Below are 72,089 nucleotides of genomic sequence, written 5' to 3'. Positions count from 1 at the left end.
CAAGACAGAATATAACAAGACAAGACAGAGTAGAACAAGACAAGACAGAGTAGAACAAGACAAGACAGAATAGAAGAAGACAAGACAGAATAGAACAAGACAAGACAGAATAGAACAAGACAAAATAAAACAAGACAAGACAGAATAGAACAAGACAAGACAGAATAGAACAAGACAAGACAGAATAGAACAAGACAAGACAGAATAGAACAAGACATAATAGAACAAGACAAGACAGAATAGAACAAGACAGAATAGAACAAGGCATGACAGAATAGAACAAGACAAGACAGAATAGAACAAGGCAAGACAGAATAGAACAAGGCAAGACAGAATAGAACAAGGCAAGACAGAATAGAACAAGACAAGACAGAATAGAACAAGACAGAAAAGAAAAAAGACAAGACATAATAGAACAAGACGGAATCGAACAAGACAAAACAGAATAGAACAAGACAAGACAGAATAAAAACAAGACAAGACAGAATAGAACAAGACATGACAGAATAGAACAAGACAAGACAGAATAGAAAAAGACAAGATAAGACAGAATAGAACAAGACAAGACAGAATTGAATAAGACAAGACAGAATAGAACAAGACAAGACAGAATAGAACAAGACAAGACAAAATAGAACAAGACAAAATAGAACAAGACATGACAGAATAGAACAAGACATGACAGAATAGAACAAGACATGACAGAATAGAACAAGACATGACAGAATAGAACAATACATAATAGAACAAGACAAGACAGAATAGAACAAGACAAGACAGAATAGAATGAGACAAGACAGAATAGAACGAGAAAAGACAGAATAGAGCAAGACAAGACAGAATAGAGCAAGACAAGACAGCATAGAACAAGACAAGACAGAATAGAACAAGTCCTTTACTGAGTTTCCAAGAAACACCAAGACGTGAGACAAATACATACATCTCCACCATAGGATGTCCAAATAGCTGATTGGCCTCTCTATATGGGGCATATTTCTCAGTCAATAGCCTTCCATCCCAGGCATTTTCCAGCTACAAAGTCACAATATAAATGTTCATCTGTCTAAGCTGTATAAAAAATCATTATGCTTTTGTTTAAGGGTAATGCTGCTGTTGTGGCAGTTAAACACTTGGAAAGGAGTAATCTGAGGAGTAAAAAAAAAGGAAAGATTAGTTACTAAAGGAGCTAAATTGCGGTCAAAATGTAATAGTGCACTGTGATCTACAGAAAACAAAGATGTCCTTGTTTAGTTTGTAGGAATTTAGTAAAATTCTAACAGCTGGACTGTTCAAAAAATAAGAGTAGTAGTGGACTAGTAGTGGACCTATTCAAAGGTAACTCAGTACTGAGTAATTATATACATGCACCCTTGTTTAATTATTTTGAGTGTGTATATATATATATATATATATATATATATACATATATACAGTATATATATAGTAAAAAGTAGATCCGCACTCACTGGACTTTGAAAAACAAAACGTGGTTTTATTGTGACGTTTCAGATATCAAACCGTCCCCTTCATCAGACCAAACAAAAGTGATAATAATGTGTGCCTATATAGGCCCATGGCCCCTCCCCCCGGAAGTGACATACAAAAACACATGTGATAATCACCATAGTAACATTAATTACAGAGTACTTTATGAAGTACATAAATGCATAATACAAAAAAGTGAATCATCAAATAAAATATGATGTGTGACTGTGATGGTTATGAGGAATCAACAAATACTATAAATGCATATGTTTGATACATAATGTAGGTACTGGGTAGCGATATTACTCCATAATCTATCATAATTTTCACAGTGTGCATATATACCTTTGTACATTTAACATGATCCTTATTATACATTAAAAATCATTGCTCACAATGACTCCTGTACTCTCAAAACTAACGTTTAGCCATATGTATAATGCAGTTCATGTCATGCTGATTAACGTTATATCTAATAGATTAGAGAGCTGAACATAGTTACGTTCTGTGTTTCCTCCATTACGGAACCAGTGCAAATGCACTTCCGTATTTGTTCATATTTCAAATAAGTAGCAGCCAACTCCTAGGGGGATCTGCCCCACAGCATTTATTCATAAGCATTGTTAAATATATTGATCTTATAGTTTACCTCAATCCTGTAGAGCAGTTTACAGTTTTCTGTAGCGTGTCCTCCATTACGTGGTGTGTCATCAAACACCTAACCAATGAGGAGTAACTAACCTCAGGGAGGATCCACCCCACACTAACTGCCAGCTGATCTCAGGCTCCATATATGCTAAAAAATAACAATGCAACTTTAGTTAGTATGGCAGTTATCTCAAAGGTGCAAGCATATAGTAGGTAATACATACTAATGAGGTGCAAATATAAACAATGTCAGGAATTGAGTGACAAAAACTATTCTGGACCTATCAATAGCATATTGTTATTATTACAATGTATATTAAACCTTATGATTTTATTCTGTGCCTAGCGCATCCTCAATATTGTTTATTTAGCCATGTGATAATTATTAATGCAAAAACATAAATAATTGGTGCTATATCTGCTTGAATACCAATATATGATATATATGTACAATTATATTTCCATATAGGGTCAATAGCTATCAGGTCATACATATGTGGAAACCATAATAGGATGATAGTGTGTATCTAAAACTAGCAATACTTACCACCACTACTCAGCAATGGTCATATTTATAAAAAAAACAATGCCAATCGAGAGTGGCATTCAGTCCATTGGGTTGAATAGTATTCAGGCGATGAATCCATCTGGCTTCACTTCTCAACAGTAGTTTCCCTCTGTCTCCCCCTCTCCTGAGGGGGGGTATATGGTTGATTAATCTGAACCGTAGGTCTGTTACTGAATGTTTATGTTCAAGAAAATGTCTGGCGACGGGCTGATCTGTCTTGCCCTTATCAATTGCTGCCCGAATGGCAGAACGATGGTTTGCAAATCTTGTGCGTGCGTCATCTTCGGTTTTCCCAACGTAATACATCCCACACGAACAATTTAGAAGGTATACAACAAACTTAGTAGTACAGGTTAGGTAGTATTTGATCCAAAATTGCTGATTAGTATGTGGGTGTTTAAATGAATTACATGGTATCATAGCATTGCAAGTAGTGCATGATATACACCTGAATGAACCTGTCTTTTTAGGCTGTAGCCAGGAGGTTGTAGTATAACAATGTGTTGGATCAGTAATTACTAGAGAGTCCGTTAAATTTCTCGCTCTTCTAAAGGCTACCCTAGGTTTTCTTGTGAAGGGTAACGTGGGGTCTGAGGAGAGGATGTCCCAATGTTTAGATACATTCCTAGGTAGAGTGTTCATCATAGGATTATATGTTGTAAATAAAGTCAGGTGATCAATGTCAGTTGATTTGGTATGTTCTACCAATAGATCCTCCTGTTGTACTTCCTGTAGTTGTGTTTTTATATCATTGATGAGCTTAGGTTTATAACCTCTTTGTATGAACCTCTGTTCCAGTTCTCTCAGTTGTTCATCCCTATGTATCGGCTCCGTATTGTTGTGTATGACACAAAGAATTTGTCCCTTGGGAACTGCTTCGACCATCCTCTTCGGATGACAGCTCTGTGAATTTCTGTCAGTCTCTTTTTTTAAAAGATTGGTGTTGAGTCGTCCATTGACTTTATAGATCCTCAGATCCAGGATATCCACTTGTTGGGAATGTGCTGTCAACTTCAGTCTAACCGGTAGGTCTAAGTTATTAAGATGTTGTAACCACAGATGGAGCTCATCCATTGTGTGTCCGCCTGGATGTCCGGACTTCAGAAACTGTAAGTGGATCGTCGGGGGTTAGTGTTAGGTTTTTTGAAACTTTTTTTCCTGTTTTTTTTTTTTTTTTAGATTAGGGTTTGGGCTTTATGTAAAAGAGCTGAATGCCCTTATATATGCACAAGATGAGATATTAATTATGCACATACAGCACAATTATAGAGAAAAAAAATGAATGTTTACTGCTTCTTTAAAGGGACATGAAACCCATTTTTTTTCTTTCATGATATAGAAAGAGCATGCCATTTTAAACAACTTTCTAATTTACTCCTATTATCTAATTTGTTTTATTCTCTTGATATTCTTTGCTAAAAAGCATATCTAGATAGGCTCAGTAGCTGCTGATTGGTTGCTGCACTTAGAAGCCTCATGTGATTGGCTCACCCATGTGCATTGCTTTTTCTTCAACTAAGGATATCTAAAATATGAAGCAAAATAAATAATAGAAGTAAATTGGATTGTCGTTTAAATTTGCATTCTCTTTCTGAATCATGAAAGAAAATTTTTGGGTTTAGTGTCCCTTTAAGTAAGCTGTAAGATTGACCAAGATACAAGTGGCAAAGTGATTACTTAGATCACTGCAGGAGTTCATTTTTATATGACCTTTATTTGTCCACAACTAAAATAGATCAGACAAACATACCCAAATGTGTGTTCAAGGTGTGCATCCCTGGAATACTCAGAAGAAACTGTACAAAAGGACAGATTTAAATTAGTTTTGAACATAGCCAGTTCTTTTGGGATTACATTATTTATTTGCTGATATATAATTTGTACACACACACATATAAATTCATTACTACAGAGCTAACTATTTACCCATCCATTGGAATGTATATAAACTCCTAGCAGATAACCAATTATTACATACCAAACAATCACATTTATCTCTGAACTCACTGAAAAAGTAGCATGTCAGTTCCTGAGACAGGTAGTAGGTGGCGCTAGAGACTACATATTCTCAGGTAAATCATGAAGACATGCTACAAATATAATATATATAAAGTTAAGTGAGTAAATGCAGGATGGAGGGAGGGGCTGTATTGGACAGATGTCCAATTTTGGGTGTGTCCCACAGTGTTCTGAGCACTTCATGCTACCTTAGGCCTAGATTTGGAGTTTGGCGTTAGCCGTGAAAACCAGCGTTAGAGGCTCCTAACGCTGGTTTTGGCCGCCCGCTGGTATTTGGAGTCAGTGATTAAAGGGTCTAACGCTCACTTTTCAGCCGCGACTTTTCCATACCGCAGATCCCCTTACGTCAATTGCGTATCCTATCTTTTCAATGGGATCTTCCTAACGCCGGTATTTAGAGTCGTTTCTGAAGTGAGCGTTAGAGCTCTAACGACAAAACTCCAGCCGCAGGAAAATAGCAGTAGTTAAGAGCTTTCTGGGCTAACGCCGGTTCATAAAGCTCTTAACTACTGTACCCTAAAGTACACTAACACCCATAAACTACCTATGTACCCCTAAACCGAGCTCCCCCCACATCGCCGCCACTCGATTAAAATTTTTTAACCCCTAATCTGCCGACCGCCACCTACGTTATACTTATGTACCCCTAATCTGCTGCCCCTAACCCCGCCGACCCCTGTATTACATTTATTAACCCCTAACCTGCCCCCCACAACGTCGCCGCCAGCTACTTAAAATAATTAACCCCTAATCTTCCGACCGCAAAGCGCCGCCACCTACGTTATCCCTATGTACCCCTAATCTGCTGCCCCTAACACCGCCGACCCCTATATTATATTTATTAACCCCTAATCTGCCCCCCTCAACGTCGCCGACACCTGCCTACACTTATTAACCCCTAATCTGCCGAGCGGACCTGAGCGCTACTATAATAAAGTTATTAACCCCTAACCCGCCTCACTAACCCTATAATAAATAGTATTAACCCCTAATCTGCCCTCCCTAACATCGCCGACACCTAACTTCAATTATTAACCCCTAATCTGCCGACCGGAGCTCATCGCTACTATAATAAATGGATTAACCCCTAAAGCTAAGTCTAACCCTAACACTAACACCCCCCTAAATTAAATATAATTTAAATCTAACGAAATTAATTAACTCTTATTAAATAAATTATTCCTATTTAAAGCTAAATACTTACCTGTAAAATACATCCTAATATAGCTACAATATAAATTATAATTATATTATAGCTATTTTAGGATTTATATTTATTTTACAGGCAACTTGGTAATTATTTTAACCAGGTACAATAGCTATTTAATAGTTACCTAGTTAAAATAATAACAAATTTACCTGTAAAATAAATCCTAACCTAAGATATAATTAAACCTAACACTACCCTATCAATAAATTAATTAAATAAACTACCTACAATTACCTACAATTAACCTAACACTACACTATCAATAAATTAATTAAACACAATTCCTACAAATAAATACAATTAAATAAACTAGCTAAAGTACAAAAAATAAAAAAGAACTAAGTTACAAAAAATAAAAAAATATTTACAAACATAAGAAAAATATTACAACAATTTTAAACTAATTACACCTACTCTAAGCCCCCTAATAAAATAACAAAGCCCCCCAAAATAAAAAATTCCCTACCCTATTCTAAATTAAAAAAGGTAAAAGCTCTTTTACCTTACCAGCCCTGAACAGGGCCCTTTGCGGGGCATGCCCCAAGAAAATCAGCTCTTTTGCCTGTAAAAAAAAACATACAATACCCCCCCCAACATTACAACCCACCACCCACATACCCCTAATCTAACCCAAACCCCCCTTAACCCCTTAAGGACCAGCGACGTACCCTGTATGTCGCTGGCCTTTTTTTGGGACTTGATTGTTTTATAGTGCGGTCTTGCCACCAGCGTTGAGACTGCTCTATTCCACAAAGCCTGCTGGAGGGAGGGCATTAATAGCGTGTTCTTGCTAGACTAGTGCTATTATGTCCTGAAAAAACCCTTAACGACCAGTGACATACAGGGTACATTGTGGTCATTAAGGGGTTAAATAAACCTAACACTAAGCCCCTGAAGATCTTCCTGATCAGAACAGCCAATAGAATGCGAGCTCAATCTGATTGGCTGATTGGATCAGCCAATCGGATTGAACTTGATTCTGATTGGCTGATTCCATCAGCCAATCAGAAAATTCCTACCTTAATTCCGATTGGCTGATAGAATCCTATCAGCCAATCGGAATTCGAGGGACGCCATCTTGGATGACGTCCCTTAAAGGAACAGTCATTCGTCGTTCAGTCGTCGGGCCGGATGGATGTTCCGCGCTGGAGGTCTTCAGGATCCTGCCGCTTCGCTCCGGATAGAAGACCATAGAAGATGCCGCCTGGATGAAGACTTCAATCGGATGGAAGATCCTCTTCTGCCCCGCTTGGATGAAGACTTTGACCGGATCATGGACATCTTCAGCCCCCCGCTTGGGCTCGGATCAGGACATCGGAGGAGCTCTTCAGGACGGATCGTTGAACCTGGATGGTGAAGACAAGGTAGGAAGATCTTCAGGGGCTTAGTGTTAGGTTTATTTAAGGGGGGTTTGGGTTAGATTAGGGGTATGTGGGTGGTGGGTTGTAATGTTGGGGGGGGGTATTGTATGTTTTTTTTTACAGGCAAAAGAGCTGAAATTCTTGGGGCATGCCCCGCAAAGGGCCCTGTTCAGGGCTGGTAAGGTAAAAGAGCTTTTACCTTTTTTAGAATAGGGTAGGGAATTTTTTATTTTGGGGGGCTTTGTTATTTTATTAGGGGGCTTAGAGTAGGTGTAATTAGTTTAAAATTGTTGTAATATTTTTCTTATGTTTGTAAATATATTTTTATTTTTTGTAACTTAGTTCTTTTTTATTTTTTGTACTTTAGCTAGTTTATTTAATTGTATTTATTTGTAGGAATTGTGTTTAATTAATTTATTGATAGTGTAGTGTTAGGTTAATTGTAGGTAATTGTAGGTAGTTTATTTAATTAATTTATTGATAGGGTAGTGTTAGGTTTAATTATATCTTAGGTTAGGATTTATTTTACAGGTAAATTTGTTATTATTTTAACTAGGTAACTATTAAATAGCTATTGTACCTGGTTAAAATAATTACCAAGTTGCCTGTAAAATAAATATTAATCCTAAAATAGCTATAATATAATTATAATTTATATTGTAGCTATATTAGGATGTATTTTACAGGTAAGTATTTAGCTTTAAATAGGAATAATTTATTTAATAAGAGTTAATTTATTTCGTTAGATTTAAATTATATTTAACTTAGGGGGGTGTTAGTGTTAGGGTTAGACTTAACTTTAGGGGTTAATCCATTTATTATAGTAGCGGTGAGCTCCGGTCGTCAGATTAGGGGTTAATAATTGAAGTTAGGTGTCGGCGATGTTAGGGAGGGCAGATTAGGGGTTAATACTATTTATTATAGGGTTAGTGAGGCGGATTAGGGGTTAATAACTTTATTATAGTAGCGCTCAGGTCCGCTCGGCAGATTAGGGGTTAATAAGTGTAGGCAGGTGTCGGCGACGTTGTGGGGGGCAGATTAGGGGTTAATAAATATAATATAGGGGTCGGCGATGTTAGGGCAGCAGATTAGGGGTACATAGGGATAACGTAGGTTGCGGCGGTTTACGGAGCGGCAGATTAGGGGTTAAAAAAAATATGCAGGGGTCAGCGATAGCGGGAGCGGCAGATTAGGGGTTAATAAGTGTAAGGTTAGGGGTGTTTAGACTCGGGGTACATGTTAGAGTGTTAGGTGCAGACGTAGGAAGTGTTTCCCCATAGGAAACAATGGGGCTGCGTTAGGAGCTGAACGCTGCTTTTTTGCAGGTGTTAGGTTTTTTTTCAGCTCAAACAGCCCCATTGTTTCCTATGGGGATATCGTGCACGAGCACGTTTTTGAGGCTGGCCGCGTCCGTAAGCAACTCTGGTATCGAGAGTTGCATTTGCGGTAAAAATGCTCTACGCTCCTTTTTTGGAGCCTAACGCAGCATTTGTTTGAACTCTCGATACCAGAGTTAAATTTATGGTGCGGCCAGAAAAAAGCCCGCGGAGCGTTAACAGCCCATCTACCACCAAACTCCAAATCTAGGCCTTAGTAAGCTGATACTTGTGGGACACTTAGGTCTTTAATGCTATCTTTTGAAAAAAAAAGTGTGAAATCACACTAGAGTTTTAGTGTCTTTTAAATTAATATATGTAATGTACAAATGGAAAGAGACAAAATTGTACTAGGTCCATAAAAATGATTATCCTATTAAATAAATGAAATTAATAAAAAAAAGAGATTTTATTAAAAGAAAAAAACTGGATAGGGTGGAGTTGAAATATTTTGTTACTTAATCTTTGTCTTTAAAGGGACAGTCAAGTAAAAAAAAAAACCTTTCTTGATTTAAATAGGGCATGTAATTTTAACAATTTACTTTTATTACCAATTTTGCTCATGGCATTCTTAGTTGAAAGCTAAACCTAGAAGGTTCATATGCATTTCTTAGACCTTGAAGGCCACCTCTAATCTGAAAGCATTTTGACAGGTTTTCACCATGTGTTAGTTCATGTGTTTTATATAGATAACATTGAGCTCAGGCACGTGAAGCTCCTAGGAGTCAGTCAGCACTGATTGGATAAAAATGCAAGTCTGTCAAAAGAACTGAAATAAGGGGGCACTTTGCAGAGGCAATCACCAGGATAAAAAGTATATTATTATAACTGTGTTGGTTATGCAAAACTGGGGAATGGGTAATAAAAGGATTATCTATCTTTTTAAACAACAAAAATTCTGGTGTTAACTGTCCCTTTAATAATAAATACTGTCTATCTTTCAGGGTGGTCGTCCTATCGATTTTAGCAAGACTGCAGTTAAGACACTGGAAGACTGCACATCACTTGTCTTTATTGCACGGCTTGTCATTCTGCTATATAAAGGTGGTTTAGCTTATATTGGGCATCTACATCTAACTCAATATGACATAAAAGTATAATTTACGTTCTTTCTAAATGTTTTCAATCCATGTTTACATTTACCAGAATTACATAGGCTTCTGTCTAAGATATTATGGATAAACGAACACTGAAATACTCCTGATTACAACAAACCATCCTTGACCTGTGATATCAGAGGCTTTTCAGAGCAAACATTATGCCTACTACTGTAGTGTAAATTATGTTACCACTTAAAGGGACAGTCAAGTCCAAAAAAAACTTTCATGTTTTAAATAGGGCATGCAATTTTAAACAACTTCCCAATTTACTTTTATCACCAATTTTGCTTTGTTCTCTTGGTATTCTTAGTTGAAAGCTAAAACTAGGAGGTTCATATGCTAATTTCTTAGACCTTGAAGACTGCCTCTAATCTGAATACATTTTGACCACTAGAGGGCATTAGTTCACATGTTTCATATAGATAACATTGAGCTCAGGCACGTAAAGTGACCTAGGACTGAGCACTGACTGGCTAAACTGCATGTCTGTCAAAAGAACTGAAATAAGGGGGCAGTCAGCAGAAGCTTAGATACAAGATAATTACAGAGGTAAAACGTGTATTATTATAACTGTGTTGGTTATGCAAAACTGGTGAATGGGTAATAAAGGAATTATCTTTCTTTTTAAACAACAAAAATTCTGGTGTTTACTGTCCCTTTAATATGTTTCCATATGGGAAATTGCTCTTTTAGGTATATTTGTGTATATGAAATAACTGTTTCTGCTAATTGGAAGCACAACCCAATGAAATGGGCTGAGCTTGTATTGAGAGCAGACCTAATTAGCTTATCTGTCTCATTATTTACACAAAGTCCCCCTTCACTTATTTTACTGTTTACTCAACCATAAATACACAGAGAGAACAATGAAAAATTTACATTTTAGTATTTCTTTGTCAAACCCCCTTCTGGGAGCATGATTTAATCTAAACCTTTTTGTTTTTATATAACTAGTACTTAAAACCACAGTTTATTCTAAAAAAATTCCCATCTTTAATTTGTTCCCAATTATTCATTTTTCCTGCTGGAGTGTATTAAATTGTATATTTTAATTTATATCAACATTTTAAATAGCTGATTTTGCCTGTGGTATTTCTTTTTTTTTCAAATTTTTTATTGAAGTCGTAAGTCAAAATTACATACAAGGTCCGTCCATAGACCAGAATAATACACAAATAAAGTATACATTAAACAGAAGCATTACGTAACATAACATACAGCTATAATGAGAGGAGATTGAGCTAAGTGAGCATTAAGGCTGTTTTAATAACTTCAAGGGTTTGCCTGTAAAATTATAGCTGTATGCCAATTGGTATTGGAGTCTACCAGGACGGGAATAAATGAAAAAATAAGGCCTTTAGATAGGTTCCTCTACAGTTTGGTAAACCGGACTGGACGGAAGAAAGTGGGACTTCTTTTTTATGTTAAGTCGAAGACCAGATGAAAACAAATGGCAACAAATGAAAATGCTCCCCCCAACGCCAGAGGGGTCACTCTTGGACCTAAGTAATCTAGTGAGGGTAAAATACAGGGTGGGAGCTTATGAATTGGTCCTTCTCAGGCTAAAGTATAGAGAGGGGAAAAGGAGTGAAGCGGGCAAGAGCCGCTCTTATTAGAAAAGAGGGAGGGGGGGACGGGCCGCCTGAGATGAGCATATTAGTATTGAGGGTGAGATGTTGGAAACATTCGGTTATGGGATCCAAGGATAGCTGTTAATGGGGGGAAATATTACAATATTATAGATAGATGTTTATATCAATATGAGATGGGAGACCTATCTAACTTATATATGGAATCAAATATACAATCTTGGAAAGTGCATAGTAGTTATGGCTCATGTAAATGGAGTAGGTATAGCACCAAGACATGCTCCGTTATAAAATACTCCTTGTACCCCTTTGGAGAGCTAGTAACTAAGGTAGATATACATGAGGAGATGAGATGAGTAAATACAAAACTTAAACACATAAGTTAAATAGTCATAGACCTGATAAACCGGCAAGTTATAGTCAGAAACCCTTATACAATATTGTTAAATGGCTAAAAACTCTTGGGCATGGTATGAATTAGGGTATCCTTGCTAAGCATTTGCAGCTAAGTAAGGAGGGTTTAAATAAATGCTGTGATAAGGAAGAGATAAAGTAGTAATAAGAACACAACAAGTACTGGGTTCATGGTTAAAGATTCAGCCTAGCTAACTATGTCCCACTAGGCAGAGTTAAGTATGAATACATGACTAGGATTATTTGTTTAATATCAGACCCATAGTTAAATGTCTCCTATAACGCACAACTTCTAAAATATATAGCTATATAAACATAAGGAGGAGGGTCTCTTGACAAAAAGTTAAACATCTGCGACCTGGCCAGGGCCACTAATATTATGTAGTATCTACCCAGATGTATAAACATACTGATATGACCTAGTATAAGAACAGTGCTATTCTTTCTTTAATGTGTCTCTATAAAGTAACAGCTTATGCTAATGTTTAGAAGGGACTAAGTGGGATATACACAGGAATAAATAGAATAAGGAATTGCTGAAGTGAATGAGATATGATAGACTACACATTCAGTATCCTTAACTGATACCCTGATCTAATTCATTCAGGACATTAGAGCACATATTACTAGGTATCTAGGGTTAAACAGTAATAAACATCATACTAAGAACTAAATCTAAATTTCGAACAGAATATTATTATCCTAAAAGGACAGTCCAGCTAATTGGCTAAAGTATCCGGTTTTATAACGGACCCTTGGGGATAACAAGAACATGCTCACTATGTTAAGTCTAATTGCTCAAGTCTAAGACTATTTTAAGACAACCGCAGGGGCTAGCCTTTAGGTATTGGCATGTTACCATATATTAAAGAGGAAAACCTAGGAGGTTGATAAGCCTATTTGAAATACCTTGTTTTCTCTCAAATAGAGTGGTATCAGGTATATATGGTTTCTTTACTCATAGGTTCTCAGAAATAGTTACAGGGGATTGACATATTTGCAATATGGCTAAAACCACAACCCATTTTAGCATATTCAGAATTTTACTAAGGAGTAGTATCTTGATAGATGACTCATACAATAGTGATCAGCTAGTATCAGCGTTTTGTTGCCAGGAACCTGAAAAAGGGAAAAAGTATGCAGGGCAAAGCAGCCCTGTGAAGACCATTCTTCGAGAAAACACTTATGGTATAATTATTCTTCAGGTCTGTAGCCCGTCGTGCATATAATATACTTTGCAACATAATGTTCTGCTCAGCCAATGTCTTAAACTTATATTATACCCTTCCCAAAAAGGACCCAGAGCTCTTGTCAAAGAATAATGAATGGAGAGTTTACTAACCAGTAACATAGAAAAACCTCTTTAGTCTGTTCTGGTTACATTTTAGATAAACATAAGCAGGTTGTATACAGATAAAAGTGAACAATAAGAAGCAAGAAAGTTTCAGTCTGACCTCTTTGGTAATATTAATACAGTGTGTAAAATAACAATTCAAAAAGTCCTAGAGAGGTTGTTTGTCTTAGTGGGCTGAATAGCATGCATGTACCTCCATTTCACCCTACTCCTGATCGACTCTGGCCTCGTATAGGATCCAAGAGGAGCAGTGGAGTCAGAGTTCCGGCATGTAAGAGTAACTCAGTGGGTCTCAGATATCCATAGCACCCGTTGTTGGTAAATTGTGGCCAAATTTGCAGAAGACGGTCTTCTGTAATTACTTCTCTAAAGGAAGCCGGCATTCTACAAAGTTGCAAAGAGTCTGCTCCAACAGGATCACAATCAATTCTGGACTGTGACCATTGCCCAGTTGTCGATTGCGCTCTGCTATCCAGACATGGCAATTCTCTGACTACCACCACAGGGGCTCTGTCTACAGGGCTACCTACCTCTGAAATGACAACCGGTGAGAGGCTAATTGTGGCCTGGGCAGCTGCTGCAGAGATGTTAAAGGCTGTAGCGAGTGAGTGGTCCGGAATTGTGTAAGGAAGTGTTTTAGGAGGTATGTCCCTGAACTCCAGTGAGTGTGTCTCAAGATCTGCATGACGCTTCTTGAGGTTAGACTGGGTTACTAAGGTGTCTCCGCAGGCAATCAGATTCCTTGGTCTAGAAGTAATCAGTATCTTAGATGTACCCGGAGTCTCAATGATTTCCGAGATGGCTGTCTGCTCTGTTTCAGACCAATGTAGGCTTGTATCTAGGGCTGCCAACTGGGAGGGCCGCTCTTGTATGGAGATATCCGTCCCAGAGAATTGCTTGGGAGTTATAAGTGCTGAAGGATGCATAGATTTTATCTCCTGTCTAAGGTCTAGGAGTTGTTCTTCCATTCTAGACTGTAAGTTCACTAAGGCCAGTATGATCACCGCCATGCTTGTGTAAGGGAGTCCACTGTTCTTGTGGCGTAGCTGCAAGAGATGGTCCGGTAGTGTGATCCCACGGTATAACTCACAGTTGCTGTGAACACTGGCCCTTTGGTCAAGTTAGATAGCCCACAATCATCACTTTATTAGCAAAATCAAATCTGAAACCCAGGAGCTGCTAAATAATGCGTCCGGTCTCATCGGCTGTTGGTTCCGCCCCCCTGCCTGTGGTATTTCTAAATATGAAAATGAAAGTTTCTATACTTAGGTATAGGCTATAAAAAAGCTGTGTAAACACAACCAGCAAAATAGAATGCAATCCCAGAGATAAGATAGGAAAGCATTGGTGCGTACAGTAAGTGATAATAGAAAGAGATCTGATTTCCCTGGAACCTCAACCCATTTTTATTGGTTTGTGGTGTCAAAGAACGAAAACCAGCAATTTCATATACAAAATTAATTTCTCATACATTTTATACTCTGCTACTGCTATAACAAGTCATTCGAAACACATTAAGGGAAAAACTGTTTTAAAGTATACTGTCCCTTTAAGTTACTAAAATTTTCAGTATTTTCAGCAACCAGCAAAATCAGCTATTTTAAAAGTAAAGGAAATATTGTGTTAACAATTTAATACACATCAGCAGGTAAAATAGATCATTGGGAACACATTAAAGGAGAGGGAGAAAAATGACAGGACACTGTCTCTTTAATATCACAGTTTTTATTCTTTATTTGAAAAGCACCCCCCTAAAGACATGTGACATGTAAATCCCCGACTAAATCTGCATGCCCAGGTTCTGTACTAAAGAAAGTAGAGAAACTCACTCAGTGACAAGGAACAAAAGTTGGAATAAAATCTATGCTTGTTCAGTAGGACAGTGCCACATATTGTGCAGTCTCTTTTAGGTCACTATTCCTGTCACTGGGAATCTTGTGAGCACAGAGCACTGTCTGGTTTCCTCTCTTAGAGTGATTACACCTTAAGTCCTTTACACATCCAAAAAAAAGAAAATAGAGAGAAGCAATCAGCTGAGAATGAAGAAAAACTGGAATGAAAATTGCATACTTGTTCAGTAGACAGGAGGCACTCAGGGTGTAGTCCCTTTTAGTTCACTTATGCCTTTGATAGATAAGAAATATATATCAGTATGTCAGTCTGAAACATAAAACAACTATGACCATTTATCACAACTCATACATGTTAATGTGTGACACCAACTGGCAGTTTTCTAACAAAACTATTCTCCCTGTGACCTTTTTGGTTCAGTTCAACAGTAACTGATACATATTATTAATATAATTTATTTTCATAGCAACCCATAATTCCATATCGCTGGGTACAAAAATAGGAGTTGTGGTAAGATATAAATACATAATCTAAACAAAACAAGTTAGTGCAGGAGGAGGGCAATGCTCTGAAGAGCTTACATTCTACAGGTTGAGGGCGCCTAAAACTATACAAGGTCTGAGACAGTCTGGTGGAGCAGGGTTGGAGGCTTTTTTAGGATTGGTGTGATTAATTAATGCTCGAATGTATCAGGAAGTGGTGAGAGACTGGTTAAAAAGATGGGTTAGGGCAGGGTTTAAAGAATCAGAGAGAGAGGGAAGAAGTTGTGAATGAATGGGTCAAGTGGACAGGTTGTAAGATGAGAAGATGATTGGAGTGTGAGGGTGGGTTCAAGTGTGTCAATTTATTTTTAAAATGATCAGTGATAATCTGAGCACTGAGACTGGTAGTGGGTGTTGGTGCAGGTGGACATAGGATGGAGTTATAGGGTAAAAACAGCCTTCTGGTGTTGGATTAATGAGTTGACACAAGGGACAAGAAATTGAGTTGTTTAGCGGGGTTAAAGGGACATGAAACATCAAATTTTTCTTTCATGATTCAGATATAACATACAATTTAAAACAACTCTCAGTTTACTTCTATTATTTAATTTGATTCATTCATTTGGTATCATTTGTAGAATAAACATCAATACATATGGGTGAGCAAATAGCATAAGGCATATATCAAATATCATCAGCTCCTGGACCTACCTACGCATGTTTTTTTAACAAAGGATACTAAGAGAACAAAACAAATTAGATAATTTAAGTACATTTGAAAGATTTTTAAAATTCAATGCTGTCTCTGAATCATGAAAGAATAAAATTGGGTTTCATGTCCCTTTAAGAGCAGAGTTGTATGTTCTGAGGATGAATTTATAATGGAGTTAATCAGGCTGGTTGTGGGATTTTCTTCACTGAGGTTTCCATTCAGCAGTCCGTGAACATCTTTATAGAGAGAGCGAGTCCGTATACTGTGCCATGGTTGTCGAGTGCATGATGCACAGTAAACGGTGAGGGCTTCAGCTTCGTCGAGTGTTGCGTTTAGTGCAGTATTTTATTGTAAGGCCACAAGGTTTAGGCAAGAGAGGGATGAAATGTTGAGTAGAGGTTTCATCTTAGAAGAAAAGTCTGGAAGATCTGAGTCATTTAAGTTCTGGTAATATAGCAGGTTTTGGAGGGCTGATGAGGATGCTGCAGTTAGAGTAAGAGAGATGTTTATAAGATGGTGGTCAGGGAGAGTAAAAAAGAAGTTGGAAAACTGGGAAATATCACAGAGATTAGTGAAGACCAGGTCAATGGAGTTGCCTTCACAGTGGGCTGGAGATGTGGTCCTCTGGGACTGTCCAAAAGAACTGGTAAGAGATAGAAGTGAAGGGTCATTACAATACACGAAATGCAGGATCCATGCTTCAAAGTGATCTAAAAATTGTGATGTTAGACCAGAAGGCTGATAGATAACAGTAACACAGAGAGCTACAGGGAAGAAGAGACGGATTGCGTGAACTTCAAAAGATGAGAAAGAAAGGGATGGGTTTAAAGGAATGCAGTGAAAGGTACAGTAGGGAGAAATAAGAATGCCCCCCCTTGTCTGGGAGTGTGACTGAAGTGCAGGCCACCATAGGACAGAGAGCCTGCAGCAGTTGTGTTGGGGGGGGGCAAGTTTCTATGAGGTATAGTGAAATGTACAGCTCATGAATAGAAGTGAGCTTGTTGTATATAGGGCCTGCATTCCAAAAGGCACAAGAGAATTGGGTTTTTTTAATGGAGGAGCAGTTGATGAGATTAAGAGGGTTACATTACATAGGATAGATTTTGGAAGTGTTAGTTGTGTTTGTGAGAAGAAAGAGACAAATGGGGGATGGGTTAGGTGAGATATCCTGCAAGGAGAAGGAAGATGGACAAGGAAAGAAGATGGGAGTGAGTCTTGTGTCAGTGTCTAAGCTTAGTGCCAGTGGAACACTGCTGGCTGAGGGATAAAGAAAGCAAAGGAGCTCATGTGAGTTGTAATTGGGGGAGGATAGAAGGGAAGGGGAGATATGAGTAGTCTGAAAAAGGAGGAGCCGATAAAGGCAAACAGGAGAAAGTGTAACTTTTTTTAACCTGACAAGGGAACTTTAGGGAATAGTAAAACAGTAAGTTAAAGGGACAGTAAACATCTTAAGAATTTTATATAAAATGTTTAGATATGTGCGGGGAGGACGGATCAATTTTACACATCTGGTGGCATTGCCCCTGTATATTGTCTTTTTGGAAGGGAGTTATGAAAAAGATGGGGGAAATCCTAAATCTAGACATCCCATACACACCTAACATTTTGCTATTTCTGTCTTTACCTAAAACACAAAGTGCTGCACATTTCTCTCTTCTGCTGATAATGATTACCAGTGCAAAAAAATTAATTCCGAAAAAATGGAAATCTCAAAATCCTCCTACCTTGGGGGACTGGTACACCCAGGTGGAGGAAATTTTGCACCTGGAAAGGTACCATTACCTGAAAACCCATAACCTCGTTACATATGAAATGATACTAGCTTTCTGGCGGGGCACAATTTAAATCAAATAGGATTATACCTACTCGGTTTGGTCGTTGATGGCTGTTTTCCTTTTTTTTTTTTTTTTTTTTTTTCTCCCTCTATTACCCTCCTAACCCCTAATTCCTTTTCTTCTTAAATACTTTCTATATCTTTGACTACATTGTCATTAGACTGGTACTATGATGATGTGACCTTACGTTTTGAAAAAATTATATAAAACTATGATTGCTCACTCCAAAGGTCAGTCCGGCGGACTGGGCGTAATATACTGCGAAGTGAAATTGTTTTATATCTTTGCTGCTGTTATAAACTTTTTGTTTATGTACCTATTGTATAACCGCATAGATATGTCATGTTTGCAACTATTCACTTCAATAAAGCCTTTTAAAAAAAAAAAAAAAAAAATGTTTAGATATGGGTAATGAAACAACTTTGCAATACATACTTCCATTAATTATTTTGCCCTCTTTTCATGCAATTTAACTCTGAAAATTCTCGGTGATAGCAACGCACCTGCTGACTTAACTCTGCTACATATATGTCACTAATTAACTTTGACAGTCACAGATAACAGCTGCAAAATAGTTCACTTTATTCTAACTTACTAACCAAGACTAGCCTTGTTGTCTGCAAATTCAAGCCCAGACTGGCTCTTCCAAATAAGGCAAATGGTGGGCTGAATTTGGCTACTGAGAAATCAATTGCAGTAAAGATGGTTATTTTGTTTTAAAACTGTGTATAGTAGGCTGATGTGGCTGATGACAACAGAAATGGCTTTGAATTACTAGTATGTGCATAAATTCTGGTTTTGCATAGATATTTGTGTGTTGCACTGTAACACTAATAGATCCGTGAGATTAACGGATGTTACAATATTGTGAGTGTACATGAGACACAGACTTAGTTTTACGTTATCATTGTATAAAGGTAACTTTTACAATAGACATAAATTGGATTTTTTTCCCCATTTGTTTTAATTGTGTCAAGTCATTTAAAGAGATCTTTTAGCATATTAGAACATATTTTGCATGGAAATGGTTAAGTAAAAGCTGTTTAAATTTAAGGTGGAACTAAAAGGAAATGCATGATTGTGTACAACTAAGTACTGAGACTTACTGGCTGACAGGGACAACTCCCACAGACACACCTATTTTTTTTTAAATAATCAAGTCACTGTAATACCTTTTGAAACATTCTCTTCTAGCTAGTACAAAGAACATTTCTGAGTATCGTGTCACGTAGGTAGGAAACACTTTTAACCAATAGGTGTGACTAAAGATACAATAAGCTGTAAAAAAAATAATATTTTTATGACTCATCAGTAAGGATAGGGGACTAAATATATTTTCTTCTACACTCATGAAACTTTAATTTTTTAAGATGCGTGCAAAAGTTTTATTGTGTTGAGTTGATAAAAGTGTTAAGAAATATCAGTTTAAAAATAGATAAAAGTCCTTTCTTTTTGCTTTTCCCTGGGCTATATACTTAATTCTGTACTATATCCATCCAAAATTCTGTCCTGCAAAGTAATTTGTCCGATTTAATCAATACCCTCTTACGGATTCCGCTTGAGGGAATGGGGATCTATAATATATATGAAAGAATTCAGTTTAAATATGTTAAAACATTTTTTGAATGAAAATTAAGTTTGTTAATGCTTTTCTTTTATATTTTGAAACTAATGTTTGTTTTTACATTAAGAACATGAAATAAAAAAGGTGAGAACACAAAATCTACTGGTACCAAGAAAATACAATTTTTTTTTAGTACAAGAATGTTTTAAAAAAATAAAAAAGCAAAGAAAATAGTTATACATTTAAAAATTGCCGTTTTTAGATGATGTAATAAAAAAAATACATTCATGTCCCTTTAAATCTTATTTTTCTGTGTTACAGCCAATAATTGTATAAATATTTTTTCAATTACTGTGTAAGGGTGAGAACAGGTGTTTCAAAATAGTATGTCATTAAAGGGACACTGAACCCAAATTTTTTCTTTCGTGATTCAGATAGAGCATGCAATTATAAGCAACTTTATTTTTATTTGAAAAGCAAGAATGTAAGTTTAGATGCCGGCCCATTTTTGGTGAACAACCTGGGTTGTCCTTGCTAATTGGACAGCACCAATAAACAAGTGCTGTCCATGGTTCTAAACCAAAAATGTGCTGGCTCCTTAGCTTAGATGCCTTCTTTTTCAAATAAAGATAGCAAGAGAACGAAGAAAAATTGTTAATAGGAGTAAATTAGAAAGTTGCTTAAAATTGCATGCTCTATCTGAATCATGAAAGAACAAATTTGGGTTCAGTGTCCCTTTAAGATAATATTAACCTCTTGGATGTCAAAATGAGCATCTTCTTTATCATACAAACAACAACAATCCTCAAACCTTCTAACTAATTATTGCTATTTAGAATGTCACTGACTAGACAAAGGCAAGATTCCGATAGTGGCATTTTCATGATGCTGCGGTTATGACAGTATATCAGAGGATTTATTTTTATGCAGATAATCCAAAATATACATTAGTGGCACATTCTTTTTTCTCCATACAGTGACATCATGTGTGCTTACCATAACATCTCGTGACACGTCTGATATATTTTGTTTAACAAAAGTGAAACACATACAAATAAATAAATATGAAGGAATGTTACTGTGAAAAACAACCCATAACTGCTATACTGTGAAGTAATACGCAATTTCTCACATGTATAACCTTGCAATTTAACTTTCCTGATTCAGATGGAGTGTGCAATTTTAAACAACATTCAAATTTTCTTCTAATGTGCTTTGTTCTTTAGTGTCTTTTGTTGAGAAGCATTCCTAAGTAGGTTTAGAAGCAGAATTGTGCTATTGGATGGTAGCTGCTGATTAGTGGCAGCCTCTTGTCAGGGGTAAAGGGGCCCAAAAAGGTTCTTCTTTTTATTGGCTCACTCATTGTGTTCAGCTAGCTCCCAGTAATGCATTGCTACTCCTTCAGCAAAGGATGCCAAGAAGCAAATTTAATAATAGAAGTAAATTTGAAAGTTGTTTAAAATTGTAGGAATCATGAAAGCAAAATGAGGAATTCCATGTCCCTTTAAAAGGATATTTTAAAACAAAGAGTCTATGACCCCTTTTTGTGCAACTTTTAATAGACTGTTTTTTCTAACCAGGGAATTGATTGCAAAGCGACTTAAACGCCCGGCACACCTCTGTGTTACTAAACGCTTAGCCAGCTGTTCATTAAGTCTAACTGAATATCTAGCTCCTGTTTGCAGTATGAGAAAAATGTAAGGCACACAGACCAATAACAAAAAGAACAATTAAAGGGACACTGAACCCAAATTTTTTCTTTTGTGATTTAGATAGATAATGCAATTTTAAGAAAACTTTCTAATTTACTCCTATTATAAATGTTTCTTCGTTCTCTTGCTATCTGTATTTGAAAAAAGAAAGCGTCTAAGCTTTTTTCTTGGTTCAGAACTCTGGACAGCAGTTTTTAAATTTATCCACCAATCAGCAAGGACAACCTAGGTTGTTCACCAAAAATGGGCCGGCATCTAAACTTACATTCTTGCATTTCAAATAAAGATACCAAGAGAATAAAGAAAATGTGATAATAGGAGTAAATTAGAAAGTTGCTTAAAATGTTATGCTCTATCTGAAACATGAAAGAAACAATTTGGGTTCAGTGTCCCTTTAAAGGGCTACTGTGAAGAAGAACCCTAAACTACCAATTGTAATATAAAAAACATAATCTAATAAAAAAAAATGCTTCATGCTATTGGCTGGTCGGCAAGAACTGTTCTTTGCTTTTAGGTTAGGTGTAGAAGGATTCCATTTAAACTACGCAATTGCACGTAACATTTTCATATCTCTTTCAACATTTTTCTGACTCAGAGCTTTACACAGTAGTTAACATCTCATGGAATGTTCCAGTGGTGGAAAGAAATGTTTGTGCATCAAGCTCTACAGCAGCATTTCCCAACTCCAGTTCTCAGGACCCCTAACAGGCCAGATATTCATTATATCTTAACTAGAGCACAGGTGAAATAATCAGCTGATCAGTAACCATGGTTACTAACCTGCTCTCACCCATCAGCTGATTATTTCGCCTGCACACACTTTCCGCTATAATGAAAACCTGGCCCGTTAGGAAAACTTGAGGACCGCAGTTGAGAAACAATGAATTAGAGTATGTGTTGTAATATTTTTGAATACTGCAATCCAGAATGAACAAATAACTAAAAATTAAGTTAAAAAAAAATGTATATATAAATGAACGCCTTTTTTTTCTCTCAGTTTGTGGTATTATACAAATGTTAATAAAATCCAGCTTGCATGTAATGATTTAAAGCAACATCTTGGCTAATCCTTGGTAATTTGTTATATAATTTTACTAGTAAGCAAATGGTTGTACAAAAGTGTTAAACACATACTTAAACATGGGTTCCTGAGAAGGCTGTTGAGTTATCAGAAGTGGCATACGCACATATCCATCACTTTCTTTGTCCTTATGGACAGCATGGGATTGCACCTAGTACTCAGTTTTCAGACACGTGGATAAATGCGCATTTCCCTAACAATAAAATTATCTAACAAATAAGGAGCTGGAAGAAACATTCTAAACATTAAAATCTGAATCTCTGTAATATTTCCAGTGTGGTTGCATAATTTAACACTACGTATATAGAATATTTATGTTTTCCTCAAGCCAAATATCTACACATGGTCTGATAAAAATGAATGAACTACATTTTGTAACCTTCTCAAATTTCAAGAATTGCTGTAAGGGAATATTAAGGAATGTGACGAGTTTCATACTTCCCATGCAAAGGGTTAGTAAAAGTCAATGAACTCGAATAAACCCATAGGTAACGTCTATACAGATTTGACCAATAGGAGTGAGACAAATTTAACTAGGAATATGAGGTGGTTTCTGGAGCCAATCAGAAGTTGTGTTCTCCTCTGAGTCATCCTGGGTTTTGAAACATAATTGCAAGTAAAGATAGAACAATGCTAATATTGTGGTTACTGTTAAGTTTTTTGTTTGATTTCTGAAACGGAAGAAAGAGATCTCATAAAGCTTGGGCACTCCCTGAAAATACATTATGTGAAACACCTGAGATATTGTAGAGATATAGCTCTGAGTTTAGTATATAAACATTTAGACAGCAGTGCAGTCTAGTGCAAGAATCCTAATCTTTCCACATCACACCAGAAAAAAAGTAGAATATAAAATATTTATATTATTTATATTTTACTTCTGTCTACAAAGGATCTGAAACACTCTGCTATGATAAGATTATCTAAACAGTCTCATTAGTACTATGAGGTCCTCAAAGAATTTTAGAAAGGCACATTTTAGCTTGAGAGCTATTTATCTGCAGGATTAATAAATTATACTATAAAACTCAGAAAAGCACAAAAGATTTTGTATAATTTTTTGCCATGATGGTGAGTTTTTGATCAGCAGGCCTTCAGTCTTAAAGAGACAGGAAATACACTGACCTTATAATGTAGATTAATTAATTATGCATAGAAAAATAAGTTTGCAATATAATTTTACTGTTTATTTTATCCCATTATCTCATTAACTCTAAAAATTGTGTGTTTTTCAGTTCAGGGAATTGGAAATACATATGACAGACGTCCCAAGTCTAAGCCTGCTATGCTGCATATCTGTCCCTAACTGGCCTTAGCAGAGGTGATCAGATAAGTTACTGCAAAATAATGACAGTAACTATTCTTGTGCACTCCATTAGCAAGTCTGAATAAATGTCTGTTTATGTCTCAGTAGTTATTTTTTTACCCAACATAATCATACTTAGTGCTTTTAAATAGGTATTTCAATTGGCTTGTGGACCATCAGGACTATAGCACCATTATACATTAAGATATTAGCATTACCACACTGGCTGAAGTAGTTTTATGGGCTAAAATGCATTTATATAAGGAATATTCAATAAGTGGGAGACAGACATCAAGGAGGAACTTCTCTGGCATGTAGCAATCCGCTGTCGGAATTTAACATTGCACACAAGCACTCCTTTGCACTCCCCGCACAGTAAGTCAAGCGCGGACAGGAGCTGTCAATCTTCCAAAGGGAGTCAAAGGGAGGAGAGGGCTTGAAATAAATTGAGGCCAAAGTATCTAATTAGTTCCAAAAACCAATAATTTTGTTTGGGGCTCAGATTCGCTTAAACCCCCCCCCCCAAAAAAAAACCAGTAGTACATCTTTCTGGTCTTCAGAACTCTCAGTTGAACTATCTCATTAGATTTAGGTATCTCCAACAGAGTGAAAAATACACTTAAAAGTTTTTCTGCAGTTTGTGGAATATAGGGGAAAGATAGCAGCAACATCAAGTAGCAACAGGCAAGTTCCACAGTTAATTAGACATTTTTCTACAGCAGAATCACAGGGCTTAAATACATTTGTTCAGAAGAAGGATGACAAAATGTTTCTTCCAATCCCATTGATTTTCAGACTTGAATAAAGGAAGCTTGGTCTTCTAGGACAGGTGATAACATTCCATTCTGTCCCAGAAGACAGGGCTAGATTTCTTAACGCTGTGGCGTACAGGGGCGTGTATACGCGCCTCTGTACGCCTCAGCTCGCCTGTGGCGGGGCGAAATTACCCGCAGGTATTCGCCATTGCATGCGAGCGAGGAGATTGAATTTCGCCACAATAGAGGTGGTGAAGATGTTAGGGAAGCAGCGTGACCGCTGCTTGATAAATCACGGTGAGCAAGTTCTTGAGAGAACTTGCAGCCGTAGAGGCTTGGTAAATCGAGCCCAAAGTTTCCTTTATTCATATGTTTAGCCTTGAAACTTCCATGGATGATTTCTGTCCTGGAGTTTTATATCAGGGGACTTTTCTTTATCATGAGCCTCAGACGTTGCAGCTAGTGGCCGAGCAACTGAGTGGAATATTTCAGATGAAATCATTTAAGCCAAAGCAAGGAAATCTTCTACAACATCCTTTTTGCATTTGGTAAAAATTTCACTGATCACAGCATCATGGACAAAAAAATCTCATGCATGACCAATTCCCAGTGCAAGATGTTAATAACTGACAGTTTTGGTTTCGCATAAGATTTGGATGCTGGTGATGAAAGCTTCTCTGTCAGCTTCTGCTATTAATGTAACATTCTGACATAACCAAAAAAATCAGTATGAAATAAACTAATCCATCTCAGTCCTCAAGTATCCATAACAGGGTTGTCATGTTTAGAGGAGAATTGTCTGGTATTTCGGGGCTGGGCTGGCCTTGTTAGGTTGGATCAGATTGATATACTTTAGGAAAGTTCTTCTTTGTAAAAAGCACAATTGGTACAAAAGAGGCTGCTCGAAGGTAGTAACTCGCCATAGAACAAGCTACTGAGCTGTTTATTTATGGTAGAGTGCTTGTCTTTCTGTATGTATAAGTATATCCCTAACAGGCTATGGATTTCTCTACCTGAGTACAGGTGAGTCATTCATAGTGATTAATACACTGGTCAGACACCCCAGCCAAAGGCTTAAATACCTTCCCCACTCCCCTCATCCCCAGCCATTCTTTGCCTTTCGTCATTGGGGTGCCAGGAAGGCACAGGGCAGGTGGAATTGGAAGGAGTCTCTTCTCCCGATCAACATCCCTGGCCCCTCCTGGGTTCGTCCAAGATCATCAGATTCCAGTCAGACAACATTACCTCGGTGGCTTACATCAACCATCAGGGGGGAACGTGAAGCTCCATAGCCAGGAGGGAAGTTTCTGGGATTCTGGAGTTGGCGGATGCCCACTACTGCTTGCTATCAGCGATCCACATCCCGGGTGTGGACAACTGGGAAGCGAATTTTCTTAGCAGACAGTCGTTTCATCCGGGGAATGGTCTCTTCACCCCGAAGTGTTTGCGGAGATTTGCAACAGTTTAGGGACTTCGGAGGTAGATCTCATGGCATCCAGGCTCAACTTCAAGCTACCCAGATACGGGTCGCGGTCCAGGGATCCCCAGGCAGAACTGATAGATGCCTTAGCAGTGCCTTGGGAATTTAACCTAGTTAACATATTTCCACCGTTACCTCTTCTACCTTGTGTAGTGGCACGCATCAAACAGGAGCAAGCGTTAACTATTCTGATTGCTCTGTCATGGCCGCAGAGGACGTGGTTTGCGAATCTAGTGGGGATGTTAACATATTTCCATCGTTACCTCTTCTACCTTGTGAAGTGGCACGCATCAAACAGGAGCAAGCGTTAACTACTCTGATTTCTCTGTCATGGCCGCAGAGGATGTGGTTTGCAGATCTAGTGGGGATATCATCGTCCCCTCCATGGAGGTTGCCCTGTCACAGGGACCTGCTGGTACAGGCCCCCTTTGTGCATCAGAATCTACATTCTCTGAGGCTGACTGCATGGAGATTGAATGCTTAGTCTTAGCCAGAAGAGGATTTTCTGAGAGGTTGATTGATACTTTCATTCAAGCCAGAAAGCCGGTCACCTTTTCGCATCTATGATCATAAAGTGTGGAGGACCTACTTACTCTGGTGTGAAACTCGTGGATATTCCTGGCATAAGATCAGGGTATCCAGAATTCTTTCCTTCTTCCAGGATGGTTTGGAGAAAGGACTTGCCACCAGTTCCTTAAGGGGACAGATTTTGGCTCTATCTGTGTTGTTACACAAGGAGCTCGCTGAGCTCCCTGATATACAGTCTTTTGTTCAGGCTCTGTCCAGGATCAGTCCTGTGTTTAGACATTCTGCTCCTCCTTGGAGTTTGAATCTGGTTCTGAAAGTTTTTCAGGGGGCTCCGTTCGAGCCTATGCATTCTCTTGACATTAAGACTATGTCTTGGAAGGTTCTTTTTCTACTGCCTGGCCATTGCTTCAGCACGCAGAGTGTCTAAATTAGCGACCTTGCAATGTGGGCCTCCTTACCTGGTTTTCCATGCAGATAAGGCTGTCCTTCGCACTGGACTGGGATTTCTCCCTAAGGTTGTGTCTGATCGCAACATTAATCAGGACATTGTGTTTCCTTCCTTGTGTCCTAAACCTTCTTCTTCGAAGGAACGGTTACTTCATAACTTGGATGTGGTTCAAGCTTTGAAATTCTATCTTCAGGGTACGAAGGATTTCAGATAAACTTCAGCTTTGTTTGTTGTCTATTCGGGGAAGAGCAAGGTGCAGAAGGCTTCTTCCATTTCCCTATTCTTTTTGGCTGAGGAGCATGATTCATTTGGCTTATGAGACAGCGGACATAAGCCTTCTCAGAGGATTACGGCTCACTCAACTAGAGCTGTGGCTTCTTCTTGGGCCTTTAAGAATGAGGCCTCTATGGAGCAGCTACCTGGTCCTCCTTACATACTTTTACAAAGTTTTACAAATTTGAAGTTTTTGCTTCGGCTGAAGCAGTTTTTGGGAGAAAGGTTTTGCAGGCTGTAGTGCCCTCAAAATAGGGTCCGCCTCCCTTTTTACCCTCCTGTTTTTTATTCAGTGTCCTCTAGAGCTTGGGTATTTGTTTCCCACAAGTAATGAATGAAGCTGTGGACTCTCCTAGTATTAGATGGAAAACTTAAGTTATGCTTACCTGATAATTTAATTTCCATCGTTACGAGGAGAGTCCACGGCTCCCGCCCGGTTCTCCGTTGGGCGGACCTAAATTTCTTTTGGTTTTTTTTTCTGGCACCATTTATACTCTGATATTTCTCCTACTGTTCCTTGTTCCCTCTGCAGAATGGCTGGGGGATGAGGGGAGTGGGGGAGGTATTTAAGCCTTTGGCTGGGGTGTCTTTGCCTCCTCCTGGTGGCCAGGTTCTGTATTTCCCACAAGTAATGAATGAAGCCGTGGACTCTCCTCCCACAGATGAAAATGAAATTATCAGGTAAGCATAATTTATGTTTCTGCACAAAAACTGTGCTTGCCCCTCACTTCCTATAGAGACCAAGAAGCAAATACTGTATCCTAGGCTTGCTTCAAAATGCTGCAATATACTTAAAGGGACACTCAAGTCAAAATAAACTTTTATGATTCAGAAAGAGCAGCCGTTTTAAGATGCTTTCCAATTTATTCTTTTTATATTCACACTTTCTGGGCAACAATCCTACTGAGCATGTGCACAAGCTCACAGTGTATACGTATACTAGTCTGTGATTGGCTGATGTCTGTCACATGATACAGAGGGCTGGAAAAAGGGAGAAAAAATAAATTTGTCAGAAAAAAAATCTACTGCTTATTTGAAATTCAGAGTAAGTGTTGCCCTGTCTTTTCAGTGTGTGCTTGTTAATTAAGTAATTCTACTGCATTGAGTGGTCCTTAAACCATCTATATATCAGAAAGTGATTGCTTATGACGTTATCAGAAAAAGCTTAAATACTTTTAAGATGCTGATATATATATTGGAGAATTTGAGCTGAAATAATAACTGAATTAGGCTATGTAAAAGATTAATGTGATTACTTTGGGGTAAATACTTTGATCTTTTTTCATTTCCTGCATATTTTTTCTTTTTACATAACAGCAGCTCATTTCCGATCATAAAGAAGCAGTTGAATATCACACGCAAAACTGTTTTTAATCACAACAGATAAGATAACCGCAATAAAAAAGGACATACAAATAATACACTTTAATGACACTATGTTTATCACTTCCTAACACTTTTTTGTCTCATAGTTTGGAGGTATTATTTAGTGTTTGCAGTACCAGTGCCCAAGACATCTCATGATCAGGTTGCTTAGAGGTCAATTTATCAAAGGCTTCGCCTGCCTTTGCACCCTGCGGTCTGTATTTATGAAGCAGCGGTCACCAGACCGCTGCATCCCTAACTCTTCGCCATCTCTTAGGTGGCGAATTTAAGTCTCCTAGGTCCCCGGGCGGTCGGGGAGATTGACAGCTCCTGCCCACTTGTGATTGGCTGTGCGCAGGCAGGGGGGCGGTGTTGCACAAGAGCACAAAATAGCGTTCTTGTGCAATGCTGAATTCCGGCAGCGGAATTCAGGCCGCTAGAGGCGGGCAGCTGCGGACAGAGGCGCATATGTACAATCGACCCCTTTGTATTCAGTTTTATGGGCTGATGTTCTATTTAAAAGGACAGTCAACACCAGAATTTTTTTGTTTAAAAAGATAAGATAATTCCTTAATTACCAATTCCCCAGTTTTGTATAAGCAACACAGTTATAATTATACACGTTTTACCTCTGTAATTACCTTGTATCTAAGCCTCAGCAGACTGCCCCCCTATTTCAGTTCTTTTGACAGACTTGCAGTTTAGCCAGTCAGAGCTGTCTCCATGGTAAATTCCCGTGCATGAGCTCAATGTTATCTATATGAAACACATGAACTAATGCCCTCTAGTGGTGAAAAACTATCAAAATGCATTTAGATTAGAGGCGGCATTCAAGGTCTAAGAAATTAGCATATGAACCTCCTAGGTTTAGCTTTCAACTAAGAATACCAAGAGAACAAAGCAAAATTGGTGATAAAAGTAAATTGGAAAGTTGTTTAAAATTACATGCCCTATCTGAATCCTGAAAGTTTTTTTTGGACTTGACTATCCCTTTAAAATTCAGCAGCAAAATGATATCACACTTACAGTGTGACAATATTTAAAATGTTACAATTAAAATGTTGATATTTCAAAACTAGTGCATATTTTTCAAAAGGTTAAATTTATTTTTAACCCTTTGTCTTTCAGAAGGGCTAAGGTGTTAACCTTACGTTAACCCATACAATTCCAAATGCCAACATTTAAATTGTGATATTTTGATCTGCAACATTTTACAAATATCGGGCTTAAAGGGATACTAAACCCAATTTTTTTATTTCATGATTCAGATAGAGCATGCAATTTTAAGCAACTTCTAATTTACTCCTATTGCCAATTTGTCTTTGTTCTCTTTTTGTATATTTATTTGAAAAAGCAGGAATGTAAACTTAGAATCATAACCATTTTTTATTCAGAACCCTGGGTAGTGCTTGCTGATTGGTGGCTAATCAGCAAGCGCTACCCAGTTGCTGAACCAAAAATGGGCTCCTAAGCTTCAAATAAAGATATTAAGAGAACAAAGAAAAATTGATCATTGGAGTAAATTAGAGAGTTCCTTAAAATTGCATGCTCTCTCTGAATAATGAAGAAAAAAAAAAGTGGATTTAGTAACCCTTTAATTACATTATTTGATGGTTATTAACCTTTTCAATGGCTTCCGATGACCAGTTTTCGATATCAGTGCAATCAAAATCGGACATTTTTGTTGTTTATTAACAGGACTTTTTTCATTATTGGTTTGGTAAAAAATGTCCCTAAACTTACCATGTGCCAGTCTTGTTTTACTGATCACAGTCCAAATTCCAATTACTTAATGACACATTTATGGAGCCTTATTTTTCACTTGAACTCAACTGCTAAAGAGACTTGATAAACCCTAAACAACCCTTTTATTGAATACGCCAAAAGTTTTCTAATGCAACTTTGGTTTTTCATATTCATAATAAACAATTAAATGATTCCCCGCCATACTGGATTACAACCTCACCAGATACAATCAATCAGACCCTTCAAACCCTAAACCACTATTTTCAGGAAGCAGTGATTTTGATCATCAGGGCTGTTAGCAAAATAAGCATTTTGGGATTGTGATCAATACATATCGAAGTTATGTAGATTGTGAATGACACATCATTATTATGACAGTGGCAAAACTTGTTCTATGGCTAGTTACCACCCAAAAAGCAGCCTCTTTTTGCTCAACATGTGCCTTTCGTAGAGAAGAACTTTCCTGAAGCATATCAGTCTGATCCTGACTTCACAGTACAGTCCAGCCCAGAAATACCAGGCAATCCATCTCTGAACGAGAGAAACAGCAGAACTAGAGTTGTACGTTTCGTAATTCTTTTATTAGAAAAATAATCATATATGCATATATACAAAATAAAATCATAATAACAAATGCAAACAAAATATCTCTTGTTACAAAACTAAAATATTGACCCAAATTTTTGTCATCAGAAAAAAATCAAAATACAAACATTAAACTTAAATAATCACACAAAATAAAATTAAACATATTTCAAATACACACAAAAACAAATTGGAGGGAAAAAACAAACAAACAAAAAAAAAACCCTAAATGATCCAATCCGTCCACTTCTTTGTCTTCCAGATGCCTTCAGAATCTAATTCCCCATATCGCCTCCTATCAAAAGAAAAATACAAAAACAACTTCCCACGGATCATACCCACACAATTACCTACAGTAACTACCTCTTTCTTAAAAATCAAAATATTACGCACATCCCACAACACCTCCTTCACACAACATGCCAACAACCATATCAATCTTGCTTTCTCCTTTTCCACACCACTTCCACACAAACCATACATCATCATATTAAAAGTAAAAAACTGCACTCCAGTCAAACCCTTAATCATCCTTTTCAAACTTCTCCAAACATCCCTAGCATACTCACAATTCCAAAACAAATGAATAACACTCTCGCTTTGAAAACAACCATCTCTAGGACACACTTCTGAAGCCACTAAACGACGCATTCTCTGAAAATCCCTTGTTGGAAAACACTTATGCACACTCATCCAACTAATATCTTTCTGCCTATTCATCAAATACTTATTACACACATTTTTCCATACCAACACACATTCATTTTCATTCAAACCCCCAATCAACTCAAGACCTTCCTTCTTCTCCAACATTTTCAACACCATTCTGTTTGCACACCACATCTCCCTACTAACATTCTCCAAACCATATTTTTTAATCCAACATTCCACCCTTACATAAAACCACGGAACAGCAAAACATACCGGTTTCTTTCTATCAATCTCAAATAAACCATATCGTCTTAAAACATTTCCACAAGCATACTTTACCATACAACCAGCCATGCTATCCTTACCACTCAGAACCACACACCTACTAACATATTTCACAGCCAAAAATCTCTCCACATTTGGAAAACCCTTACCACCAACATTCTTACTCTTAACAACAACATCTCTTTTCAAACGCTCCATACCAGAACTCCAGAAAAAAGAAAACAACACTCTCAAAATTCTCCGAAAAAACCTCTCAGGTGGCGGAAAAACTAACGCCAAATATAACATAATAGGGATCAAAACCGATTTAATAACTAACATTTTTCCTTCCAAAGATAAAGTCCTTAAAGACCAAAACTGAAGTTTTCTACTCACTTTATCAAAAACATTCTCCCAACTTTCCAAGCATTTCAAATCCACATCAAATTTCACACCCAACACCTCAATTGCACCTTCAGTCACAGGCCATCCACAGGAATCAATCTCCCTATCATTACCAAAAACTTTAACTTTACACTTATTCCAATTAACTCTGAAACCACTTGCCATACAAAAACATTCAACTAAAGTTTTCACCCTCCTCAAACCAGCCTGAGTCTCACATACCACACTCACATCATCCCTATACCCAATCACTTTTAAACACCTTCCATTACTACCAGGAACACTCACACCTCTAACTAATTTATCCTTCCTCAAACTAGTTAATAATGGCTCAATGACACATAAAAATAACACAGGAGACAAAGGACATCCTTGACGCACTCCAGATTTTACACAAAATTCCTCAGTCAAAAAACCATTAACCTGGACTTGACTCACAATATCACTATACAAACATTTAAACCATCCAATAATCTTACCAGAAAAACCTAAATGTTCTAAAACATGAAACATAAAATCATGCACTACCCTATCATACGCTTTTTCAAAATCCACAATAGCAACAGCAACAGACCTCATCCTCTCCCTCACATACCACAGTACATCACGTAGTAACAACAAACTTTCAGAAATCTGACGCCCAGGAACAGCACACACTTGCTCTTCACCCACAACCTTACCAATCACTCCATGCATTCTATTTGCCAACACCTTTGCAATAACCTTATAGTCAACATTCAACAACGTAATCAGCCTCCAATTCCTCAAATCTCTCTTATCACCCTTTTTAAATAACAAAACAATCAAACCTTTCCTCATTGAAACAGGCAAAACATTCATTCTAAAAACAAACTTAGAAACATCCAACATATCAACCCCAATCAAATTCCAAAAACAAGTATAAAATTCAACAGGCAAACCATCACAACCAGGTACCTTCCCATTCTTAAAACTCCTAACAACCTCTGCAATCTCATCCAAACTTAGATCCCTTTCTAACAAATCATTATCATATTTTTCCAACTTAACCTCAATGTTTTCCAACAACTCATTTTCCAATAAAACATCTCTTGTTTTTTCTTTATACAGCTCACTGTAAAACTCATGAACTTCATGCAAAACACCATCCGTACCATTAACTTCACACTCAAAAGCTTTCTTAAAAAAATATTTACTACAAGACTCATCCTTTTCCATTTTCTCCAATCTTGCCATAAAAACAATTTTCTTTCCTTTTTCATACATACACTTTTTAATTAACTTTCTGGCTTCAGCAATTTCCTCATGCACATCAATACCACAATTTCTCAATTCATACAAATACAACAACCTCAGATACCATTTATCATACAACTCCCTTTCCATTCTAGCTTTCTCACAGCCTTTCTTAATAAAAAACCTCTTTATTTCCACCTTCAACCATTCCCACCACATAAGCACATTACTAAAATCACATTTTCTTTCACGCCACCTTTCATACATCCAAACAAACTGACGCTTAAACTTCTCATCTTCTAACAAATCCACATTCAGTTTCCAAACACCCTTACCATACTTGATCTTCAAATCACAATTCACCTTACACATCAAAAGGGCATGATCTGTAAAGGGCATCCGCTTTAAAGAAAAATCATCAACACATAAAAATTTAGATAAAAAACAAAAATCAATTCGAGATTTTTTTTTTTTTTTTTTTTTTATTGAGGTTTAAACATTACATATACAGACAACAAGTGGTTCCACAGAGTATAGCATGAAAGAATAATTGTGTTTACATAAAATTACTATGCTGATGAATATAACTAAATAAAACCAACTGTAGATCACAATAACCTCTTTTTGAATATAATGTTATATCCCTTTACAAATCAAAACTTAGTAAAGAAGAGTTTCCCCTTATGAAACTATAACGGCCACTCTTGAACCGCTAACCACCCAGAAACAATTGAGATGGGGAATATGAGGGAATAAGAATGGTAGGGCCTCTTTTGGACCCATGTTTTTTCTCTTTAGAGTTGAGTATCATAATTATAATTATGAGGGAGCCATCATTGCTAATCTAGAGTGAGTAAGTAAATAATTAAATAAATGGGGGAAGATTTACCAGAAGGCGTTGTTACTGCACACAGAGAGATAGGACCAAATATCATAAAATATATAAACAAATATGACCAATTAAAGTTTACAGATAGGTGAGTGTCAAGGCAGCTACATTATATTAGGTGTCTTCCTAAAGACCGTATGCTTACATTCTATTGTAGGAGCATTAGACTGCAAGAATTTAGTAGCAGGCAAATCAGTCTTGTACTCATGTATTGACTCTAAACACCCCTCCTAGAGCTATGTGCATTAGATTAATCAGTCCTCATATACAGCCCAGTTAGGGTGTGTAATTAGACGCATACAAAAGTCCCCCACCATACTTAAAATAACTGGGAGCTTAGATCAGACATGGGGCTATGTACTTTGTTGCACTCTCTTATAATACTTTGTCTGAGGTTACTACTTAATTACGAGAGCTGGAGGCAAAGTTGTAAAGTCTACTTTTGGACCTCAAAAACTGTACATGATATTATGAATAAAACTATATAGTTGTTGTATTATAGGAAAATTGTATAATTCAAGTGTAATGAATCAGATGCCCATAAGTGAAATTTTAGCCTGAAAGTGGAGCTCAGTTATCAAACCATCCAATATGTTAGGCAAAAATAAGAAAGAAAAGTAAACTATATGCATTGTTACGGTTACCCTTAGTCTCGCTGAGAGATGGACCGCTTAGTAGCCTGGATCCCTATTGCTAAAGAGGGGAGAAGCTGCTTTCCATAGTATTCTATATGAGTCTCGCAAATATAGAATAATCTCCCTTAGCTGCAGTACAGCTAGGATACCCTTCTGCCCACAAAAACGAGTCAACGCTGCGATTGAGGGTCAAACAAGAACTCAGGACTGGGATGCCCAGCCTGCTTTTTATTAAGGTTACATGCACACAGGGCACTCCCAGGGGGAGAGGGGGGGAAGCACAAAATCCCCCATCACACATTTAGATAGAGAGCACTGTCCTTTGACAGGCCACAATAGGATTACAGTACTTAAGATAACAAGTTTACAAGTTCATCTTATCAATTAGCAGTCTGGCTCCAGAGGTGATTAGACAATAGTTTCTAAAAGCTGAAAAAAAAGAGTTAACTCTTTATGAAATGAAACTTGTTACAGTTTTCTTGGAGCCCTTCTTAGGCGCTGGCTTGCTGGTTCAGGCATTGCTGCTGGGAAATAAGCTCTTCACAACAGAATAACTAATGCTTCTGTAACATTGCTCCCTTTCTGTGGAACACTCTGGCAGACACGGTCTGACCCCTTTTCGGGGCAGACTAAGGCTGTCCAGACCGCTGGTTATGCGGGGCTGAGGTCGGTTTGTCTGGACAACCCGTCGGCGTTGCCATTCTGTTTCCCAGGTCTGTAAGTAATGGTGAAATTGAAGGTTTGCAACGATAAGCTCCAACGTAATAGCCTGCCGTTATCTCCAGAGACCCGGTTCAGCCACACCAACGGGTTATGGTCGGTGACCAGAGTGAACTCCTGACCATATAAATAGGGAGTCAATTTCTTTAATGCCCACACCAAAGCCAAACACTCCTTTTCGACCGCTGCATAGCTGACTTCGCGGGGCAGGAGCTTCCGGCTGATGTAGGCAACTGGATGCTCCCCTCCATCTTCGCCTACTTGGCTGAGGACAGCTCCCAGCCCGAACATGGAAGCATCTGTATGGACGATAAAACGTTTGTTAAGGGCTGGGGCCGCCAAGACAGGAGCGTTAATTAGAGCATTTTTGAGAGCCTGGAAAGCCGTTTCACAGTGGGGAGACCACAGGACCTGTCGAGGTAAGTTCTTCTTGGTCAAGTCAGTCAGGGGTTTGGCAAGTGTGCTGTAGTCTGGTACGAACCGTCTATAGTACCCTGCCGTGCCCAGGAAGGCTAGGACCTGAGTCTTAGTGATGGGGGTGGGCCAATTGGCGACAGCTTCTATTTTGGCCGGCTCTGGTCGCTGCTTTCCACACCCCACCCGGTGACCCAGGTACTGTACCTCGGCCATCCCAAAGTGGCATTTTTCTGGCTTCAGAGTCAGGCCAGCAGCCCGGATCTGATCCAGAACCATTCCCACATGAGCTAAGTGGTCCTCCCAGGACTCACTGTGGATCGCTATGTCGTCCAGGTAGGCGCAAGCAAAACTCTGGAAGCCATCCAGGAGCCTATCCACCAAGCGCTGGAATGTAGCTGGGGCATTCTTCATCCCAAACGGCATTACCCTAAACTGATATAAGCCGAATGGGGTGACGAATGCCGACTTGGGGATAGCCTCCGGGGCCAGGGGAATCTGCCAGTAACCTTTGCAGAGGTCAATAGTGGTCAGGTAATTTCCCCTGGCTATACGATCGAGTAGCTCGTCTACCCTGGGCATAGGGTAAGCGTCCGTCACGGTATTTTCATTGAGCCTCCGATAGTCTACGCAGAACCGGGTGGTCCCATCTTTCTTGGGCACCAAGACAACTGGGGAGGCCCAGGGACTATCGGAGGGCTCAATTACCCTGAGCTGGAGCATCTCATCGATCTCCTTCTTCATTCCTGTCCTAACTGCTTCGGGGATTCGGTACGGAGCCTGGCGCAAGGGAGCTTGTCCCGGAGTATCTACCTGGTGGGTGGTTAAAGTAGTGTACCCTGGCTTTGGGGAGAAGGTGAGGTGTTTGGACTGGAGGAGTTGGTTGAGCTGCTCCCTTTCAGTGGGGCTAAGTCGGTCCCCTATCTGAACCTGCGCCACTATACCTGTGGGGAGGCTCTTTTCTAATAGGTCTGGAATGGGTAAACTGTCGGGGTCTTCCTGAGGGGAACAACATACGGCCGTCACGTTCTCTGGTCGCTCAAAATATTCCTTGAGCATGTTTACATGGAATGTCTTTCTAAGATTGTTGTCGTGGCAGCTAGCTATCACATAAGTGGTGTCTCCCCTTTTCTCTACGATCTGGTAGGGACCCTGCCAGGACGCCTGCAATTTGTCTGTCTTCACCGGCTTAAGTACTAACACCTTTTGTCCTATGGTGAAGATTCTCTTTCGGGCCCCCCGATCGTACCATACTTTCTGTCTTCTCTGGGCCAACTGGAGATTAGCCCGCACGGATTTGGCTAATTGCTCCATTCGGTCCCTGAGTTCCAGCACGTATGGCACAATTGGGACACCGTCAGCCTCCATCTCTCCCTCCCAGTGCTCCCGGATCAGGTTTAGGGGTCCCCGTACCTTTCTTCCGTAGAGCAACTCGAAGGGAGAGAACCCTGTCATTTCCTGGGGCACCTCCCGATAAGCAAATAGGAGGTGCGGCAGGAAGCGTTCCCAGTCTCGGTATTCCTGAGTGAACGTCTTGAGCATTTGCTTGAGGGTCCCATTGAACCTCTCACACAGCCCGTTCGTCTGGGGGTGGTATGGGGAGCTTAGGAGGGACTTAATTTTGCAAACCTGCCAGAGTTGTTGGGTCAATTCAGCCGTAAATTGGGTGCCTCGGTCGGATAGGATTTCTTTTGGAAATCCTACCCGGGAGAACACCTGTACTAGTGCATTCGCTACCGTATCCGCTTGTATGTTGGATAGGGCGACAGCCTCTGGGTACCTGGTAGCGTAGTCCACTACGGTAAGAATGTATCGCTTACCGGAGGGACTAGGGGTAGCCAGTGGTCCCACTAGGTCAATAGCAACCCGGCTGAAGGGTTCCTCTACAATGGGCATATTTACTAGCTGGGCTTTAGGGTGATCGCCTCGCCTTCCTACTCGTTGACACACATCGCAGGTGTTACAGTAAGTTCTAACGTCAGCGTGCACCCCTGGCCAAAAGAACGTGTGAGTAATGCGGTGTAGGGTACGGGTAACGGCTAGGTGGCCTGCTAAGGGGATGTCGTGGCCTATTTTGAGGATTTCTTGACGGTATTTGTGGGGCACTACCAGCTGTCGCCTACGCTGTCCCCTTTTCTCTGTCCAGCGGTATAGTTTCCCTTTTTCCCATAAGAATGTTTCGTTATCTGCCCCGCCCCCTCCGGTCTCTGCTCGTTCCCGGTACTTTTGTAAGGTCGGGTCAGTCTTAGACTCTGCCTCGAAGGCATCTGGGGTGTCCCAGGGTATGGGGCCTAACCTGTCAGGCAAGGTCGGGGTAGGTCTTACCTGTGTCTCCCGCACTGGTGAGAGCTCTCGCTCCGTCCGGGCTTGGGCCCGTGTAGTCACTGGGTCCGCCTCGTTGTTGCATACTGGAGCATAGGCAGAAGTCATGGGGCCCAAATCGTTGCCCAGTAGTACTTCGGCAGGTAAATTATCCATTAGGCCCACGTTCACAGCCCCCTTTCCCGCTCCCCAATCAAGATGCACTTTAGCTGTTGGAATTTTGTACACATCCCCCCCCGCCACTCTAACGGCCACAGTCTGTCCGGATCGCTTGTGCTCTGGCACCAAATGACTCTGTACCAGCGTGATAGTAGCCCCTGTGTCTCGCAATCCCTCGGTAGATCGCCCCTCGAGCCATACCCTCTGCCGATGGTGCTGGCGGTTATCTGAGGCAGCATATACAGGGTCTGCCTCGTGAAGCGGCCCCACATATCCCTCCATAGGGGCCTCTTGGTTAACACAGAGGGCCCGGGCCGGACGATAGGACCCAGAGGGGTAATTGTAATTCCTGGGTGTCTGGTGCGTATTAAGGGGGCAGCTAGCCATGAAATGCCCTGGTTGCTTGCATCGGTGGCAAGTCGGTCTGGGACGCTCAGAGCTGTTATTGGGTGGTCCTGAGTGTCGGACGGGCCCTGTGGGCACCGGGGCTCGGAATTCAGCACGAGGGGGTGCACGGTAAACCTCTCTGGGTTCGACCCGTGCTGGAGCTCGGTAGTTCATGGGTTCGTGAAGACGGGAGTCATAATGTTCATCGGCCAATTTGGCTGCTTCTTCTAAGGTAGAAGGCCGCCTGTCTCGCAGCCATTCCTTCCCTTGCTGTTCCATGCCATTATCAAAATGTTCTAAGAGAAACAATTGTAAAATTTCCTCCCCAGTCACCGCTTTACTTCCGCTCAGCCAGTGATTTGCCGCTCTCCGCATTCGGTGCGCCCATTCCATATGGGTATCGTTAGGCTTCTTTTCCGTGCCCCGAAACTGTCGGCGATACGTGTCCGGAGTTACAGCGTACCGTCGCAACAGTGTCTCCTTAACTAGCTCATACTGTGTCACTTCCTCAGCACCCAGAGTACGAAAGGCTTCCAGGGCTCGCCCGGATAGTTTCCCAGACAATATCGTGGGCCACTCTCTGTTGGGAATCTGGTGCAGGGCACATTGCCTTTCGAAGTCCGCCAAATATTCATCAATCCCTGTCTTGCTCTCTAGGAAGGGTCGAAATGCCGCATAGGGTATCTTGGGCCTCCCAGCATTTTCGACAGGGATGATTACCTGCGGGGCTTCAGCATTGCGGTGTGCGTTCGCTAGGTTGAGTTCGTGGGCTCGAGTCTCTCGTATATCCTCGTCCGCCTCCGCCATCAACTGCTGTACCAATTCCATGGAGGGGTTCGGCCCGTATAATGAGAGCCTTTCCCGAACAATCCTGGTTATTTCGTCACTAATCGTGGTCGGTGTTTCCGCCATTGTGAAGCTCTGATCCAGTTCGGTCAATTCTGCGATCAGCTCTCTCCTCGGCCGGTTGCTGGCGTACCCCCCTCTGCTTTCAAGTAAATCCTTTAGGGTTGTACGCTTCAATTTTTCGTAAGCGCTCTCCATCCGTTCTGTACCTCTCCTAGGAAATCCAGGAAAATCCCGCCGCTGCCGCCAAATGTTACGGTTACCCTTAGTCTCGCTGAGAGATGGACCGCTTAGTAGCCTGGATCCCTATTGCTAAAGAGGGGAGAAGCTGCTTTCCATAGTATTCTATATGAGTCTCGCAAATATAGAATAATCTCCCTTAGCTGCAGTACAGCTAGGATACCCTTCTGCCCACAAAAACGAGTCAACGCTGCGATTGAGGGTCAAACAAGAACTCAGGACTGGGATGCCCAGCCTGCTTTTTATTAAGGTTACATGCACACAGGGCACTCCCAGGGGGAGAGGGGGGGAAGCACAAAATCCCCCATCACACATTTAGATAGAGAGCACTGTCCTTTGACAGGCCACAATAGGATTACAGTACTTAAGATAACAAGTTTACAAGTTCATCTTATCAATTAGCAGTCTGGCTCCAGAGGTGATTAGACAATAGTTTCTAAAAGCTGAAAAAAAAGAGTTAACTCTTTATGAAATGAAACTTGTTACAGTTTTCTTGGAGCCCTTCTTAGGCGCTGGCTTGCTGGTTCAGGCATTGCTGCTGGGAAATAAGCTCTTCACAACAGAATAACTAATGCTTCTGTAACATGCATAAACAACTCAGAATTAAAACATATGTACAAAACAGATCACCCCTCCCAGAACTATATGCATTAGACTATTTAGTCTTCATAGACAGCTCAGTAAGGGTATGCAATTAATGGCATATAGAAACTTCCAATATTACTTAGAATTACAGAGAGCATAGATCAGAAATGGGGTCTATACAATTTGTTACCTTCTCATGAAATACTTTCTCTACTATCACTGCTTCCTTATAAGAGCTAAGAGCAAAGTTGTGATATCACTAAGGGGGGGGGGGTAAATAGGCAGTATAAGTCCCCTGAGCATTTAATACCGTAAAGGTCCACCTAGCATATCTGCTTGAGGGATTTTCTTATATGAGCAGATCGATACAATAGGTATGAACCGGTAACTTATTTTTTTTGGACTGGTTTAGCTGCTCATTTATATCTGGCCATTTTAAAATTAACCAATTCCTAACTTGTGACGTCTCTGAAAAATGTTAGTCTTTATAACAAGTCGACTAATGCGTGAATAAGAGGAGAATAGGACAGTACTTATCCCCAGCGCTGGTATACAGGAGAAAGCCTTCCCTTTCAATCCTATAGACTGCACTACTCGCTCAGTACAGATCCTGAGATTCGTGCCGTCTGCCTTCACTTTTTTTTGTCAGGAACTTTCGGGTCACCTGCCTGTCGTGATAAGTTTAAGCGAAGTCGGGGCCCTACAACCTCGCTCTTCTCATGTTGTGAGACATCCATGACAACAAGGTAGGTGGCGTCTTGGGCTGTTTTGTAAGGCCTGCTCCATGGCCTCAAAGTTTTCTTTTGGGACTGACTCTCAGAGACAGGGCATAGTCCTCTGCCTATTTTGTCCCCGGCAGTTGATAAAGGTAGAGATCCATGGGGGATGACGATCTCAGAGTTTACGCACAAGACCTTTGCCGTTCCTTCTATCAGATAGGCATCCCGCAGAGAAATGCGCTCCGTCAGAATTGTGCTGTCACTAAGATAAGGCATAATGTTCACTCGGGAAGTAGTGAGCTCTGCCTTGCGGGTCTTTTCCTCTAGGATTCCAGGCTCCACAGTCAAATGCTCAAGGGTGTGTAGGGTTCTGTCATAATCCGAATGCACGGCATTAGTTAAAAGGGTAATCTCGCTGCTTGCTGTACCCACTCTGGAAGGAGCAAGGTTAGAACTGCCTTCTGGATGACGGTCAAAGTGCTGCCTCCCAAGTGGGTGCTGCCCGCAAATAATTTTGCACAACTCCGTCTCTAGGCTCCGGAAATGATCTTGTGTGAGCCGGATTAGCTCGGCTTCCCATCTGTCTATGGCCGCCTCCATTTGCGGGATATGGTTCAGATATATCCTCCTCAATGATAATGTCTGTGCAGATAGCCCCCAAGTAGCGATAAATTGGTCTCCCTTATAGAGCAAAAAGTGGCAGTCGTCAGTGACTGCTGTACCCAGCCAGAATGCTGGGGGGGGTTCTGAGGCTCCGTATTAGGCCGCCACCATAGGCCTCAAAGGTCCAGATCTGTGCTCTGCGGTCATTAATACACTGGAGTTTTAAGGCAGCAGGATCCGCAAGGGAACAGATGTTTAAAATAGCAAAATTTATTTAATAAAAGACCAGTGTTCCAGTAATAATTGGCAGATTATTAGGATCTCGGCAGGAGCTTCAGATGTTGCGACCATTCATGGCCGCCGCCCGGACACGCCCCCTCAATTCGAGATTTTATCCCACCACTAGCACTAAAGAAAGTAAAACCCTCCCCTGAAAAAGAAACAGACCCGAAGGCATCCTTCAAACCGAAAGATTTAAGCAAATCAAGTAAAAACTTCCCTGAGCTATCCACCCTACAATCACTCCCACCCTCTCTGTCCCCATTCTTAATAATACAATTAAAATCCCCAACCAAAAAAGTTGGCTCTCGACCTGGCAGAAAAAACTTTAAAGTTTCAAAATTAAGCAAACGTTCTACCCTATTTGGAGAAGCATATACATTAAACAAACGAAAAACAGTCCCACAAAAAATAAAACTAACCAAAAGTACCCGACCTGGGACAATATGAACTACATTAAGGATAGAAAAACTAAACCCCTTAAACAAAACTCCCACCCCCCCATTCCTATCAGAAGAACAAGACCATACTTTAGGACCATATTCCCAGTCAGCACATTTAGGATGTTCAGAGAGACCACATTCCTGCAAACAAAAAATATTTGCAGAACATACAGATAATAATTTTAAAATTGCAGCTCTCCTTGCTATAGTTGTCATACACTTGACATTAAGGGAAGAAATGGTCAGAAACATCACAAAAATAAATTAAAGAAAAACAAAAAAAGAAATAACATCAGGACTTCTTCTTTCCTTTCTTTTTCTTAGGACTCAAAGGAGATCCTTTAAATCTGCCTCTGTGACGTTCCGACCTCCTAGGCTCCCCCTTGCCAGCCTCATAACCAGTAACTTCAGCAAGTTGGTTCACATCTCTTTTATCTAGATAACCAACAGACGAGGCATCAGAAAAGTCACCTATACACTGGCTTGAGTCAGAAGGAATGTCTTTAGTAGAGACAGAAGGGAACTCTGAAATTAAAGAGTCAGCATCACTTGTAGTATCTGGATCTGCACCCTTAACTACAGGAAGATTCAAATCAGGACTCTCCCATCCATCAGAATCCGCATCTATTTTCCGCTTGGAGGCAGATTTTTTCCCTTCAGTGTCCATATCCTCCTCAGAACTAGAGGACACAACAGCAGACCAATCAATGTTCTCCCCTTCACCAAGAACAGCATCAGAAGCAGCATCACAAGATGACTCAGTGAAGAAAAAATTCTCTGTCCCAGGAACAGCAACAGTATCATCCACAGAATTGGGCAACAGGGCTTCAAGAACATCTGAAGCAGCTATCATATTAGATGTAGCAAGATCCACCTCATGAAGATGAGATTGGGCTTCCTCTACCTTCTCAGCCACAGGAACCACCACAGGAGCATCAGACACCTCTCCGACAGGGACCCCAACTGCAGATGTCTTACACAAAAGAGGTAATATAGAGTTCAATGCCTCATCAGAGGCCTCCTCCTCATTCACAGATGGCTCAACTGCAACTGAAGATCAGCATAGGAAGGCTTCACTCTATCAAGCCCCTGAAACATCATCAAAGGACACATCCTGCACAGATGACTTGAAGAACCACACAGGTCACAGGTCCGGCGTTTACTACAGTGGGCAACAAGATGATCCTCCTCACCGCAATTTCGACATCTGGCACCTGGGCAATTTTCAGCAATGTGACCAAACAGGTTGCAACTACGGCAAAAAAGAGGCATGTCATCATAGTATAGGAAACCTCTATTTCCACCAATGGCGAAAGTCTGTGGAGGGTGTTTCTTTCCACCAATACCTAATTCATCTGGCACAAACCGCACCCAGAACCTGAGCTTTCCATTGAAAGTCCCAAACTGATTCTTCAGCTTGCTACCTCCTTGAACATCATCAAAGTAGCGACAAAGAAACAGACGAATTTCCACATCAGTGACCCAAGGGTTGTACATATGTACTGTCACCGGGATTCTTCTCTCCCTCTGCACACAGGCAACACATTTCATGCCAATCAACTCTGGAGCAGCAGCCATATCAATAGTCCGTTGATAGCAGGTCTGTAAATAATGCTCATCAGTGAAAGCCACATCAAAAATCCCTCTTGAAGGGAATGACTGAACACAATGCAAACTTGCTCTTGGCATCTTCAAAACACCATCCAAAACCACCTGCTGGACAAGAGCCAAATCAATCTTCTCTCGATAGTCCTCAGAAATCAACACCCGAAGTGTATGGGGAACATTTGGCACATTGGTAGCCATATTTGCCCTATTGCCTCTTTTGGCTGGATTTCAGAGTGCCCCCCCAAAAGCAGCATGTGGCTGAAGTCCAGGGATGATGCCACAAGGCCAAGGGGACGGCCCTACTACCCAGTTGCTCTACGCCTAAGGAGTAGCCACCCCCCCAATAGCAGCAGGAGCCCAAACCCCAAAGGGAAAGGACCCCAGGCCGAAGGGGCAGGTCTCCAGGCAGCAAACCAAGACCAAGACCAAGCACAGAAAACTACACTTGATCCAAGCCAAAGGCCCGAGAAGCAACCTCAGCTGATCATTTCGGCCTATTGTGGGCCTCGTCAGTGAGGTGCAGCCATATCCCTCTAGGCACACTGCACAACGGGTCCACGTCTGGATTACCGCATCACACTTAGGGAGACTTCCCTAAGTGTCATAATTTGCATAAATAAAAAGAGAGAAGCGCTCAACCTGAAAATGAACAATAGCATAATAGCTTGTTCTATGGCTAGTTACCACCCAAGAAGCAGCCTCTTTTTTGATAAACATGTGCCTTTCAAAGAGAAGAACTTTCCTGAAGCATATCAGTCTGATCCGTCCAGTCCCGAAATACCAGGCAAACCCTCTCTGAACGAGAGAAACAGCAAAACCCCAGACGTACGTTTCGTAATTCTTTTATTAGAAAAATAATCATATATGCATATATACAAAATAAAATCATATTAACAAATGCAAACAATATATCTCTTGTTACAAAACAACTGAAATATTGACCCACATTTTTGTCATCAGAAAAAAATCAAAATGCAAACATTAAACTTAAATAATCACACAAAATAAAATTAAACATATTTCAAATACAGACAAAAACAAATTGGAGAAAAAAACAAAAACTAAACAATCCAATCCTTCCACTTCTTTGTCTTCCAGATACCTTCAGAATCTAATTCCCCATATCGCCTCCTATCAAAAGAAAAATACAAAAGCAACTTCCCACGGATCATACCCACACAATTACCTACATTAACTACCTCTTTCTTAAAAATCCAAATATTACACATATCCCACAACACCTCCTTCACACAACATGCCAACAACCATATCAATCTTTCTTTCTCCTTTTCCACACCACTTCCACACAAACCATACATCATCATATTAAAAGTAAAAAAACTGCACTCCAGTCAGACCCTTAAAACATCCTTTTAAAACTTCTCCAAACATCTCTAGCATACTCACAATTCCAAAACAAATGAATAACACTCTCGCTTTGACAACAACCATCTCTAGGACACACTTCTGAAACCACTAAACGACGCATTCTCTGAAAATCCCTTGTTGGCAAACACTTATGCACACTCATCCAACTAATATCTTTCTGCCTATTCATCAAATACTTATTACACACATTTTTCCATACCAACACACATTCATTTTTATTCAAACCCCAATCAACTCAAGACCTTCCTTCTCCAACATTTTCAACACCATTCTGTTTGCACACCACATCTCCCTACTAACATTCTCCAAACCATATTTTTTAATCCAACATTCCACCCTATTTCCACAAGCATACTTTACCATACAACCAGCCATGCTATCCTTACCACTCAGAACCACACACCTACTAACATACTAACATATTTCACAGCCAAAAATCTCTCCACGTTTGGAAAACCCTTACCACCAACATTCTTACTCTTAACAACAACATCTCTTTTCAAACGCTCCATACCAGAACTCCAGAAAAAAAGAAAACAACACTCTCAAAATTCTCCGAAAAATCCTCTCAGGAGGCGGAAAAACTAACGCCAAATATAACATAATAGGGATCAAAACCGATTTAATAACTAACATTTTTCCTTCCAAAGATAAAGTCCTTAAAGACCAAAACTGAAGTTTTCTACTCACTTTATCAAAAACATTCTCCCAACTTTCCAAGCCTTTCAAATCCACATCAAATTTCACACCCAACACCTCAATTGCACCTTCAGTCACAGGCCATCCACAGGAATCAATCTCCCTATCATTACCAAAAAATTTAAATTTACACTTATTCCAATTAACTCTGAAACCACTTGCCATACAAAAACATTCAACTAAAGTTTTCACCCTCCTCAAACCAGCCTGAATCTCACATACCACACTCACATCATCCATATACCCAATCACTTTTAAACACCTTCCATTACTACCAGGAACACTCACATCTGTAACTATTTTATCATTCCTCAAACTAGTTAACAATGGCGTCCTTGACGCACTCCAGATTTAACACAAAATTCCTCAGTCAAAAAACCATTAACCTGAACTTGACTCACAATATCACAATACAAACATTTAAACCATCCAATAATCTTACCAGAAAAACCTAAACGTTCTAAAACATGAAACATAAAATCATGCACTACCCTATCATACACTTTTTCAAAATCCACAACAGCAACAGCAACAGACCTCATCCTCTCTCTCACATACCACAGTACATCACATAGTAACAACAAACTTTCAGAAATCTGACGCCCAGGAACAGCACACACTTGCTCTTCACCCACAACCTTACCAATCACTCCACGCATTCTATTTGCCAACACCTTTGCAATAACCTTATAATCAACATTCAAAAACGTAATCGGCCTCCAATTCCTCAAATCTCTCTTATCACCCTTTTTAAATAACAAAACAATTAAACCTTTCCTCATTGAAACAGGCAAAACATTCATTCTAAAAACAAACTTACAAACATCCAACATATCCACCCCAATCAAATTCCAAAAACAAGTATAAAATTCAACAGGCAAACCATCACAACCACCAGGTACCTTCCCATTCTTAAAACTCCTAACAACCTCTGCAATCTCATCCAAACCTAGATCCCTTTCTAACAAATCATTATCATATTTTTCCAACTTAACCTCAATGTCTTCCAACAACTCCTTTTCCAATAAAACATCTCTTGTATTTTCTTTATACAGCTCACTGTAAAACTGATGAACTTCACGCAAATCACCATCAGTACCATTCATTTCACACTCAACCTTATCAAAAACACTAACAAAACCAGTCTTTCCTTCAAAAGCTTTCTTAAAAAAATATTTACTACAAGACTCATCCTTTTCCATTTTCTCCAATCTTGCCATAAAAACATTTTTCTTTCCTTTTTCATGCATACACTTTTTAATTATCTTTCTTGCTTTAGCAATTTCCTCATGCACATCAATACCACAATTTCTCAATTCATACAAATACAACAACCTCAGATACCATTTATCATACAATTCCCTTTCCATTCTAGCTTTCTCACAGCCTTTCTTAATAAAATCCTCTTTATTTCCACCTTCAACCATTCCCACCACATAAGCACATTACTAAAATCACACTTTCTTTCACGCCACCTTTCATACATCCAAACAAACTGACCTTAATCTTCTCATCTTCTAACAAATCCACATTCAGCTTCCAAACACCCTTACCATACTTGATCTTCAAATCACAATTCACCATACACATCAAAAGGGCATGATCCGTAAAGGGCATCCGCTTTAAAGAAAAATCATCAACACATAGAAATTTAGATAAAAAAACAAAAATCAATTCGAGGTTTTATCCCACCATTATCACTAAAGAAAGTAAAACCCTCCCCTGAAAATGAAACGGACCCGAAGGCATCCTTCAAACTGAAAGATTTAAGCAGATCAGCTAAAAACTTCCCTGACCTATCCACCCTACAATCACTCCCACCCTCTCTGTCCCCATTCTTAATAAGACAATTAAAATCCCCAACCAAAAAAGTTGGCTCTCGACCTGGCAGAAAAAACTTTAATGTTTCAAAATTAAGCAAACGTTCTACCCTATTTGGAGAAGCATATACATTAAACAAACAATCCCACAAAAACTAAAACTAACCAAAAGAACCCGACTTGGGACAAAATGAACTACATTAAGGATAGAAAAACAAAACCCCTTAAACAAAACTCCCACCCCCCCATTCCTATCAGAAGAACAAGACCATACTTTAGGACCATATTCCCAGTCAGCACATTTAGGATGTTCAGAGAGACCACATTCCTGCAAACAAAAATATTAGCAGAACATTCAGATAATAACTTAAAATTTGCAGCTCTCCTTGCTATAGTTTTCATACACCTGACATTAAGGGAAGAAATGGTCAGAAACATCATACATTTTTTTTAAAGAAAAACAAACAAACAGGAAAAAAAATTAACATCAGGACTTCTTCTTTTCATATTTCTTCTTAGGACTTTTAAATCTGCCTCTGACGTGCCGACCTCCTAGGCTCCCCCTTGCCAGCCTCATAACCAGTAACTTCAGCAAGTTGGTTCACATCTCTTTTATCTAGATAACCAACAGAAGAGGTATCAGAAAAGTCACCTATACACTGGATTGAGTCAGAGGGAATGTCTTTAGTAGAGACAGAAGGAAACTCTGAAATTAAAGAGTCAGCATCACTTGCAGTATCTGGATCTATACTCTTAACTACTGGTAGATCCAAATCAGGACTCTCCCATCCATCAGAATCCGCACCTTTTTTCCGCTTGGAGGCAGATTTTTTCCCTGCAGTGTCCATAGCCTCCTCAGAACCAGAGGACACAACAGCAGACCAATCAATGTTCTCCCCTTCACCAAGAACAGCATCAGGAGCAGGATCACAAGATGACTCAGTGAAGGAAAAATTCTCTGTCCCAGGAACAGCAACAGTATCATCCACAGAATTGGGCAACAGGGCTTCAAGAACATCGGAAGCAGCTATCACATTAGATGTAGCAAGATCCACCTCCTGAAGATTAGATTGAGCTTCATCCACCTTCTCAGCCACAGGAACCACCACAGGAGCATCAGGCACCTCTCTGACAGGGACCCCAACTGCAGTTTTCTTAAACAAAAGAGGTAATATAGAGATCAGTGCCTCATCAGAGACCTCCTCATTCACAGATGGCTCAACCGCAACTGAAGATGTTTTTTGTGCAACAACAGCGTAGGAAGGCTTCACTTTATCAAGCCCCTGCAACATCATCGAAGGACACATCCTGCACAGATGACTTTAACAACCACACAGGTCACAGGTCCGGCGTTTACTACAGTGGCCAACAAGATGATCCTCCTCACCGCAATTTCGACATCTGGCACCTGGGCAATTTTCAGCAATGTGACCAAACAGGTTGCAACTACGGCAAAACAGAGGCATGTCATCATAGTATAGGAAACCTCGATTTCCACCAATGGCGAAAGTCTGTGGAGGGTGTTTCTTTCCACCAATACCTAATTCATCTGGCACAAACCGCACCCAGAACCTGCGCTTTCCATTGTAAGTCCCAAATTGATTCTTCAGCTTGCTACCTCCTTGAACATCATCAAAGTAGCGACAAAGAAACAGACGAATTTCCACATCAGTGACCCAAGGGTTGTACATATGTACTGTCACTGGGATTCTTCTCTCTCTCTGCACACAGGCAACAAATCTCATGCCCACCAACTCTGGAGCAGCAGCCATATCAATAGTCCATTGATAGCAGGTCTGTAAATGATGCTCATCGGTGAAAGCCACATCAAAAATCCCTCTTGAAGGGAAAGACTGAACACAATGCAAACTTGCTCTTGGCATCTTCAAAACACCCTCCAAAACAACCTGCTGGACATGAGCCAAAACAATCTTCTCTCAGAAGTCCTCAGAAATCAACACCCGAAGTGTATGGGGAACGTTTGGCACATTGGTAGCCATAATTGTCCTATTGCCTCTTTAGGCTGGATTTCAGAGCGCCCCCCAAAAGCAGCATGTGGCTGAAGTCCAGGGACGATGCCACAAGGCCAAGGGGATGGCCCTACTACCCAGTTGCTTTACGCCTAAGTAGTAGCCACACCCCCAATAGCAGCAGGAGCCCAAACCCCCGAAGGGAAAGGACCCCAGGCCGAAGGAGCAGGTCTCCAGGCAGCAAATCTTTCAACCAAGACCAAGCACAGAAAACTGCACTTGATCCCAGCCAAAGGCCCGAGAAGCGACCCCAGACGATTGTTACGGCCTATTGTGGGCCTCGTCAGTGAGGTGCAGCCATATCCCTCTAGGCACACTGAGCAACGGGTCCACGTCTGGATTCCCGCATCACACTTAGGGAGACTTCCCTAAGTGTCATAATTTGCATAAATAAAAAGAGAAAAGCGCTCAACCTGAGAACGAACAATAGCATAATAGCTTGTTCTATGGGTAGTTACCACCCAAGAAGCAGCCTCTTTTTGCTCAACATGTGCCTTTCACAGAGAAGAACTTTCCTGAAGCATATCAGTCTGATCCTGACTTCACAGTATAGTCCAGCCCCGAAATACCAGGCAATCCCTCTCTGAACGAGAGAAACAGCAAAACCCCAGACGTACATTTCGTAATTCTTTTATTAGAAAAATAATCATATATGCATGTATACAAAATAAAATCATAATAACAAATACAAACAAAATATCTCTTGTTACAAAACTGAAATATTGACCCAAATTTTTGTCATCAGAAAAAAAATCAGAATGCAAACATTAAACTTAAATAATCACGGGGGGGCGGAGCCTGACAGCTAAGAGAGCAGACGTGTGGACCTGGAGCTCTCCTAATCAAACTGACTAAAAATGGCCAAACATTCAATTTTGTGATTATTTAAACTGTCCAAACACATAGTGAGTGAATACAAACACATCTGCTAGCTCCTTAAGGAATTGACTATGGATTAATGGACTGTGGAAACTATCTTAGTGAAACTGCGTTTTGAGGCCTTCAGCAACGAACTGGATTACAAAGCCAGGATCTCTGCTATTATTTACGAAGCAGTATCTTTCTAATATTGTATACATAGATCCGGAGGCTGCACTGTGCAAATTCGAAGACAGAGTTTGTGGGATTTTGGAGAAGCACTTCTCTAAGCTTAGCTTTGCAGTTGTACTGCTGCTTGAACAAATTCACCCCTTACATGGCAAAAATGGCGGCAGTGATCCAGGAGTCACGGAGACAACGAGTCTGATTCCCCTACATACGCGGAATAATTCTATACCTTCAGCAGTAGCTAATGCTTGGGCAGGAGTGTGTGAGCATGACCTCAGGTCAAATCTCGATGGATCACAAGTTAGCACGAGAGCGTCGGATACCTGCTGCAACTCACCGGATCTAGAAGAGACTGAAGCCGCAAAGTTAAGCCTGCCGATGGCGGACCCAAGAGGAGTGAAATCATGCAGCCTTCATAGTGTACCTTATTTGGGCGCTTTGTATTATCTATGGGAAGGTGCTCGTAGCTCCCCGATGCCCCAGTGTAATTATGTACCTGAGTCGGAGCAGTGTAACAGGAGCCTTCAGCAATGTGAGAGCGATGTTCTCTGTAGTGAGTATTTCACTTCTTTTGAATTTGTATACAATACACTACTACAAAAGGCTGGGGCAAGCCATCAGCTAGCGGCCATGATCCGGATATCGCACTTGCTATATTATTCAGAGCTCCTACTTGCCATCGCTCTCTCTGCAGACCACATTAGAAAGGAAATTGGCTGAATCGCCTTCTGCCCTATGTGCGACCTGCTGGCTACGCTTCAGAACTGGCATAGGCTTATTATCCCCAACTCCTAGCTTTTCTACTGTGTGACATTGGTATTAACTTTAACAAGGCAGCCCTCCATGATGCAGATTGCTGTCTGTTTATATTAACATTGCTTCCTGCAAACTCCTAGGTATATTGGTCGGGATGTTATGTGGTCCTGGTAGACATTATTCAACTCTGCTATGCCTCATCTCACCAGTTGTATGATCTAATATTGCCTATTTAATTTCACTGCTCTCCAACAAGTGAACCTTAGTACGCCATGTATATGGTTTATATTTACACAGCAGGACTGATACTATTTAGACCCCAAATACTATGGTGTATAGTGCCAGTTCATAATATTTTGTTTGATGTTGATATTGATGTTCTCTACATTATGTACATTTTGTTTAATGTGTTCCTGTTCATAATATAGTGTATTATGTTCTGGTATGTGGGGTTCCGTTTTATCTCTATGACAGTATGCTTATATTTGCTCGCAATGAGTCGTTGTTACAATCCTGTGCATGACATTGGAATTGTTTTATTCTCCCTTACTTACAGAGCATAACACTTGCTGCCTTATAATGTTTCCATTGCCTTGTGCTAACTCTTCTTTTCATACCGCTCCTCTGCGGTTGCCTCTGGGATACTGGCAGTACATTTCTTCAGGCATTGCAGTCATTTGTTTTACCCGTGTAACTAACTACCTGTGTGCTGCATATAGACTCTACTCTATACCAATCTTGTATATGTACATATCTAACCCCTATATTTTCTTTCCTGACAATAGTTTCCTGTCATACCTCTAATATTCTTATTTCTATGTTTAATCCATTTATGGGTGACATTGTACTTTAGTTCCCTTAGTTCTAATATTATATCCCTATTGAAGATTGCTTTACCTTAGCATGTTATTGTGTCCATGGATGAAAATGTCATTTTAATCTGCTAATTGTTCGGTTCTTTGATATGTTATAGCTATAAGATACATGCTTATGTATTTCAGATAGATACAGGTTGCTTGACTCTCATTAACCTACTCTTTCAGGCGAGTGACACACTAATAGCTCCTCCGTATGTGATGTGTCTGTTGCCGGGTGTAGGGCCCGCACCCGGCTGGCATGGTTTACCACTGTCAACATAGACATATGCCTGTTTCTACCGAACCGATATAGTCCACAATATTTTTAGCTGCTTTGGAGTTAAGTATTTTACTATTATGGGAATGCTTAGATTTAGTATATATTCACTACTTTTTAATTTCTATCTATTGGGTGTTTACCACAATTACACTGCATCCCCCTATTTTTTTTTTCAATTTACTTATATCCCTTACTATTAATGGTTGCAATCTTTAAGGCCTTTTATCCCCATAGTTATGTTGCATATAATCTCCCTACTAGATATTTGAGTTTTATTAACACATATGCCCATTATAATTGCCCATACAAGCTATCCACTCACAGACTCATAGAGTCCGCTGACAAAACCCTATTGTTATATCCCCCCCCCCCCCGCCCACCTCTATACCCTGAGATTTGTAATTAGTCTCAGTGGTTTGCCCGGTTTCTCTCGTTATATACCGCAAACAAAATCATATCAATCCTGTGGATTCTATTTCATTTCTGGTTATTTACGTGTAACAACATATTGAATGTATAGAATCCGTGACATTTTGTGAAAGAGAATAAGCCCTAGATTGAGCATTCATGACACATTTTTTTTGATTTTATGTATGATTGCTAACCAAGTTCTATATAGATATAGACAGTTTAAATTTGCAATCCTATCTGACTACGTTTAAATTTACAGGTAACTGTTCAATAACTGTTGGAAAAGCATTATAAAACAAAAAAGTACGAGGCTTTCATTTGATTGGGACTCTAACTATGACTTTACAACCGTTTATTTTTGCATCTTCTATTTTTTATGCTGGAAATCAACACCATTTATGTTACAGTTTCAGTTATTCTGTGATACTATTTAGTTCTTTTTTTTTGTATTATGTCTGTATGTCACAACTTTATTTGCCTCAATAAAAACTATTATAAAAAAAAAAAAACTTAAATAATCACACAAAATAAAATTAAACATATTTCAAATAAAGACAAAAACAAACTGGAGAAAAAACAAAAAACAAAAACAAAAAAAAAACGAAATAATCCAATCCTTCCACTTCTTTGTCTTCCAGATGCCTTCAGAATCTAATTCCCCATATCGCCTCCTATCAAAAGAAAAATACAAAAACAACTTCCCACGGATCATACCCACACAATTACCTACAGTAACTACCTCTTTCTTAAAAATCAAAATATTACGCGCATCCCACAACACCTCCTTCACACAACATGCCAACAACCATATCAATCTTGCTTTCTCCTTTTCCACACCACTTCCACACAAACCATACATCATCATATTAAAAGTAAATAACTGCACTCCAGTCAAACCCTTAATCATCCTTTTCAAACTTCTCCAAACATCCCTAGCATACTCACAATTCCAAAACAAATGAATAACACTCTCGCTTTGACAACAACCATCTCTAGGACACACTTCTGAAGCCACTAAACGAAGCATTCTCTGAAAATCCCTTGTTGGCAAACACTTATGCACACTCATCCAACTAATATCTTTCTGCCTATTCATCAAATACTTATTACACACATTTTTCCATACCAACACACATTCATTTTCATTCAAACCCCCAATCAACTCAAGACCTTCCTTCTTCTCCAACATTTTAAACACCATTCTGTTTGCACACCACATCTCCCTACTAACATTCTCCAAACCATATTTTTTAATCCAACATTCCACCCTTACATAAAACCACAGAACAGCAAAACATACCGGTTTCTTTCTATCAATCTCAAATAAACCATATCGTCTTAAAACATTTCCACAAGCATACTTTACCATACAACCAGCCATGCTATCCTTACCACTCAGAACCACACACCTACTAACATATTTCACAGCCAAAAATCTCTCCACATTTGGAAAACCCTTACCACCAACATTCTTACTCTTAACAACAACATCTCTTTTCAAACGCTCCATACCAGAACTCCAGAAAAAAGAAAATAACACTCTCAAAATTCTCCGAAAAATCCTCTCAGGTGGCGGAAAAACTAACGCCAAATATAACATAATAGGGATCAAAACCGATTTAATAACTAACATTTTTCCTTCCAAAGATAAAGTCCTTAAAGACCAAAACTGAAGTTTTCTACTCACTTTATCAAAAACATTCTCCCAACTTTCCAAGCCTTTCAAATCCACATCAAATTTCACACCCAACACCTCAATTGCACCTTCAGTCACAGGCCATCCACAGGAATCAATCTCCCTATCATTACCAAAAACTTTAACTTTACACTTATTCCAATTAACTCTGAAACCACTTGCCATACAAAAACATTCAACTAAAGTTTTCACCCTCCTCAAACCAGCCTGAGTCTCACATACCACACTCACATCATCCAATCTTCTCTCGAAAATCCTCAGAAATCAACACACAAAGTGTATGTGGAACATTTGGCACATTGGTAGCCATATTTGCCCTATTGCCTCTTTAAGCTGGATTTCAGAGCGCCCCCCCCAAAAGCAGCATGTGGCTGAAGTCCAGGGACGATGCCACAAGGCCAAGGGGATGGCCCTACTACCCAGTTGCTCTACGCCTAAGGAGTAGCCACCCCCCAATAGCAGCAGGAGCCCAAACCCCAAAGGGAAAGGACCCCAGGCCGAAGGAGCAGGTCTCCAGGCAGCAAACCAAGACCAAGACCAAGCACAGAAAACTGCACTTGATCCAAGCCAAAGGCCAGAGAAGCAACCTCAGTTGATCATTTCGGCCTTCTGTGGGCCTCGTCAGTGAGGTGCAGCTATATCCCTCTAGGCACACTGAGCAACGGGTCCACGTCTGGATTCCTGCATCACACTTAGGGGGACTTCCATAAATGTCATAATTTGCATAAATAAAAAGAGAGAAGCACTCAACCTGAGAACGAACAATAGCATAATAGGCTGCTTCTTGGGTGGTAACTAGCCATAGAACAAGCCATTATGCTATTCTTCATTTCAAGGTTGAGCGCTTCTCTCTTTAATTTATGCAAATTTGCTCAGTGTGCCTAGAGGGATATGGCTGCACCTCACTGATGAGGCCCACAATAGGCCGAAACGTACGTCTGGGGTTTTGCTGTTTCTCTCGTTCAGAGAGGGACTGCCTGGTATTTCGGGGCTGGACTGTACTGTGAAGTAAGGATCAGACTGATATTCTTTCCGGAAATTTCTTCTCTGTGAAAGACACTTGTTGAGCAAAAAGAGGCTGCTTCTTGGGTGGTAACTAGCCATAGAACAAGCTATTGTTTGTTTCCTGGTTGAGCGCTTCTCTCTTTTAATTTTTGCAAATTATAACACTAAGGGAAGTCTCCCTAAGTGTGATGCGGTAATCCAGACGTGGACCCGTTGCTCAGTGTGCGTAGAGGGATATGGCTGCACCTAACTGATGAGGCCCACAAAAGGCCGAAACGTACGTCTGGGGTTTTGCTGTTTCTCTCATTCAGAGAGGGATTGCCTGGTATTTCGGGGCTGGACTGCACTGTGAAGTCAGAATCAGACTGATATGCTTCAGGAAAGTTCTTCTCTGTGAAAGGCACATGTTGAGCAAAAAGAGGCTGCTTCTTGGGTGGTAACTATCCATAGAACAAGCTATTATCTTATTGTTCGTTTCCAGGTTGAGCGCTTCTCTCTTTTAATTTATGCAAATTATGAAACTAAGGGAAGTCTCCCTAAGTGTTATGTGGGAATCCAGACGTGGACCCATTGCTGAGTGTGCCTACAGGAATATGGCTGCATCTCACTGATGAGTCCCACAATAGGCCGAAACCTACGTCTGGGGTTTTGCTGTTTCTCTCGTTCAGAGAGGGATTGCCTGTTTTTTCGGGGTTGGTCTGTACTGTGAAGTCAGGATCAGACTGATATGCTTCAGGAAAGTTCTTCTCTGTGAAAGGCACATGTTGAGCAAAAAGAGGCTGCTTCTTGGGTGGTAACTAGCCATAGAACAAGCTATTATGCTATTGTTCGTTTCCAGGTTGAGCATTTCTCTCTTTTAATTTAGATAGTGGCAAAACTACAGTGGGCGCATTGTTTGCAACTGGGCACTAGAGGTCGGCCACTCTAAGGGGGCCCCAGCAGGTGTGACTTTGAAAAGTGGGTGCCTGCGTGCACCTTTGTCAGGGGGAGTGCACACAAGCTTTTTAAAAATGGAGGCGATGTGTGTTGTGCAGTGGCAGTGTACTGCCTGCAGAATCCCAGGCATGAGAGAGAGAGGCAAAGTCAGAGATGGAGCTGTAACCGGTAAGGTCAGCTGAGTAATCAGGCATTTGTGTTTAAACAGGGGTACATTTGCATATGCACTATATTTAGAGTGCAGAAGAGCGTACACTGCATATATATAATTGGAATGCATTTCTGTACTTTAAATATAGTGTATATGCACAACGTTAAGCAGTGAGAAGTTCTCAACTTTTGAAAACAGTCTCCCTAAGTGTGATGGGGGAAACCAGACGTGGACTCCTTGCCCAGTGTGCTTAGAGGAATGTGGCTGCACCTCACTGACAAGGCCCATAGGAGGCCGAAACGATTGTCTGGGGTTGTCATGTTCCTTGTTCAGAGGAGAATTGCCTGGTATTTCTGGGCTGGACTGACCTTACTTGGCGGAATGAGACTGATATACTTCAGGAACTTTTTCCTCTGTTAAAAGCACACTGGTCTAAAAGAGGCTGCTCCTTGGTGGTAAATCGCCATAGAACTAGCTATTGAGCTGTTGTTCATTCCTTGTAGAGTGCTTCTCTCTTCGTATGCAAATATATATATATATATATATATATATATATATATATATATATATAGGAAGTGGACCCGTTGCTCAGTGTGCCTAGAGGGATATGGCTGCACCTCACTGATGAGGCCCACAATAGGCCGAAACGTACGTCTGGGGTTTTGCTGTTTCTCTCGTTCAGAAAGGGATTGCCTGGTATTTCGGGGCTGGACTGTACTGTGAAGTCAGGATCAGACTGATATTCTTTCCGGAAAGTTCTTCTTTGTGAAAGACACTTGTTGAGCAAAAAGAGGCTGCTTCTTGGGTGGTAACTAGCCATAGAACAAGCTATTGTTTGTTTCCTGGTTGAGCGCTTCTCTCTTTTAATTTATGCAAATTATAACACTAACGGAAGTCTCCCTAAGTGTGATGCGGGAATCCAGACATGGACCTGTTGCTCAGTGTGCATAGAGGGATATGGCTGCACCTCACTGATGAGGCCTACAATAGGCTGAAACGTACGTCTGGGGTTTTGCTGTTTCTCTCATTCAGAGAGGGATTGCCTGCTATTTCGGGGCTCGACTATACTGTGAAGTCAGGAACAGACTGATATGCTTCAGGAAAGTTCTTCTTTGTGAAAGGCACATGTTGAGCAAAAATAGGCTGCTTCTTGGGTGGTAACTAGCCATGGAACAAGCTATTATGCTATTGTTCGTTTCCAGGTTGAGCGCTTCTCTCTTTTAATTTATGCAAATTATGACACTAATGGAAGTCTCCCTAAGTGTGATGCGGGAATCCAGACGTGGACCCGTTGCTCAGTGTGCCTAGAGGGATATGGCTGAACCTCACTGATGAGGCCCACAATAGGCCGAAACGTACGTCTGGGGTTTTGCTGTTTCTCTCGTTCAGAGAGGGATTGCCTGGTATTTCGGGGCTGGACTGTACTGTGAAGTCAGGATCAGACTGATATTCTTTCCGAAAAGTTCTTCTCTGTGAAAGACACTTGTTGAGCAAAAAGAGGCTGCTTCTTGGGTGGTAACTAGCCATAGAACAAGCTATTGTTTTTTTCCTGGTTGAGCGCTTCTCTCTTTTAATGTATGCAAATTATAACAATTAGGGAAGTCTCCCTAAGTGTGATGCGGGAATCCAGACAAGGACCCGTTGCTCAGTGTGCCTAGAGGGATGTGGCTGCACCTCACTGATGAGGCCCACAATAGGCTGAAACGTACGTCTGGGGTTTTGCTGTTTCTCTCATTCAGAGAGGGATTGCCTGGTATTTTGGGGCTGGACTGTACTGTGAAGTCAGGATCAGACTGATATGCTTCAGGAAAGTTTTTCTTTGTGAAAGGCACATGTTGAGCAAAAAGAGGCTGCTTCTTGGGAGGTAACTAGCCATAGAACAAGCTATTATCTTTTTGTTCATTTCCAGGTTGAGCGCTTCTCTCTTTTAATTTATGCAAATTATGACACTAAGGTTAAGTCTCCCTAAGTTTTATGTGGGAATCCAGACGTGGACCCATTGCTAAGTGTGCCTAGAGGGATATGGCTGCCCCTCACTGACGATCGTCTGAGGTCGCTTCTCGGGCCTTTGGCTGGGATCAAGTGCAGTTTTCTGTGCTTGGTCTTTGTTGAAAGATTTGCTGCCTGGAGACCTGCTCCTTCGGCCTGGGGTCCTTTCCCTTCGGGGTTTGGGCTCCTGCTGCTATTGGGGGGTGGCTACTCCTTAGGCATAGAGCAACTGGGTAGTAGGGCTGTCCCCTTGGCCTTGTGGTATCGTCCCTGGACTTCAGCCACATGCTGCTTTTGGGGGGGCGCTCTGAAATCCAGTCTAAAAAGGCAATAGGACAATTATGGCTACCAATGTGGCAAACGTTCCCCATACTCTTCGGGTGCTGATTTCTGAGGACTTCCGAGAGAAGATTGGTTTGGCTCATGTCCAGCAGGTTGTTTTGGAGGGTGTTTTGAAGATGCCAAGACCAAGTTTGCATTGTGTTCAGTCTTTCCCTTCAAGAGGTATTTTTGATGTGGCTTTCACCGATGAGCATCATTTTACAGACCTGCTATCAACGGACTATTGATATGGCTGCTGCTACAGAGTTGGTGGGCAAGAGATTTGTTGCCTGTGTGCAGAGGGAGAGAAGAATCCCGGTGACAGTACATATGTACAACCCTTGGGTCACTGATGTGGAAATTCGTCTGTTTCTTTGTTGCTACTTTGATGATGTTCAAGGAGGTAGCAAGCTAAAGAATCAATTTTTGACTTTCAATGGAAAGCGCAGGTTCTGGGTGCGGTTTGTGCCAGATGAATTAGGTATTGGTGTAAAGAAACACCCTCCACAGACTTTCACCATTGGTGGAAATAGAGGTTTCCTATTCTATGATGACATGCCTCTGTTTTGCTGTAGTTGCAACCTGTTTGGTCACATTGCAGAAAATTGCCCAGGTGCCAGATGTCAAAATTGCGGTGAGGAGGATCATCTTGTTGCCCACTGTAGTAAACGCCAGACCTGTGACCTGTGTGGTTCTTCAAGTCATCTGTGCAGGATGTGTCCTTTGATGATGTTGCAGGGGCTTGATAGAGTGAAGCCTTCCTACGCTGATGTTACAAAAAAAAAAATCTTCATTTACGGTTGAGCCATCTGTGAATGAGGAGGAGGTCTCTGATGAGGCATTGATCTCTATATTACCTCTTTTGTGTAAGAAAACTGCAGTTGGGGTCCCTGTCGGAGAGGTGTCTGATGCTCCTGTGGTGGTTCCTGTGGCTGAGAAGGTGGATGAAGCTCAATCTAATCTTCAGGAGGTGGAGTTTGCTACATCTAATGTGATAGCTGCTTCCTATGTTCTTGAAGCCCTGTTGTCCAATTCTGTGGATGATACTGTTGCTGTTCCTGTGACAGAGAATTTTTCCTTCACTGAGTCAGCTTGTGATCCTGCTCCTGATGCTGTTCTTGGTGAAGGGGAGAACATTGATTGGTCTGCTGTTCTGTCCTCTGATTCTGAGGAGGATATGGACACTGCAGGGAAAAAATCTGCCTCCAAGCGGAAAAAAGGTGCGGATTCTGATGGATGGGAGAGTCCTGATTTGGATGTACCAGTAGTTAAGAGTGCAGATCCAGATACTGCAAGTGATGCTGACTCTTTAATTTCAGAGTTTCCTTCTGTCTCTACTAAAAACGTTCCCTCTGACTCAAGCCAGTGTATAGGTGATTTTTCTGATGCCTCTTCTGTTGGTTATCTAGATAAAAGAGATGTGAACCAACTTGCTGAAGTTACTGGTTATGAGGCTGGCAAGGGGGAGCCTAGGAGGTTGGCACGTCACAGAGGCAGATTTAAAGGATCTCCTTTGAGTCCTAAGAAAAAGAAAGAAAAGAAGTCCTGATGTTATTTTTTTGTTTTGTTTTTCTTTAAAAATAATTTGTGATGTTTCTGACCATTTCTTCCCTTAATGTCAGGTGTATGAAAACTATAGCAAGGAGAGCTGCAATGTTTACGTTATTATCTGTATGTTCTGCTAATATTTTTTGTTTGCAGGAATGGGGTCTCTCTGAACATCCTAAATGTGCTGACTGGGAATATGGTCCTAAAGTATGGTCTTGTTCTTCTGATAGGAATGGGGGGGGGGGGAGTTTTGTTTAAGGGGTTTTGTTTTTCTATCCTTAATGTAGTTCATATTGTCCCAAGTCGGGTTCTTTTGGTTAGTTTTAGTTTTTGTGGGACTGTTTTTCGTTTGTTTAATGTATATGCTTCTCCAAATAGAGTAGAACGTTTGCTTAATTTTGAAACATTAAAAGTTTTTTCTGCCACGTCGAGAGCCAACTTTTTTGGTTGGGGATTTTAATTGTATTATTAAGAATGGGGACAGAGAGGGTGGGAGTGATTGTAGGGTGGATAGCTCAGGGAAGTTTTTAGTTGATCTGCTTAAATCTTTTGGTTTGAAGGATGCCTTCGGGTCCGTTTCATTTTCAGGGGAGGGTTTTACTTTCTTTAGTGATAGTGGTGGGATAAAATCTCGAATAAATTTTTGTTTTTTATCTAAATTTCTATGTGTTGATGATTTTTCTTTAAAGCGGATGCCCTTTACGGATCATGCCCTTTTGATGTGTAAGGTGAATTGTGATTTTAAGATCAAGTATGGTAATGGTGTTTGGAAACTGAATGTGGATTTGTTAGAAGATGAGAAGATTAAGGGTCAGTTTGTTTGGATGTATGAAAGGTGGCGTGAAAGAAAGTGTGATTTTAGTGTGCTTATGTGGTGGGAATGGTTGAAGGTGGAAATAAAGAGGTTTTTTATTAAGAAAGGCTGTGAGAAAGCTAGAATGGAAAGGGAGTTGTATGATAAATGGTATCTGAGGTTGTTGTATTTGTATGAATTGAGAAATTGTGGTATTGATGTGCATGAGGAAATTGCTCAAGCAAGAAAGATAATTAAAAAGTGTATGCATGAAAAAGGAAAGAAAATTGTTTTTATGGCAAGATTGGAGAAAATGGAAAAGGATGAGTCTTGTAGTAAATATTTTTTTAAGAAAGCTTTTGAAGGAAAGACTGGTTTTGTTAGTGTTTTTGATAAGGTTGAGTGTGAAATTAATGGTACGGATGGTGTTTTGCGTGAAGTTCATGAGTTTTACAGTGAGCTGTATAAAGAAAATACAAGAGATGTTTTATTGGAAAAGGAGTTGTTGGAAGACATTGAGTTTAATTTGGAAAAATATGATAATGATTTGTTAGAAAGGGATCTAAGTTTGGATGAGATTGCAGAGGTTGTTAGGAGTTTTAAGAATGGGAAGGTACCAGGTTGTGATGGTTCGCCTGTTGAATTTTATACTTGTTTTTGGAATTTGATTGGGGTGGATATGTTGGATTTTTGTAAGTTTGTTTTTAGAATCAATGTTTTGCCTGTTTCCATGAGGAAAGGTTTGATTGTTTTGTTATTTAAAAAGGGTGATAAGAGAGATTTGAGGAATTGGAGGCCAATTACGTTGTTGAATGTTGACTATAAAGTTATTGCAAAGGTGTTGGCAAATAGAATACGTGGAGTGATTGGTAAGGTTGTGGGTGAAGAGCAAGTGTGTGCTGTTCCTGGGCGTCAGATTTCTGAAAGTTTGTTGTTGCTACGTGATGTACTGTGGTATGTGAGGGAGAGCATGAGGTCTGTTGCTGTTGCTATTGTGGATTTTGAAAAAGCGTATGATAGGGTAGTGCATGATTTTATGTTTCATGTTTTAGAACATTTAGGTTTTTCTGGTAAGATTAATGGATGGTTTAAATGTTTGTATTGTGATATTGTGAGACAAGTTCAGGTTAATGGTTTTTTTGACTGAGGAATTTTGTGTTAATTCTGGAGTGCGTCAAGGATGTCCTTTGTCTCCTGTGTTATTTGTATGTGTCATTGAGCCATTGTTAACTAGTTTGAAGAAGGATAAATTAGTTAGAGGTGTGAGTGTTCCTGGTAGTAATGGAAGGTGTTTAAAAGTAATTGGGTATATGGATGATGTGAGTGTGGTATGTGAGACTCAGGCTGGTTTGAGGAGGGTGAAAACTTTAGTTGAATGTTTTTGTATAGCAAGTGGTTTCAGAGTTAATTGGAATAAGTGTAAATTTAAAGTTTTTGGTAATGATAGGGAGATTGATTCCTGTGGATGGCCTGTGACTGACGGTGCAATTGAGGTGTTGGGTGTGAAATTTGATGTGGATTTGAAAGGCTTGGAAAGTTGGGAGAATGTTTTTGATAAAGTGAGTAGAAAACTTCAGTTTTGGTCTTTAAGGTCTTTATCTTTGGATGAAAAAATGTTAGTTATTAAATCGGTTTTGATCCCTATTATGTTATATTTGGCATTAGTTTTTCCGCCTCCTGAGAGGATTTTTCGGAAAATTTTGAGATTGTTGTTTTCTTTTTTCTGGAGTTCTTGTATGGTTCGTAAGAGAAGAGAGGTTGTTGTTAAGAGTAAGAATGTGGGTGGTAAGGGTTTTCCAAATGTGGAGAGATTTTTGGCTGTGAAATATGTTAGTAGGTGTGTGGTTCTGAGTGGTAAGGATAGCATGGCTGGTTGTATGGTAAAGTATGCTTGTGGAAATGTTTTAAGACGATATGGTTTGTTTGAGATTGATAGAAAGAAACCGGTATGTTTTGCTGTTCCGTTGTTTTATGTAAGGGTGGAATGTTGGATTAAAAAATATGGTTTGGAGAATGTTAGTAGGGAGATGTGGTGTGCAAACAGAATGGTGTTGAAAATGTTGGAGAAGAAGGAAGGTCTTGAGTTGATGGGGGGTTTGAATGAAAATGAATATGTGTTGGTATGGAAAAATGTGTGTAATAAGTATTTGATGAATAGGCAGAAAGATATTAGTTAGATGAGTGTGCATAAGTGTTTGCCAACAAGGGATTTTCAGAGAATGCGTCGTTTAGTGGCTTCAGAAGTGTGTCCTAGAGATAGTTGTTGTCAAAGCGAGAGTGTTATTCATTTGTTTTAGAATTGTGAGTATGCTAGGGATGTTTGGAGAAGTTTGAAAAGGATGACTAAGGGTCTCACTGGAGTGCAGTTTTTTACTTTTAATATGATGATATATGGTTTGTGTGGAAGTGGTGTGGAAAAGGAGAAACAAGATTGATATGGTTGTTGGCATGTTGTGTGAAGGAGGTGTTGTGGGATGTGCGTAAAATTTTGATTTTTAAGAAAGAGGTAGTTACTGTAGGTAATTGTGTGGGTATGATCCGTGGGAAGTTGTTTTTGTATTTTTCTTTTGATAGGAGGCGATATGGGGAATTAGATTCTGAAGGCATCTGGAAGACAAAGAAGTGGAAGGATTGGATTATTTAGTTTTTAGGTTTTTGTTTTTTTTTGGTCTGTATTTGAAATATGTTTAATTTTATTTTGTGTGATTATTTAAGTTTTATGTTTGCATTTTGATTTTTTTCTGATGACAAAAATTTGGGTCAATATTTCAGTTGTTTTGTAACAAGAGATATTTTGTTTGCATTTGTTATTATGATTTTATTTTGTATATATGCATATATGATTATGTTTCTAATAAAAGAATTACGAAACGTACGTCTGGGGTTTTGCTGTTTCTCTCGTTCAGAGAGGGATTGCCTGGTATTTCGGGGTTGGACTGTACTGTGAAGTCAGGATCAGAAATTATATGCTTCAGGAAAGTTCTTCTCTGTGAAAGGCACATGTTGAGCAAAAAGAGGCTGCTTCTTGGGTGGTAACTAGCCATAGAACAAGCTATTATGCTATTGTTCGTTTCCAGGTTGAGCACTTCTCTCTTTTAATTTAGACAGTGGCAAAACTACAGTGGGCGCAATGTTTGCGACTGGGCACTAGAGGTCGGCCACTCTAAGGGGGCCCCAGCAGGTGTGACTTCGAAAAGTGGGTGCCTGCGTACACCTTTGTCAGGGGGAGTGCACACAAGCTTTTTAAAAATGGAGGTGATGTGTGTTGTGCAGTGGCAGTACAGATGTGTACTGCCTGCATAATCCAAGGCATGAGAGAGAGAGGCAAAGTCAGAGATGGAGCTGTAACTGGTAAGGTCAGCTGAGTAATCAGGCATTTGTGTTTAAACAGGGGTACATTTGCATATGCACTATATTTAAAGTGCAGAAGAGCGTACACTGCATATATATCATTGGAATGCGTTTCTGTACTTTAGATATAGTGTATATGCACAACGTTAAGCAGTGAGAAGTTCACAACTTTTGAAAACATTTCTTGTTTTTTTTTCAACTCTAAACCACTTTTATCCATTAGGTGTACATTGGCAAAACCAAAAGTCAAGCACAGGGGTCAAGTCGAGCAGTAATGCATGGGAACGGAGTTCCTGCACTATTTTTGCAGGAGGACCTAAGTTTCCTCTGGCCAGAGAACAGAAACACTTCAGTAAACACTACTGCTGCTTCTGGGAGGAGCTGGAGCATCTTCTGGTTAGAGGATAGTGAGATTCCCTAGTAATGGGCAGTAACACTTCCTACAATACACTTAATGTAAGACTGTCAGCTGTCCTGCTGTGTTATCACCCCTGTTATGAATAATATATTTTTTATCTTTTATTACACATGGTGCTTACATTTCTGTATGACTTGCTCTGGGATTATTTAGCTCCCCTCAGAAGAAATAGAACTATTGCACCTTAAATGGGTGAGACTCTGTGACAGAGGAGGATTCTCAGGCCCAACAGCAACCATTCAGCCCTTCATTGGATTTAATTTGCTTTCATTAACCAAAGTGTATAAATTATATACATATACTGTAAATACGGTGAGTGTGTATATATATATATATATATATATATATATATATATATATATAAATTTGCATACAAGAGAAGCGCTCTACAAGGAATGAACAACAGCTCAATAGCTAGTTCTATGGCGATTTACCACCAAGGAGCAGCCTCTTTTAGACCAGTGTGCTTTTAACAGAGGAAAACTTTCCTGAAGTATATCAGTCTCATTCCGCCAAGTAAGGACAGTCCAGCCCCGAAATACCAGGCAATTCTCCTCTGAACAAGGAACATGACAACCCCAGACGATCGTTTCGGCCTCCTATGGGCCTCGTCAGTGAGGTGCAGCCACATTCCTCTAAGCACACTGGGCAAGGAGTCCATGTCTGGTTTCGCCCATCACCCATAGTGAAACCTCCCCAGGGTCATATTAATTTTTATATGAAGATAGAAGTGCTCTACAAGGAACGAACAACAGCTCAATAGCTAGTTCTATGGCGATAACAATATTAATTGTCAGAGAGGGTGAAAGTCTTGGTGAGTTCCCACACTTTTTTTTGTAGGACTTGACCCCTGATCAAGCATATGAAAAAAAATCAGTACGTTTATGTGTGGCATTCCCTCTCTCTCTATTTGTTCTACCTCACTCTCTACCTTTGTACTTCCCCTCTCTCTCGCCATTTGTATTCCCTCTCTATCCCTTTGTACTTCTCAACTCTCTCTCCATTTGTACTCCCCCTTTTTCTCTCCATTTGTCCTACCTCTCTCTCTCTCTCCCTTTGTACTCCCCCTCTCGCTCTCCATTTGTACTCCCCTCTCTATCTCCCTTTGTACTCACCCTCTCTCTCTTCATTTGTGCCCCCCTCTCTCTCCATTTGTACTCCCCTCTCTCTCTCCATTTGTACTTCCTCTCTCCTTTTGTACTCTCCCTCTCTCTCCCTTTGTACTTCCCCTCTCTCTCCATTTGTACTCCCCCCCTCTCTCTCCATTTGTACTCCCTCTCTCTCTCTCTCTCTCTCTCCATTTGTACCCCCCTCTCTCTCCCTTTGTACTCCCCCTCTCTCTCTCCCTTTGTACTCCCCCTCTCTCTCTCCATTTGTACCCCTCTCTCTCTCCATTTGTACCCCACTCTCTCTCCATTTGTACTTCCCTCTCTCTCCCTTTGTACTCCCCCCTCTCTCTCCCTTTGTACTCCCCCTCTCTCTCTCCATTTGTACTCCCCCTCTCTCTTTCCATTTGTACTCCCCCTCTCTCTCTACTTGTACTCCCCCTCTTTCTCTCCATTTGTACTCCCCCTCTCTCCCTTTGTACTTCCCCTCTCTCTCCCTTTGTACTTCCCCTCTCTCTCCATTTGTACTCCCCCTCTCTCTCTCCATTTGTACTCTCTCTCTCTCTCTCTCTCTCTCTCCATTTGTACCCCCCTCTCTCTCCATTTGTACTTCCCTCTCTCTCCCTTTGTACTCCCCCTCTCTCTCTCCCTTTGTACTCCCCCTCTCTCTCTCCATTTGTACTCCCCCTCTCTCTCTCCATTTGTACTCCCCCTCTCTCTCCATTTGTACTCCCCCTCTCTCTCCATTTGTACTCCCCCTCTTTCTCTCCCTTTGTACTTCCCCTCTCTCTCCCTTTGTACTTCCCCTCTCTCTCCCTTTGTACTTCCCCTCTCTCTCTCCATTTGTACTCCCACCCTCTCTCGGCATTTGCACTCCCTCTCTCTCCATTTGTACTCCCCCTCTTTCTCTCCATTTGTACTCCCCCTCTCTCTCTCCATTTGTACTCCCTCTCTCTATTTGTACTCCCCCTCTTTCTCTCCATTTGTACTCCCCCTCTCTCTCCCTTTGTACTTCCCCTCTCTCTCTCCATTTGTACCCCCCTCTCTCCATTTATATTTACCCTCTCTCTCTCTCCATTTGTACTCCCCCTCTCTATCTCTATTTGTACTCACCCTCTCTATCTCTATTTGTACTCCCCCTCTCTCTCCATTTGTACTCCCCCACTTTCTCTATATTTGTACTCCCCTCTCTCTCTCTCTCTCTCTCTCTCTCTCTCTCTCTCTCTCTCTCTCTCTCTCTCCATTTGTACCCCCCTCTCTCTCCATTTGTACTCCCCTTCACTCTCTCCTTTTGTACTCCCCCTCTCTCCATTTGTACTTCCGCCCTCTCTCCATTTGTACTCCCCCCTCTCTCTCTCCATTTGAACTCCCCCTCTCCCTCTCCATTTGTACTTTCCCCCCTCTCTCCATTTGTACTCCCCCTCTCTCCATTTGTGTTTCCCCTCTCTCCTTTTGTACTCCACCTCTCTCTCTATTTGTACTTCCCCTCTTTCTCTCAATTTGTACTCCCCCCCTCTCTCCATTTGTACTCCACTCTCTCTATTTGTACTTCCCCTCTCTCTCCATTTGTACTCCCCCTCTCTTTCCATTTGTACTCCCCCTCTCTTTCCATTTGTACTCTCCCTCTTTCTCTATTTCTACTTCCCCTCTCTCTCCATTGTACTCCCCCTCTCTCTATTTGAACTTCCCCTCTCTCTATTTGTACTTCCCCTCTCTCTCCATTTGTACTCCCCCTCTCTCTCCCTTTGTACTCCCCCTCTATCTTCATTTGTACTCCCCCTCTCTATCCCTTTGTACTCCCCCTCTATCTTCATTTGTACTCCCCCTCTATCTTCATTTGTACTCCCCCTCTCTCTCCCTTTGTACTCCCCCTCTATCATCATTTGTACTCCCCCTCTCTCTCTTCATTTGTGCCCCCCCTCTCTCTCCATTTGTACTCACCGCCTCTCTCTCTCTCCATTTGTACTTCCTCTCTCCTATTGTACTCTCCCTCTCTCTCCCTTTGTACTTCCCCTCTCTCTCCATTTGTACTCCCCCTCTCGCTCTCCATGTGTACTCCCTCTCTCTCTCTCTCCATTTGTACCCCCCTCTCTCTCCATTTGTACTTCCCTTTCTCTCCCTTTGTACTCCCCCTCTCTCTCTCCATTTGTACCCCTCTCTCTCTCCATTTGTACCCCCCTCTCTCTCCATTTGTACTTCCCTCTCTCTCCCTTTGTACTCCCCCTCTCTCTCTCCCTTTGTACTCCCCCTCTCTCTCTCCATTTGTACTTCCCCTCTCTCTCTCCATTTGTACTCCCCCTCTCTCTCCATTTGTACTCCCCCTCTTTCTCTCCATTTTTACTCCCCCCTCTCTCCCTTTGTACTTCCCCTCTCTCTCCCTTTGTACTTCCCCTCTCTCTCCATTTGTACTCCCCCTCTCTCTCTCCATTTGTACTCCCTCTCTCTCTCTCTCTCTCTCTCTCTCTCCATTTGTACCCCCCTCTCTCTCCATTTGTACTTCCCTCTCTCTCCCTTTGAACTCCCCCCCTCTCTCTCCCTTTGTACTCCCCCACTCTCTCTCCATTTTTACTCCCCCTCTCTCTCCATTTGTACTCCCCCTCTTTCTCTCCATTTGTACTCCCCCCTCTCTCCCTTTGTACTTCCCCTCTCTCTCCCTTTGTACTTCCCCTCTCTCTCCCTTTGTACTCCCCCTCTTTCTCTCCATTTGTACTCCCACCCTCTCTCGGCATTTGCACTCCCTCTCTCTCTATTTGTACTCCCCCTCTTTCTCTCCATTTGTACTCCCCCTCTCTTTCCCTTTGTACTTCCCCTCTCTCTCTCCATTTGTACCCCCTCTCTATTTATATTTGCCCTCTCTCTCTCTCCATTTGTACTCCCCCTCTCTATCTCTATTTGTACTTACTCTCTCTATCTCTATTTGTACTCCCCCTCTCTCTCCATTTGTACTCCCCCACTTTCTCTATATTTGTACTCCCCCCTCTCTCTCAATTTGTACCCCCCTCTCTCTCCATTTGTACTCCCCTTCACTCTCTCCTTTTGTTCTCCCCCTCTCTCCATTTGTACTCCCCCCTCTCTCTCTCCATTTGTACTCCCCCTCTCTCTCTCTCTCCATTTGTACTTTCCCCCTCTCTCTCTCCATTTGTACTCCCCCTCTCTCCATTTGTGTTTCCCCTCTCTCCTTTTGTACTCCACCTCTCTCTCTATTTGTACTTCCCTCTTTTTCTCAATTTGTACTCCCCCTCTCTCTCCATTTGTACTCCTCTCTCTCTATTTGTACTCCCCCTCTCTTTCCATTTGTACTCCCCCTCTCTTTCCATTTGTACTCCCCCTCTTTCTCTATTTGTACTCCCCCTCTCTCTATTTGTACTTCCCCTCTCTCTCCATTTGTACTCCCCCTCTCTCTCCCTTTGTACTCCCCCTCTATCTTCATTTGTACTCCCCCTCTCTCTCCATTTGTATTCCCTCTATATCCCTTTTACTTCCTCTCTCTCCATTTTTACTCCCCCCTCTCTCTCCATTTGTACCCCCTCTGTCTCTCCATTTGTACTCCCCTTCACTCTCTCCTTTTGTACTCCCCCTCTCTCCATTTGTACTTCCGCCCTCTCTCCATTTGTACTCCCCCCTCTCTCTCTCCATTTGAACTCCCCCTCTCTCTCTCCATTTGTACTTTCCCCCCTCTCTCCATTTGTACTCCCCCTCTCTTCATTTGTGTTTCCCCTCTCTCCTTTTGTACTCCACCTCTCTCTCTATTTGTACTTCCCCTCATTCTCTCAATTTGTACTCCCCCTCTGTCTCCATTTGTACTCCACTCTCTCTATTTGTACTTCCCCTCTCTCTCCATTTGTACTCCCCCTCTCTTTCCATTTGTACTCCCCCTCTCTTTCCATTTGTACTCTCCCTCTTTCTCTATTTCTACTTCCCCTCTCTCTCCATTGTACTCCCCCTCTCTCTATTTGAACTTCCCCTCTCTCTATTTGTACTTCCCCTCTCTCTCCATTTGTACTCCCCCTCTCTCTCCCTTTGTACTCCCCCTCTATCTTCATTTGTACTCCCCCTCTCTATCCCTTTGTACTCCCCCTCTATCTTCATTTGTACTCCCCCTCTCTCTCCCTTTGTACTCCCCTCTATCATCATTTGTACTCCCCCTCTCTCTCTTCATTTGGGTCCCCCTCTCTCTCCATTTGTACTCACCGCCTCTCTCTCTCTCTCTCTCTCTCTCTCTCAATTTGTACTTCCTCTCTCCTTTTGTACTCTCCCTCTCTCTCCCTTTGTACTTCCCCTCTCTCTCCATTTGTACTCCCCCTCTCGCTCTCTCCATTTGTACCCCCCTCTCTCTCCATTTGTACTTCCCTTTCTCTCCCTTTGTACTCCCCCTCTCTCTCTCCCTTTGTACTCCCCCTCTCTCTCTCCATTTGTACCCCTCTCTCTCTCCATTTGTACCCCCCTCTCTCTCCATTTGTACTTCCCTCTCTCTCCCTTTGTACTCCCTCTCTCTCTCTCCCTTTGTACTCCCCCCCTCTCTCTCCATTTGTACTTCCCCTCTCTCTCTCCATTTGTACTCCCCCTCTCTCTCCATTTGTACTCCCCCTCTTTCTCTCTATTTTTACTCCCCCCTCTCTCCCTTTGTACTTCCCCTCTCTCTCCCTTTGTACTTCCCCTCTCTCTCCATTTGTACTCCCCCTCTCTCTCTCCATTTGTACTCCCTCTCTCTCTCTCTCTCTCTCCATTTGTACCCCCCTCTCTCTCCATTTGTACTTCCCTCTCTCTCCCTTTGAACTCCCCCTCTCTCTCTCCCATTGTACTCCCCCTCTCTCTCTCCATTTGTACTCCCCCTCTCTCTCCATTTGTACTCCCCCTCATTCTCTCCATTTGTACTCCCCCCTCTCTCCCTTTGTACTTCCCCTCTCTCTCCCTTTGTACTTCCCCTCTCTCTCCCTTTGTACTTCCCCTTTCTCTCTCCATTTGTACTCCCACCCTCTCTCTGCATTTGCACTCCCTCTCTCTCCATTTGTACTCCCCCTCTTTCTCTCCATTTGTACTCCCCCACTCACTCTCCATTTGTACTCCCCCTCTCTTTCCATTTGTACTCTCCCTCTTTCTCTATTTCTACTTCCCCTCTCTCTCCATTGTACTCCCCCTCTCTCTATTTGAACTTCCCCTCTCTCTATTTGTACTTCCCCTCTCTCTCCATTTGTACTCCCCCTCTCTCTCCCTTTGTACTCCCCCTCTATCTTCATTTGTACTCCCCCTCTCTA

The sequence above is a fragment of the Bombina bombina genome, chromosome 2 (assembly GCF_027579735.1).
Source record: "Bombina bombina isolate aBomBom1 chromosome 2, aBomBom1.pri, whole genome shotgun sequence".
NCBI lineage: Eukaryota > Metazoa > Chordata > Amphibia > Anura > Bombinatoridae > Bombina > Bombina bombina.
The sequence above is the reverse complement of the archived record's forward strand: the minus strand, read 5'-3'. Positions refer to the sequence as shown.